The following is a 70383-nucleotide window of genomic DNA, read 5'->3' as shown; positions in this document are numbered from 1 at the left end:
TTCACCCTCATAGTGAAGAATTTTTTCCTAATATCTAATCTAAATTTATGCACATGTCTTTTTATTTATTTACATTTCAGCACCAGTTGTGTAGATCATATCTTGATTTCTATACTATGGACATCTTAAATTTGATGAGGTAGATCCAACCTATTAATGTTTCCGTAAAAAAAGAAATATACAAAAGTTTTATTCCCTAATAAATGACCATGTTAGGGCCACAGCTCTTCATAACACACGATGCTCACCTCTCTAAAATCACCTGCACCTCTGATCTCCCAGTACTCACAGTCTACATAGGAGGAGCTGATCGGGTTTAATAGGTGTGTCATTTGGTCAGAGTACAGATCCTTGCTCTGCTGTCAGTTACCCTGAACTTAACCACTTTGCTAAGCAATCAAAATAGTGTCTTTCATGGTTAATGAAATAAGGTTTACACAAAACCAAATAATGCACCTGTTGTGCCTAGACTGATCTGCAAAATGTAAGGCTGCAGAAAAGAAAAAGTGTATTGGTTTAGATGAAAGCTCTGTATCATCACGGTTTTTTCTCCTCAGAAAGGCCACCTGGCACAGATACAGTGTTTTGCCTCTTCCAGTGAACTGCCTATTAACATTTGACTATAAGGTTTATGTGCAATCTTTTAAAAAGTGTTAAATAGTGTGACTCTCAAAAGTCTAGTTTAGTAACATTTCTAACATTTACTCTGGCATTCTTTATGAGATACAGAGAAGATATAACAGACGGTGGCTTATCTGAATAGTTCTAAGTTACCTGGAATTCCAGTTTAACGCATCAGAATTCAGGACCTTGGAATTCACCCTGGCTTGCAGTTTCACTACCTTCTCATGTTCCTTCAGGCATAGATAATAATAAGAAATACCACAAATTTAGTGTATTGCTTAGAGAAAGCCATTATCAAATTTATTATTGCAATAAACCTGCAGGCTATTATGTTTTTCACAGCTGGACTAATGAGGCAGGAGAAAAGGCCTAGGGGAAGCTTCCTTTACCTGTTTGTTATTTACACAGTAGTCCAAGAATACATTGTGGAAATACTGTCCTATGGACTCTAAGTCTTTCGTATTGAAAGGAGTGTTTTGTCTGCAGCCTGAAGCATCAGTCTCCTGTAAGTTAGGGATTTACAGGCCAAAACATTAATTTGAAAGAACACAAACATTATTTAAGACAGGCTCTAACAAGAGAAAAACTATTAAATATACTAATTCTGACACTGACTTCCTGCACAAGAGTAATTTTGTGTTAATTTGTTATAGAAGTTAGACTAGAGGGATTTAATTTACTGGTTTAAAGTTTAGTTTAGTACCTGAAGGTTTAATTTTATATCCAGTGTATCAATGTCTTTGTGAGTGGAAGTCTGCACAAGAAATCAGAGCCATTTGTAGAAAAACATACAGCAAACTTGGCAATTTTTGCTGTCAAAAGGACATCTGGGATCTATTTTGAACCAAACTTCATTCTTGAAAGTGGTTGTATGCCAGAAAAGAAAAAAATGAAAGAAATAAGGAATTTGATAAATAATTTTTTTGCAGAGGACATGGGGAGAAATATGCTGAAACTGTCTTGAAGAAAAGTCTTTTACTCTGAAGATATTACCAGAAAGGAAAAAATACATTAAGTGAAAACCTGCACAATACTGAAGAACAAAACAACTCACTCTGAAAAGTAATTTAACTTAAAAAAAGCAGTCGGAAAGGCTTGGGTACAGTGCAAAGATGTAAACAAACCAAAACAATAAGGGTCATAGAAACAACAAACTAACAAAGATATAGTGAAAAGGAGAATAGGGTATTCTAAAGGGAAAGAAAATGAGATTACTTTTTGGCCATGCTTTGATTATACAAGATGGAAGGGAAACATTTCTTCATGATAGATCTCTATTTGAAGTACAGCTCCTGGCCTGTTAAAATGCAGTGGTGATTTCCCACAATCAAACCATGTGGATTCAACATAGGTACCGCTTTCAAGACAAAATTGTCTGCAGGAGTTGAGCTTTGCTTGAGTCACCAGTAATGAAATCCATAAAGCCCTTTGTTATCCAGGAATTCTTAGTTTCTCCTGGATGCACCCTCAGTATCAGTATTGCAGTCTTCTGCTCAGTGCCCTTGCCACTTTTGGAGAGGGGTAGTGGTGGTGATAGTTAAATCATACACTGTGTTTCACAGTGAATGGCATAAGATGTGAATCTTGCAGAATTTAGACACCACTGGGCCTTAAGAGATGGACACTGGGTACTCCTGCAGGTTGTTGTAGGTGTAAGGATAGTAGTGGGCAATGTAGCAGGTGCCTTGGTCAGGGAACTGGAAGATCCAAGTCAGTGAGAAATAATGATGTCTGTCTTGCCCCATGCTATTTTTGTAATACTTGATTTATTTCCAGTCCTTTACCAGCCATTTCTTATGCTGTTCCTTAGTGCTGGGTTTTGAGTACAACAGTGGCCACAAGCCATGTTTGTACAGGCTGTTTACTTGCTAAAGTTGTCAGTAGTGAAGCACTAAGGCATCCCTGCCTGTGTATTGCTTGCTTGGAAGCAGTACACTGTGTGTGCTTTGTGTGGAGGTTGGTGAGGGGTCAGCCAGCACTCAAATACAGAATTAGTAGGCAAAGAGCAGACAAACAGTGTGATGCTGATTAGCACTGTAGCATGGGGTACTGTCAAATAATGTGCAAGGCCATGAAAAAGCACCCTGCAGTGAATCAGGTGCAAATCTGGTTCACAGTGTTATAAATCAAAGTCTAAGCAGCTGCCGGGAAAAGGTGCCTAATGTCACCAAGCATGTCAGTAATGCAACTGGAATCTTGATTAGAACTCTTAGCAATAACTAGAGCATCTTAAGACATTCTCCACACTATAAAAGGAGGTGCTTAGGAAATGTGTTGAGTTTGTGTGTTAGATTATCACCTAGAGAACACATTCAGTGCCAAGCCAGCACTCATGTCCTACTGCAGCTAGATGCTTGCTGTCCCAGGAATTGCTTGTAACTGCCTGCATGCCATTCCTCAGGAGCAGCAGGGCCAACTGGCCACACTTAAAGGCAGCAGATTTCTTCTTGGTTGGCAAGTTTCATTAATGAAGGCTGAGAATCACGATACCACAACACCCACTTTGCTGGAGAGCTGTACAGGCTGAAATAAGAATCACTTCCAGTTGCCTGTGCGTGAGGTTCAAGTCAGTAATAAAAAACATGGAAAGTTGCATTTTTGAAGAAGAGCAACTAAAAGACTCTAAGAGAAAGCCCTGCCCTTGTTTATAAAAAGACAGGGAGCTGAGATTCCTAGTGTTCCTCCACATCTTACCCCTTGCAGTAAATTAGCACATCCAGTTGCAAAGGACACCTCTGTTCCTTCCTACACAGCAGTTTACCATTTCTGGCCACCAAGCATAGCAACCTACTCGTGACAGGTAATATACCCATACTACAGAAGTAGCTGATTTCTAAATGAACTCATGTCAAAGAGTACCAGTGCCTTTCTGTGTATTACAAGCCTTTACTAACTGTATTAGCCTCAAGAAAGGCACTAAATCCCTTTCAGTTTTCTGCTTCTGTGGCCACAGCTAGTTCTCCTAGGATTACAAAACTATTATAATTCTTTCTTATCCATGTAAAAGTATCCCAGGACCAAAATCAACAACTGCCACATGTTCCAAGTTCATCCAAGGCAACTGGATGAGTTTAGCAAACACAGAAAAGAATAAATATTCAAAACTCATAGTCAATCAGTGACAATGGAATAAGGCAACTAACTTCCTTTAATTCTGTCCAATGAATCCTTGCCAGGATGAGAAGCCTGTATTCAAGAACTGATCCAATCTGACCAGGTTTTGTTTATACATTTTGGCAAAAACAAAATATCCTTCCAGCACAGACTTGAGTGTTGATGTTGTTACACAGTTCTCATCTTTTTCACTTTCTCTTTTGGCTTTTATCTTTCTTTGCCCATATTTTCTCAACAAATTAATTTTAAGCTGGTTCATATTGTTTTTCACTGAGAACAATGGCTTGAGCTGAGCTGGACTTCTGAGGTAAGTAACAGAACAAGGAGAATTTAAAGAAGTTGAGGCAGATGTGTAACTATGTGACTAGTTTCCTCCCCCATCTATGGGAAAATAATTTATTCCCAAGTGCTTTAAAATTACAAGGAATATCACATTGCTTCATCAGGCTTTGAATTATATTTGTAAGTGCTTCATCTACCAACATCTGACAGCAAGATTTCTTATTTATCTAGGAGAAGATGTCCCCATCTTCTCCTAGATAAATCACTTCTAGATGACAACTCCTTTGTCAGGAGTTTGCTATGGCAGCATTGTGTCCAAACCTGTTGTAGTGTACGATGATTCAGGTGTACTGAGTATCCGCTCTGAATAAGGGCATAGATGTCTCAGTCCCACCTCTATGCATTTCCTATTTTTAAATTATTTCTGAATTGCCATTTGTTGTATATATAAAGCACACAAACTGCCTTAGTCTCCACTATCTCAATATAGGCTTGCTCTAGGACATCTGTACAGACTGCATAAAATCTATTATTAGCTGACATTTGTATTTAACCCTATAGCCCTGAAATGTAGTATTGACATTGCTAATAACCAGACATGAGATTTGTGCTGAATCTGTAAGACCTCAAGACTAAAGTCTGAACTTCATCTGTCCACAGCTTTGTTTCACTTAATTTAACTGTAACAGCAATTCTTTAATTGACATATATGGGTAATTTATTTTATTTAGTTTGCCTTTGTGTGGTACAAACATAGGCTTATACAGACAGCAGTAACAAGGAGTTCTGTGTAGAAATGCAGGCCTACAGCTGGACAAACCATATTTTAGGGGTAACAAAGAGACATCTGAAGTCAATGGGGGGTTACTTGCTTGACAGCAAGGAATTCTTCAAAGCTGGGAAAAACCACTCAAATGAAAACATGATAGGCAGAGAAAAGACTTTGAAAAAATCTCTTAATTGGATGATCAGGACTTCTGGTACTGTGCACTGACTGCAACACTGCTCAGAGTTAAAAACTTGTCATAGGATCATAGATATGAAAGGATCCCCTTTCAAAGCATTCCCTATCCTTCCTATTACCTCCTTATATCAGGCCAAAAGATAGAAATTTGTTTTCATGTGACTTTGTATTTGCTTTGGGTGTGAATCAGATACCAGTACCACTATTATTTCTTTCTAGAAAAAACATTTCTCATTGCTTTAGGCCTGGTTTCTAGATTTAATTCTCTTCACAAGAGACAAAACCCCATAATAAACAAAAGATTTTCATCTGAAGGATATGGTTTCAAGTGTAGATGACACCATATATGAGAAGTAAAGGAATTAAACACAGAACTGATGAACCCATTTTTAAATGCAGTGGATACCTAACTCTAAGGGATGCCTGGCTCAGTAAATGGTGGTTAAGGGTGAGCTGCAAGGTGAGACCGAGATAAATACTCACCTAGGCCAAGGACTGTTAAGTATGAGTAGAACGGTTTCCAATTTTGTTTAGAGCTTCACAATAATATGATCACTAATGTATTTTCCCTTGCCTAATCTTTCACCCTGAGGTTTTACAGGGAAAATGTAGGGGAATAATTTAAAGGGTCTTAGTATGTAAGAACAGTGCTGACTCTCTTCAGTCACAGATTAGCTGGGGTGGAGGGGTGTCAGGTCTTCATCCTAAACCAATTAAATTAAAATACTTAAATAGAATTGCAAGTCCATAGCAGGACAGTTTGGTTTTGTTTATTTTCAAAGAATAGCTGCCTCTTTTGTTTTACAGCCTGCAGAAGAATTAGACCTAGTGTCTGTAAACTGTGTACTCCACCATTATCCCATGCCTGGACTATACTCCTGCCCCCGTATAACTGAGACAGGCTGCTTTTCAGCTGTTTGAGGAGGCAGGAACGTCTGGTGGGTTATGTGGTGAAGGCCCAACAGAAAGGTCAATTTGCACAGGCATTCAGGAATAACTGCAGTGTTGGAGGTCACAGCCACCTAAGCAAACTGGCTGGACTCTTCCAGCTTCCTCTGTTGTCAATGAAGGTATGTACTCATGAGGAACAATTCAGAGCACACAGTTTTGGATCTGCTTGGGTTTGCTCTCTGGAAGACCTGTTTTTCCTGGAAGACTGGTTATAGAGGCACCAGTGATGAGTTCCTTGGCTAACACAGTTACCAAGGATGGTTATGTAGGAATACACATCCCCAGGATTTCTCTGAATTGCAGGTAGGCATGACTGTCAAGCCCCTGGACCTTGCCCAAAGCAAGTCACAAAGGGGGTACGTGGCCACAGAAGGGGCTGTGGGTGGTGTGTTCTTTACTGAGCAGAAGAGGGAGAATTCAAACCTTCTTCTTAGAGTGCTCAGCATGATAATGTGTGCTCTTGATCATGGATGTAACAGAAAACCTATGAGCTCCACAAAGAGTCTCCAGGGCTGAACAGTCATGGGAATTCTGCTGTTTGCTGCCACAAGATGAACACCTTGACCTCTGTATCAGCAATATTTGTTGTGGTTGTATCAGTTTGTACATGACACGAGGGACTGACCACTGGTTCCTCATACACATCAAAAAGTTTCTTCCTCCCTGTGGTCATAACCACACTCCAGGTATGGTTATACAACCCCCTCTAGAGTCTGACTCTGCACCTTCAGCTCTGGAAAGCAATGGATGTGTTTCTCTCTCTAGAGAAGGTGCTCCTGAGAGGCAAGCAGGTGTGGGACATCTGGGCCATGCTACTATTTGAAATAAATTATATCTCTGAGAAAAGAAATTTGAACCATAAGATTTCCCTACTTATAGTGAGATAAAATTGTGTGTTTAATATAACTGTATGTACAGTACTAGTGTATGCTGGAAGAAAATCCTTATAATATGAGCAAATAGTGGGAAAAAATCACGATACTGACCTTAAAATTATTCTATTTTACAGGATGAAAAATAATATTAAATGATAAATATCCTGTGATTTTCAGAATTACTTTTTTTCTTTTCCCAAAATGCCAGTTGAATGATCAGATTTACTTCCCTTGTATAAAAAGTAATTTCTGTAACCTAATCAAAAAACAAATAAACCCAGTCATATGGTCTTATTTCAATTATCCTGTTTTGTTTCTATCATCATCATACTAAAAAAAGTCATCATGTCAATCGGAATTGTGTGTGAGCAGTGTTTTGGTAAGAGTCCACCCTTCATTTAGAGAGGTGACCAGGAGGGGCAGAGAGGGCAGGGATAGGAGGCAGGAGCGACTGCCCAGAGTTTGGAGTGGAAGAACAACTGATGAAAACGATGCCATAAATCTGTTTTGTCCACTGGGCAGCATTATCCCTTACATGAGCTCTAAAGTTTGCTGCTGACAGGGGCAACTTCACAGCCTAAACTTTAGTCTGTGATCCCCAGGAAGTTTGGGTACCTCTGGTGACAGTATTTGTGTTATTTCTTGGGAAAAAATTGTTATGTTGGTAGCAGCTTGATTTAAAATGTTTTCTTTAAGCTTTATATTGTTAACTGTTTTTCTCTCTGAGTCTTAATTTATTTTTAAGTGAATCAAGGATGACAGGAATTCAGGACGAATACACTAAAGCTTTGTTTGATATTGAAGAAATTGTCCTTCAAAAATTATTTATTTGTTTTGCATTATATTTCCTTAAAGAAGTTTTATTTACTCTTGCAAAATGAAGAGATAGGTGCTATTTTCAGATCCTTGTGTAAACTTTGTGAAAAATGTTTTTGACATGTTTTTCTTTAATATTATTCCTTTTACAGTATCACAATGCACTAAAGCCCTTTGGGTTTGCTACTTCTTTCCCAAGGAATCCTTTATTTCTAGTGGAACAGCTAAGAGGGCAGGGGAAAACAGAACTGGCTTTTAAAGAGGTCAGGTTCTGTTGCCAACAGAGAGAACAAGAACGGCCACGAGATGGTAGCAGTCTGTCAGAGAAGGCCAGGAGATGGACCTGAGCTTCTCTTCTTGATCCAGAGAGGCAAATGTGCCCTGTGTGCCTTGTACCTTACAGTGGAACATTTGCAGTGTGCAAGCAGAGCTATTTTAGAACTATTTTTTGGAATTATTTCACTTTGAGGTAAAGCAATTAAGAGTAGCACCATAGGCTGGTGCGCCGTGACTCAAGCAAGGATGCCAAGTGCAAATCCATTTACAAATTGCCAGCATAAACTGACATCTGGGATTGTGTCCTGCTGTGAGGCCTTGGCTGGCTCGTTCAGTCCTCCTTTTTGGGCTGTCGTGGCATCCAGGATGGCACAGCCCCAGGCTGCAGAGTGTTGACCTGCAATAAACCCCTTCTGCCCTCTTGGATCCACTCAGAGTAATACAAGGGGTTAATTTCTTACTGCTTGGCCTTGTGAGACATCAGGTGTCATCTGCTCTCCCCTGGCTGACATAACTTCATGTTAACAGAAAGAGACAGTGAAAACTCCATCATGTGCCCTGTCTGGTTTGACAGAAATGCAGTCATATGACCACATGTGATCAATATTAAACTCGTGCTGCAGAGTGATCTGGCAATGTGCAAACCCCTATTAATGTACCCAAACACACAGTTTTGGGGGGAAAAAAATAGATTTTACTTCTGCTGCTTCTGCTGAAAGATAAAAGAAAAAGGGGAGCTTCTAACAGACTGCTGGGGCAGAGAACTGCAGGGATAATTTTGGTCTGGATTGCAATTACCAGAAAAGATACAGGAGATTGTTCTGTAAATTACTGTGAATTCTGGCAGCGTTTCATCCTTTTTTGATGCATGGAATTTATGGGAAGCTGTGTGAAGGCTGGCAACACTTATCTATCTTGTATCTATTCTACATCATGCTTGAGTGAGGTTATTGTGTGGCAGCAGGACTTAATATAAAGGCAACATTCAATTTACAACATTACAAAGTTAATTTAACTCTGTAGGGAGGATGAACCCTGCTCTTCTTGTTGCACTTCTGTGTACAAATGCTGCTTGTGCTGCAAACAGCAGCAGTTTCATTTAGGCACAGTGCTCAGATGTGAATACTCAAACACCTTCCAGCATATGCAGTTTAAATATTTCAGAGCCAGCAAAACGGTATGAGTATTTGTATGGAACCAAATGTCATGATCATTTGCTTACTGAGAGCCATAACCAACAGTCTGAACAGCCTTTTCCTCAGTGCTAATGATTTAAATACCCGTTCATTACTCAGTAAGACTCTGTCCCTGGAGGCAAAGGAGGAGTCTAAATGTCACTTTATGTCACAAAAATGAAGACTTGGTTTGTACGAGGTGCCTTTTGCCCAGTGCAAACATGCACACATGCTTTAGATTTCTCTTGGTTTCTATAGGACTATTCTTAGCAGCACAGTGAAACGTGCTTATGTTAAACATGCTACAGAGAAGGTTCAAAATAAATCGTGTCTGGAACTGACCTGATTCTCTTCTTTGCTCTTTTCCTTTGGCTATAATATAGCTCAAAAGGGGATAAAATGCTGCACTGAAAGTAACAGTTTAGCTCTGATGCAACTGTTGACACATTTTCCTATTTCTGACTTAATTTCCATGTTTTCCTTTGCTTGCACAATTCTCAAAGGTGCATCCCCCATTTTACAGAAAGCAAACTGTTTAAGAATATACATATATTCCAGATACTTATAGCTAAATAAAAATAATATACTCTCTGGATACTTATACAACTGGGTCACTTAGCGGATTTGGTAAATCTCTATGAATTTTTACAGGTATTTGAGAAGCTCCAAGTCAAGCAAGCTCCTTTAAATTCAGTTATTTCTGCTTTGTTCTTTTCTGTTTTTTGCAGACATTTTATTCTCTCAAGCCATCTCACAGTGTCATATCCCTAGCAGCCAATACTGATTCTTGTGTCCATGCTTAGGTTTTTTGGTTTTGTTTTTGGTTTTTTTTCATGTTCCAACTTTAATAAGACTCCTGGGCTTTCTTTGAAGATTTCATTTGCAGCGGCAAAGAAACCCTTGTGTATTACAAGTCTTCCTGTGGATTAAAAATGTTTTAAAAGGCTTTATTTTAAAGACTGAACATAAGAGTTCTTAAAGATACGTGGAGCTGGGTACTTGACACACACCTGAACTCAAACCTGGTACACAGAAAAAGTAAAAAATGTATAAAATATTTTTTTGCTTTCTTTAACAAGTTGCTTTGAGCTCGTTGTAATGTTTAAATTCCTTCCTGTGTTCACTGAGATATAATGGAGGTCTGTAAATATGTTTCTTTCCTATTTTCCTCCAAATGTTCTGGTTCTTGTATATACACAGAAGTTTATTCATGTACTTGGGGAATAATTCTAATACTTTTCTTTGTCACTTCAATCTGTTTTAAAGTCTTGGCTGAAGTTCTTGCGGCATGTTGAAACAACCTGAGATCACCTAAAAGGAAATCTGAAATGTCATGCTACAAACCTGGCCTTGCAATGTCAGAAAGTTTGCATGCAACAATGTGTGCCTTTTTCTGAGGCAACGCTGTTTGAACACAAATGCTTGCCCAAATCATGTTACTGTATTCCAGCACAATCCCTTGAGAGAAATGGGCAATGCTGAGAAACTTTTGGAAATGGTTGGGGAAAAACAGAGTCACAGAAAATGGATGGTGACCACACATGGGTCTTACTCCTCCTGCACATGATCTCGAGAGATGGGCAGTGTCTTTTTGTTTATATGGTTGTGCAGTGCTTAGCACAGCAAAGCTTTGAACCCTGCTAAAAGTTTTTGGATGTTATGGGAATGCTAGTAAATATTGTGCTATTTAACCAATGGTTATTGTAATGCTTTCAGAATTTGTTTTGTTCCCACAGGTTTTATTTTTATCCACATTCCTCAGCTATGTGTTGGTATGACTGTCACTGTCATTGTTTTGCCAGGATTGGTCCTCACTACATTCTAGTCTACTTTATTTTTGGATTCTGAGTATGGCACTGACCTCTAACCAAATGCAAACGTCCCTGTCTGAGCTAGGCACCTTAGCATCTTTCCCTTGTCTGTGAAGAGTTAATCAGGGTAGCTGAGACTAGAGCACAGCTCATCTCATGCTGAACAGATGCCTGTGTTTGGTTAGATGAATACATCCTTCAGCTCCAGCGGTTTTATTGACCAGATCCCCCTTGGCAGTCCTGCTATAGATACCTATAGCCAGGAGAGATGAAACCCATCCTTGGGGACAGGTACCATGCTGCCTGTGTAACTAAGCATAGGAAGATGATGTGTGGAGTGTTCTTAACACAATCCCCATCAGAGGGCTGGGGGCTGCAGGGGCTGTCCCCCTGCCCAGCAAAGGGGCTCCTCTCGATTTTTTCTCTTGTGAATCCATGTCCACAGAGCTGGCCACATGTAAGGCAAAACATGTGCTCCAGATGACAATTTATCTCCCTTTTCCCCCTCTGCCACCTCTTCTCCCCCTGCCCTGTCCTCCCTTTGGCTAATCCCTGCTGCTGTTCCCAGTGCTATCCTTCTGCCAATAGCCATCTGGGTGGTTAGGGGCTGGTGGAAGACACTGGTAGCAGGACTGATGAATTTCAGTGTTGGTACAAAGTCTGAGTTTGTGACTTGCAGTTAAGATTGCTTCTGATTTATTACTCAGCCATCCAGGATGAGTGATCCACATGGATGCCCTGGGATAACCAGGCTGTGAAAGGTCTTGTCTCTTAGCTAGACTTATGTAAGATACAGTGCAGCCAGAAGTCTTTTTTAGCTCAGAGATTATACCCCAAAATTGTAGAATGCAGGCAGATTGTGAGCAGCAATATGACACCAGCGCTGGGAGGAATAGTGACCAGCTTTCCAGAATGGCACAGAAATGAGAGGGAAGTGAGAAGAACTGATGAGGAAGATGCTTTGGGCATGAAAAATTTTGTTTTACAAAAGAGAAGGTAAGCAGACAGCATATGCCTACTGATGGCAAGCTCTGATCCTACAGCACTGCATCAATAAGCAGGAACATTTAGAGATAAGCTATCCTAATTGTGTAGCCAGTTAAACATCATGAACTTGGATTAACATTTCCACAGCACAAGAGATGGAAAAATATTTTGTTATTTTCTCATTTACTTCTTTCTGGAATCATGTTGTCTAGAGGTAATGTGGTCTGTGTAAAATACTCCACGTGCCTTCAGTGATTTCATGGGTGTCCTGTCTGTATTTCACAGCTCAGAAACACTGAGATAGCTCCAGTTAGAGCTGCAATACCTGAGCACTGCTGTGCTGAGATAGCAGTCTGAATGTAGAGAACAGCACAGCAGTTTCACTGGTGACTCCTTTTCCCTGCAGGAAAATTAGCTGACCAGGCTGCTGTGCTGAGGTGTTCCCAAAGGCAGAACTATTTTGCTGGGCATTAACTCTGCAACCTTTGCACCAGGCTCTGTAGCCTGATTCTGCACCAAGCAGAGCTGTGATATAACAGACAACATGACAAATACTAACACAGCTGAGGTTATTTTAGTCTCTCTGTTGCAAGCTAGCTGTACCCAGATTAGGACAACATGGAGTAGATCTGGTGATGCTTAATAAGTCAAGAAGATCTGGGACTGGCTGTGTAAATTGGCATAGCAGATCTATAAGGCAAAAAACAAAAAATTCAATGATGTTCTTACTTTTAAGATAAAAGCAAAGCCTCTTGGCTCACTGAAATGACAACAGCTCAAATAGAGTAGCACTGAAAAAGTAGTGAAACCAGTGCACTAGCTTTAAGCTATCTGCCATGGATGCTGCTGAGAAAATTGGTGCAGCAGCAAGAATTCTGCATGGACTGCAAAATGCTGCTGAGAAGCTATATAAAATCACCATAGGTTCACATTTCAGACAGTTGAAACACTTATAGTCAAGAAACTAGTATGTATGAAACAAGTTCCTGCTCTTCAGGTGGCTTCATGGACTTTTCTAGACTGCATCCAACCTTGGATGATTTCTTCTATCTTTTCCCTAAAGATTTAAATTTTTTTCCTAATGGACTGACCAGGAAATCAAAGAATAGTGACAAGCATCTTGCTTGCCTTGGTTGTTTTTCCTGAAGTCTTTAGAAATAGTTCATGACGTCCCTGCAGACTGTAGACCACGGACTGAAAATCATTTAATAATTCTCTTTGCATGTGCCTTGCAGGTTCCTGGGACACAGCATTCCCTTCAGCAGAAAAATCAGGGTGATGCCTCACAAATGCTTTAATAGGTTATTTGAGAGAGAAGGTGTGTTTTTTAGGTCACAGAGGAGTACGTATGGCAAAAAAAACCTGATAGACAACAAAAGGGCTAAGTGACATTTAGAGTATGATAATGAATTACGTTATTATTTCCCTTTTATATTCAAAAATTTTCTTTATGAGGTGAGAGGTAAATGAGTTTTTATGAGTGGAAAACACTGGTTAGAGTTCTTCTGCTGTGGCTAGGTTGGGGCTTTTTAATGTTAAATTTGGGTTAGGAACAGTCTGTGGCTGTTACTTTATTCTTCAGTTATATTTTTAACTTTTGGCAAAGTCTCATAGTCTTGAAGATGTTTATTTTTATAGATTTCAGAAAACAAAATAAATAAAAACAAGCTATTTGTATCTCTGTATAATTCAATGTCATGACTATGACTTTCTCTGGTCAAAACCAGGACCCAGCAGCTGTTTTCTTCTGCAGTTGTGGAGAACTCGGATAATACTTGACAGTGTTAAAGGTACAAAGTATTTTCAAAAAACCCCATTGTCTTTGCTTCCAGTAAGAGAAAGTTCTTATTTATGCAACAGCCAAAAGTTGAAACTCTTAACACTGTGTTTTTCCAAGCAAGCCCGTCCCAGCAGCTGGGGAGGGGCTTAGTACCCATGTAGGGAGAATTTATCCTGAGATACAAAGACATCATTGCAGATGAGCTTCCTGGACCCCTCTGTGCTGCTCCTGGCCCCAGGCCCTATGGTACTGCTCCTCTCCTGCATGACAGGGTGGGCTGGGGAGGCAGCTGGACTTCCTTATGCTCTGCATTCAGATGTCAAGTACTACTGATCCTAAGATTCCTCTTCCATCAGCTTTGGAAAAGCTCCTAAATGTTTTTATGGATGGAGAACTTCCATGTGTTTCATAGTCAGAAATGGGAAGCTCAGAAGGGTCGTCACTTGGCACTGCCTCACTCAGAATGATTTTGCCTCATGGCCAGAGAAGCATGAGCTAGTAGGGCAGAGGTTTCAGGGCTCAGTTTTTGCAGCGACTCTTAAAGAATGCCATTGTCATTAAAGGAGCTTTCTGATATTTCTGGCTCTAAAAAGTCCAATAAAAAATTAAGTGGGAAAACATACCAAAGCCACCCTTTTTTTTTTGTATTTATAGCTCCAGTTCTCACAATACACCACAGACATTATTGTCTAACCATACAAGGCTGCATCCTCAATAAGGACATCTGTGCTGAGATCTCCTGGAGTCTGGCATGGCCAGGAGCTGAGTGGCCAGCACTGTGCGCAGAGGGGAAGCCAGGCACAGTAACCCTTGGAGGAGCAGCAGGCAGAACCAGTACAAGCACATCAGCAGGCCCAGGAGAGCAGGACATGTTTGGCAGCCACTGTCACCATCCTCCAAAGGGAGCTTAAGGGAGGCAGCTGGGAACAGGGTCTGGGGAAGGAGCAGCACCTGCAGCCTCTAGCACTGGAACAAGAGCTCCTGTCACAGTCTGTGCATGCTACTACTGACTGCAAATCCAAGACATGGCCTTGCTTCTGCAGCTGGACTTTGCTCTGAGGGAATAGGGGTGTCCTGGGTACCCTCTTGTTAATGAAACCTTGTTTGCTATGAATAAATTAGTAGTGCATCTCTGCTTTGAATCCCTTGGGAATCTGCAGTTCTCCCTCTGCTATATCCAGTGTGGACCCTACCTGCTGGGCACAGCACCTGCTGGGTTTATCACCCAGTTTCTGTCCTAGGTGTGTCCTGCCAGCTTTTCTGAGGCAATAATTCCCCACCTTAACTTTGCTTTGAGTAACCCATAAAATGTAATATGCTCAGTTAAGATATTAATGAGCTTGAGGCAGTCTCCTCTGGTTTGCTACAGATGGCTAAAGTATTAAACCAACAGCTACCTCTTCTTTAAAGTGTTCTTTCTTGCTAATTATTTAATGAAAGCTAAGGATTTTACATCTCTTTCCACAGTAAAATGTGGAAAGAGGCTACTTGCTGGAAGAAACCACAGTTCCTTGAAACAGCACACACAAGACCACCAGAGCATCTCACAAGGACCCAGAAATCTGGTCTTGCGACAAGCTGCAGTAAATGTATGGTGACTTATGGGAACAAGGTCAATTTTCAGCAGTTGTGGTTCTGATCCTGTGTGCAGAGAATGGCTGCAAAGTGTATTTTTTTTAATCTTGAAACTGCTGCTAGGACGCAGTAATTGTAAAGATTATTTTATCTGCCCATAGGAAATTTACTTTACCAACTTCCAGTAACTTCTACTTTATATTCACCATGTCCTATCTGAATTCTTTAAATGCTGCTCGTAAGTAACACTGACTTAAAAGAAAAACCACCCTCCTCCTGCATTTTGTAATTGTATTTAAATACAGAAGGTGTCCCAACCTCTCTAGGTAAGAAATAATATGGCGTTTTAATAGTTTTCAAGTAACAATATTCTAAATTGGAACCCAGCATTTGCAGCTGATTACCACTGGCCATAAAATGAATGACCACGACATCTTCTTCCTGGGAGCACCAAAAGTGAAAGGAATATGTTACTTTTCTACAGTAAAAGTGGGGAAGCACTGAGGAAACTTGAAGGTAGCATCAAGTAAAATGAGGTGTGGGGGTTTTTATGCATTCTGAGAGAGAAAGGCCACAGATCTATTTCTTTTTTTTTTAGGTATGAGGATTTATTGTGTGAACTCCTTAAACAGGGGTACCATAGATAGTAAAGGTCTCTATAAGTTCAGAAAGTGTCTCTGCTGCATCATGAAGGAAAAATTTACCAAGTGCTATTGTACACAAAGCCATCATCTCTGGCTCAGGATGTCCTTGAGTGCAAATCACTGGAAGCTACTAGATATGTTAGTGACATGCTGTTATATATGTAATTACTGGCTACAGCTGGAGACAAAGTACTGGGTCTGAGGGACTTTTTTCAGATTTGGTAGAGACTTTTAACTCTTGTGCTTTTCTGCACATTTCTCATTTAAGTTAGACACACTGCAGGCAGCAATGAAGACATATTTTGCCTGTTCTATAGCAATAGGCTAGAAATTTTGCAGTGCCTGTGTCAGGCTCAGTGGCATTAGCTTAACATACATACTAATCTCCATGCTTCCAAATGCTTTTGGATGAGTATACAGGTTATTGCATTCAAATACAGTTCTTGCTCACAGAATCCCACCTGTGCACCAGTGAGTAAGCATGGGTATTAGACTGTCAAACACAGCTGGTATCATCCTAATGACATCCTGTACAGTTCTGACTTGAAAGCTTCTCCAGTGGTCCTGCACAAGAGCTCTGAAATAAATGCTTGAGCCACAGATGTTACCCTCAGCATATCTATCTGCCTTCCTGTCACATACTCTTGGAGGGCACAGATCATGTGGAAAGTTGTTTCTGAGTTTCATTATTGCCTCTGTGAGAAATTAGAAATGTGGCTCTTATCTGAAATCGACAAACCAGCCACCAGATATGATTTCACTTTCCTGCTACATATAAGAAAGACTCATCTCCTATCAGAAATACCCTCCCTCGAAGACATTTCTGGGTCTGATCAAATGGCTTTTTGGCCATCTCTTTAGCAAACTAAACAGGGGTTAAGGACCTCTGATGAAAAATAACAAAGCTGTTTTGGGTTACTGAGTACTGTTCAGCAGCTGAGCTGCAGCAATGAGTTACCCTTGTGCTCTGAGCTTGCTGCAAGCAAGAGACGGTATGTGCAAGCCTCAGTCACCGTGAAGTGCATTTTATTTGACAATTGGAGCAGCCAAAGAGGTCACCTTCTCTAACCCAGTCAGTGAGCAGCAGCCCCCTTGACTTGGATTTGTGTCCGAGCTTTGGACTGATTTGTCCTCTCTGTGTACATTCAGTGCCTTGTCACAAAGCTCAAGGGACTGAAGGGGCTATGATACAGATTTCTCATTTTTAAGTAAAGTCAAAGTGAAGACATGGGAAGGGCAGAGAATGGATTTTGCACTGTTGTGTAGCTCCCAGCCACAATTACAGTTTGAAAACAAGCCAGAGGATTTGTACTGTTGGGAATACTTGGGACATTTATTTGAGGTTCAGAGAGAAATTCCAGGTGGTTCCCACACTATGACTTTTCTCAGACCTTTGAAAGAGGTGATTTAAAATTTCCTCTGTAACTAAATAATTATAAATAGCAACAACTTCCTCCTGTTTGCAATTTAGTTCATATTAAATTTGTTTCTATCATTTTTGTCTGAAGGAACTTGTGAGTCCAGTTAATAACTGGCTCATGTGGAGAGAACAAGAAATAATATTTTTCTGAGAGTAGGCACCCAAAGGCTTCAAGCTTCTCGTGCTCAATCACAGTATCAGCTCTGGGCTGGGGTAAGGAAATATTTCTTCCTGAAGAGTTTATCAACAGCATCTTGGCATTAGGGTAGCTAATTATTCTGGTTAAATGCTGCTTGAAGTTCTGGAATTCTTATGAGTGCAGGTTTTATATACATAGAAAAGCTATTGTAAGAGAAAATAAAATAATAAAGCCTTTTCAATCAGGTAGTTCAATGGTTTGCAGCAGGTTGGGTTGGATGTTGACCTGATCCAAGGCTTATGGAAGTTAGAGCAAAAACTCCAAACAGAATCCTGGCTTTAATTCAAGGAATTAAGTACTATGCCTTAATTCCATAGGATATTATTGCACTAAAGAGCTTATTAAGATTAAAATGGGATTAGGGATTGCTATGAATGAATGCAGAAAGTTTACATGGCAGGGATAAAGCTTCAAAGCTTTATTCCACATTTCAGAGAAAAGGTTCAGAACTGAAGCAAATTAAAAAAAAAAGAAAATTACATATGATAGCATTACACACAATGAGGAGCACATTGTGCCTTCCAAAGTGAGAACTCTGGCACTAATGGTAGGATGTAGAACAAAAATCTTACTGTATTTTCCAAAGAAGCAGTTCTCACTGAAGAGTGCAATGAAGATGTCTCATGTGCCTCCATGCTCCTTGTTTTGAGCTTGAGATTTTTGCTGTTTTTTTCATATTTATTTTTCAGCAGCGGAGAACCTGGCATCTTACTTTGTGTCTCGTTATCAGAAGCTTACAGATGGCTGCTAAACAGAGCTTCCTATGTATTTAGCTTTGATATTGTAATGGCCAAGCATGAATTTCATATGAGAAGCAAACTTACTTTCTGTGCATAACTAGTGTATAACTTGAGAGACTGCAGCAATGGAGATGGCCCAGCATGACTGCCCTGACTCCTGCAGGAACTACACCTGCTCTGTTCCAGATGTTTTCTGCAGGGGATTCTTGGATGCTTTCTACAACACAGTCACAAATGTACTGAGTATCAGAGCCTTCCCAGTCCCCATGGGGCCCATGTTTTCCCAAGGTATTTGTCAGGACTTCTTGATAACAGCTACTTAATATTTTGATGTTACTTTCAGATAGTTTTTCCTTGTTTCATCCTCCCTAATATTTGTCCTCCTTTGTTATCTATACCCTACAGCTACCTCCAGATGGGAACCATAACTCCACTTGACTGTTTCAGGTGCATTGTAGAACAACTTCCCTGATGCCTGTGGACTCCTTATTCCTCCTGTCCTCATTTTTGTTTACTCTTCATCCCCCTTCTACATGAGCTCAAAATATGCAACAGTTTCTGTCCTCAAAACTCCTAGGACTGAATGCAGTCTTGTGGATGGGGATGCAATGGTGTCAAGATCCTCTCAGATTTATCACAATATATAGCTCCTTGTGGTACTCTTTCAATACAGGCAGCTTTAGTTCAAAATTGCCTCCTTTGCTGACCGTATTTCATTCCAACATAATTGTTGTCTTGCTTTCCCTTTGCTCTTGTCTGAGGCTGGTGCTTACCAGCTTATCTAGCTTAAGGTTTGTGTTTGAAAGGACTTTCCCCAATGCCTCCACCTGCATGTTCCTCATACCAGCTGTCTAAAGGTGACCTGGCCATGTACTGACATTTTCAAGACTGACTGTGCTGCATCTCTGCAGTGGCCCCTTTTTGGTGAAGTTCAGTATCCATAGGCTGGAGTAATACACTTGCTTGGAGACCAGGGTGATAACTAATTCATTAGTTCACAGTGATTTACTTAGAAAGTGCCTAGCATGGAAAGGACCTTGATCCCAGAGAATGTTTCTGGTAAAACTGCAGTTGCTAAAGCCAGATCTAATACAACTTGTTTTCTACGTGATTGACCTTCTGTTATTTTTCTTCCCTTACTTTCAGACCTGCAGCCAGTTCCCTGGTACAGACAGATGCAAGATTGCTATGCCCATGCCAGCAGCTGTCTGGATAATACAGATTTGAGCTGGCTTAAATCCAGATATCTCTTGTGAGATGGGCAAATGAGTTTGCCTTCTCCTTGAGCCTAGAGAAACCAATGTGGTGTTTTGATCAAGCAATGAGAGTTGTACCTCAGGTCACTGGTGGGGCAGAAACCTGTGTATGGCTGAGGAACTGGCCTTGCTTTCCATCTGCTTGTTTCCACCTCTACAGCCCCTGTAAACCTGCCTAGGCCATACTTTCAAGAGATGTGTTCCAGCAGCCCTCAGTGGTGGGGGTTTTAATGATCCTGAGATTTCTATCTGTTGCTCCTTTTGGTGCCCTGTCCAGGGGTGAGGGGAAGTAAAACATGGGTTTATTGAGTTCTCCTAATAGCACAAGACATAGATTCTCCCACTGATGTTATTCCTGCTTACCTACTCTGTCACCCATGATTACAAGGTCAGTGGGGTGGTAGTCTGGAGCTCCCACACTTTGATGTGTTTTTCTCCAAGCTCTCTTCCTTCCTTGATGCTTGTTCAGCCACTGCCTCCCAGAGAGAGCAAGGTCTCTTGTAAGGGACCAAGTTCAGCTTGCTCAGTGCTTTATAAATTGTTTGTGCCTTGTGAGGATGCTCTTCTTCAGTATCATAACAGGCTGAGAATTCCTGCAAGTGCTCCTTGGCCAGCTGCTATACCCTCCCTGTCTGGCACAGACCACAGGGCAAAGCCCAGTGTTACAGCTTTGGCAAGCAGCTTTCTGGCTATTCACTGCATTCCTTTTCTGTGTTCTGCCTGTTTTTGAAGGCATCTTTCTTCCTGTGGACATTTCCTGTGCTGACCACCATCCTGACCAAGGTCTCAGGGTACCAAAAGCTTTCTTCATGTCCGGTGCCTCCCTGTCTAAAGTCCTGCTCTTCACAGGGCAGTGTAGTTCATTTATTTCTGTCATATGCCCTGTCTGCTCTGACATCTGGACAGTCTGTTGTATGTTGAGTATGTGCTGGTGATTGCTATGCTCAGCCACTTCATTTACAGCCTAAGGAATGTGAGAGGCCTCAGAAAAATGCGAGGCAAGAAAGTGTTTGAAAATTCCTGAAGGCCTTGATGGAGAAGGTATTATTTTTCACCCAGCAGGAGCAGCAACAACCAAAATTCTCACCATAGTTGTGCTAAACTTCAAGAAGAGGAGCAACATAAAATGTGAGAGCACATGTTAAAGGTAAATTGGAAGTTGCAGCTGGCAGAATTCAATTGTTATGCACCCCCAGCACAGAGGCTTCAGCCATCCCATTCCCTCCAGACAGATCACAGTTGGTGTGGAAAAAACTCAAAGCCATAAATGCTCCTTGCCTTGGGCTGTCAGGGCAAACCTCAGAGGTGCAGGTGCCTAACATTAGGGTACTAAGCTGATCACAGCTCCAACAGCCCTGACAGCACTAGGAATAAAGTTTCAATGTTAAGCAGTCTGGTATGAGGAAATTCCAGAGTTGAGCACATTTATAAGCATGTGATACTATCTCTTATTTTAACTGCATAATCTTATGTTCTTTTTTTATTTTTTAATTTTTTTTTCAAATCTGTCTAGATTTGCATCACATGGTGTGGGGATGCTGAAACAGACTGTTGGCTGGAATAACCTGCCTACCCTATGGAGCATTAAATAAATTCTCTCAAAAATACAGACTTCTTGTTCCTCAGATCTCCAAGCTGAGGCCCTGGATCTTACTGTCTGAGTGAGATTTGACTCAGAGAAAATGAGATTCTCTAATGAGTACTTACAGCTGCAACCACAGATAATGACAGCTGCATTTTAAACTTCAAGAGAAAATGTTAAGTACTCTGAAAAATCAAGTATTGAAGACCTAAAGGTGGTGGGTACTCTTAATGCACCTAACTCTCAAAATCCCATTTATAAAATAGAAAAGTTCCCCACAAAACACAGAGTGATATTGTCGGGGTACATTTTTCAGCCTACACCTTACTGATCAATGCCATAGGAAAATGTGACAGTGGCTTGATACTGAGTGAGGTGCTGATTTGAAAACTGTTGGAGGATGGTAATTTTACACTGGTGCTCTTCAGGTCTCCTGAAGAATCCAACTTACACTGAGAGTTTGGGGGTTCATTTTTTATTTTATTATTGTTATTTTATTATTATTTATTTTTAACAGAGATTCCTGAGGTGATTTAGATATTGAGGGGGTGGGTGGAGAGGGGAAGCAAGATGAGTGCTTCTCACTTTTCCCAAGGTTTGTTCTTCTTTTCTTGAAGAGATTTGGATTTAATTAATTTTCTCATTAGAGTCAGAAACTGGGGTCAGTGAAGATGGGACTCAAAAGTTGGTTACAGCTTTAAGCAGACATAACTATGTGAGAAGATGTTTTCCTGGCCTTCAAAATGTGGTTGTGAACGGGTTTATAAAAAGCCCTCACAAAGGGAGTCCTGGACAACTCATACTCTGTATCTCACAAGATAGAGAACATTCAAAGACAAAAGACTTTTAATTGGCCACTCAGTGATGAGTTGCCAGAAAAAAACTTTGAAGATGGCATGAAGGAAAACACTTCTAAGGCTGAGATTTGACAGCATAACACAAGAAGACAATTGCACCTGACCATCTTGAAACCCCTATGAACACCTAGAAAGTTCAGCAACAGAAAGAAGCAAGAGGAGATGAGTGTTTGCAGCTCTGTCCTGCAGTCATGGCAGTGAGAAGCATCTAAGTGGCATTCACATCTCAGCATTTTTTTATTTTTTTTTTGCTATGGGGTAGAAAACACACTGCCATTCATTTTCACAGAGTCACAGAAAATGTAACTGGCCAAAAGATTTCAGCCTGAAGGAAACCATGTGCAACACTTTTGGGAGAATATGCCAGTCATCACTCAGGAAAAAACTGCTTCTCAGATGATATTACAGTCAGTCTTTATTGCCTATTGTTTGTTGCATAGCTGTTTTTCTCTAACGAGAAGTGATAAGTGACTTTCAGGGCTTTCCCCAGGAAAGGAAAGGATTTCAGAAGGAAAAGTTAAGTCTTTCCCTGGCTATATTTTGTAAGCAAGTCAGACTACATTCTTAAGATTTTTGAAACAATTTTTATTATTTTTTATTCCTTTTGACATGTTTTTATAGTAAAATAACAGAGAATAACATATTACAATGCATATAGACTGAAGCCCTTCAACAAGCTACTTTAACACATTTGCTTTCTTGCACCATGGCCATCTCTCACTGAAAAATGGAAGTTTCAGGAATTATGGCTCATTAGAAAAAACTTAGAACCTCTGACAAAGCAACCGTGAGTGTGTTTTAAGACTCTTCTTCTAAGCCTCAAAATTCCTTACAAGGAATGAATGTAATCCCTATTAATGAATAGAAATTATTTTTAAAATAACTAACAAACTGTGTTGGCTCAAAACATCCATCTTCTGATACAGCTCATCAGCTGGGCATGAGAGCTGGGTTATGTGTGCATTCCTGGACTCCTCTAGGAAGGAGAATGGAGTAGCTCTCTGATGGGAACTGGGGTTATGGCAATCGGATGTGGAACTACATCAGGACCTTCTGATTTGCTAAAACTTCAGTTCCTGGACTAAGGAGAATTTTGCTTTTACCACAGTATTTTCTGGCAAAGTATCTCACTGTTTGTGGACTGTTTTCCCAAGGTCTGGGATGAAGAGGGAGCAAAAGAACTAATTAAAATTTCCTTCTCTTGTTTTTGTCCTGCTTAAAAAAGCTTAGAAAAAGGGAAAACTCAATTATAATAGAGGCAGCCAGCTTGAAGGATTCAAAACTGGATCTAATGGGTCTTTTCCCAGAGAGAAGAGGACAGACTGAGAAGGTGGAATAAGGATCATATGTAACAGGATGGCATAATGGGAGGGAGAATATGAGAGTATTGCCATAGGAACATTCACATTTAACTGCAGGAGAGGGCTAGTACATGAGCTTGAAAGAAAATCAAATCAGTTCTCTATAGTAAAAGCTAAATAAAACATCATTTACATAAAGAACACTTAGGGAAAGAAGAAAAGCATTAAAAGGTGAGAAAGGCAGGAGAAATTGGAAGTAAGTGGAAAGGACAGACTGCCTCTGCCCAAGGAAATAGCTGTGGGCTGCAATTAGCTAAATGGTACAGGACTTCTGTGCTGCGATAGCACTGCGGTTCTGAACCACTCCGTGGTTTACTGCTGCGTCTAATGGCAGCAGTGCTGAATAATAAAAGCTGTACTCTGGACTGCCAACAGGAATTAATTTCCTTTAGCTTTTGGTGCTCAAGCTATATTTTAACTGCAAACTGCTAGCTTTTATTTCTGGAATAACAGTAGCAGATAACTATGGCACCGCCATGGATTTATAGCAAAGCTTTATGCGTGGGGGTCGATCGTTTAGACAGGATTTGCTCTCCTCTCCACAATCCTTGCTCCCATGAACATGTTCAGCATAGGAAAGATAAGATAGGGGGAGGCAGTTCTTATGTGATGAAGCTTCTTAAGCTGCAGGCAATGATTAAAAATTCCACCTCCTCTTATGAATATTATGTAGCTACAATAAAACTTGCTCCTTGCCTGCAAACAAGCCAAAAGCCCTTCCTTAGTGCTGGGGCCATAGGGAATGTCAGTGCCTTCCCAGGACGTTTAAGTGGTTAGGGGTGCCTCACTGCTCTGCAGCACTCAGGCTGCCAGAGACCAGCAGACACAGGTCGATGGGGTTAAGTGGATTCGCTCTTTGCTTGCCTGCATGGACACATCTTACCCTTCCCCTGCCTGCCCGCCTGCTCTGCTGTTACTTCTCTCTGGGGACACCATTTGCCTGCTTGTCCAAACAAGCTCCAGAGCTTGAAATTGCCAGGGAGTGAAGAGAGAAAAGCCTTCCTGCTTATGAGGGGCAGGGTGAGGGGAGACTCACCCTATGCCAAACACAGAGAGGAGGGAGCAATTACTGCAGGATCATTTTCTGCTGGATGTGGCAGGACCGCTGGCACAGGCTGGTGATAGATCATAAGGATTCTCTGTCTTAATAAGCAGCAAGCGTGTCCTGGGGAGCAAATGTCTCATGTAAATATGTATGGGCGTGGGGACAAGTGTCACACAGGGCCTCCCATCAAAGGAGAGGAAACGCAGCGTCATTTGGAGTGCTGCTTCTTTGGAACTGCAACCACAAAGGAATGAATAATAGGATTAATTCACTTAGCTATTGATCTCAGACGCACACATTTTCATTTAACATTATGAGAACAGCCAGACTCTCATGGTTCATAGCCTCTGGGCAGTACAGCACAGACAGCATTTGCAAGCCCTTTTCCCCATTTGCTGATGAGGTAAATCTTAGCAGCACGTTCCTTATGGTGAGCCACTGGGGAAGGATCTCCTATGGAAAACAGCCTAATGTCTGGACTGGTGACTCTAATGCTGTTCTCTACAGATGTACTTGGAGCAAATAATTGGTGGCCCAAAAAACAAAGGGACCTACCCATGGAAATTCTATACAGAAAGCTGAGGAAAGGGAGGGAAGGAAGAAAATAGAATAGGCTGATTTAATTAGGTCTGGATGTACATGCACACAATATCTCAGCTAATCAGGGAAAAAGTTCAAATGCAGCCTCCCCGTATCACCATAAACATTGAAGATCTATGACAGTGAGATAAGAAAGAATATGGTGCAGGGAGACATTAAGACATTTTTCAGTAGTTTCATCACATGGAACATGAGGTCTGCTCAGGGTCCCAAATAACTTCTTTGCCAAATTAATCTGCAAAGTTAAGTTTCTCATAACTAGCTCTTACAAAACCACCCTGCCCATAAGCAAGTGGATGCAAGGGCCAAAAGTAAGTGTCAAAGGTGGTAAAGACCATGTTGGAATCTGTGGAGTCACCAGGTGACACTAGTAGAGATGCTGACACCTTAGATGATCCCAAACTGGGCCAGCTCGTGCAGTTCCAGATGGCTGAAAGCTTCCCATGGGCAAATCACGGTAATATCTGCAAAAGAGAGAAAATGACAAATGTGTTCTTGTCAATGCACTCCTCGGATTTATCTTTTATTAATGGAAAGGCTGATTTACTCAGGAAGCATTAACAAGAATGGGATTCCGTTTGAAGGTTAAATGGGTAGGCGAGCATTTAAAATCTGGTACTACCTGTCAGACCAAACCAGATCAGTGTACTTTCTCTCTGTGAGCAAAAGCAAGCCAGCAGTTACAAGTCTCTTTAGTGGCTGTGTAAACTGATGTAAAAATTCATTCCAGTTATGTGGTTTCTCCTGTTCTTATAAATTAACCGTAGCCAAACTGTGATCTCCTCAAAGACATGTGCAGTTTTAGATCAGTTGCTGAATAATTTGGCCTACAGTATTCAGGATCTGTAACTCTATCAGCTTTATCAGTATTTATAATACTTCAAAGTTCTGACTGGCTACAGCTCATCCAATGCAAGTTTCTCAATCCCAGATGGGTACATAAAATTCTTAAAATTAGGATTCTGATGACAACACAAATACTTAACCATCTGGGATTTAATTTCTGTGATTTTTTGGTATTAATAGCTTAGCATTTAGCATTTCTTTGAGAATCTCATGCTGCTGAAATTCTTAGCCAGAGTATTAGCAGAAAACAAACAAGCACTTCTGCAGCCCAATGTAAATAGTCTGAAGCTGAAGCATACATAAATGGCCTTTCCTTCACATAGTGTATGTAAGAATAAGCATGAATGTGGCAGCTTGGGGAGGCAGAACAAGTCTTTTCTGGTGACCCTGAGAGCTGCAGACAGGCCAGGAAAACAGAGGCCACCCCTTTCCTATGACCAAGTTTGTCTGTTCTAGTGCTAAAGCAGAGCATGACAAGAACATCTTGCAGAGCTTACCTGTGCCTAGCCCCTCCATGCCTGGGATGTCATCTCCAAACCTAGGAGAGAAAAGAGAAGGTGAGGAGTGAGTTTGGGGCAGCAGCAAGGAAAGGGGAGATGTCCTAAACCACCAGCCAAGGAAGAGGAATTGTGAGTAGGGAGCAGAAGAGAAGCAGCTCCAGGTTGGAGAGCTGATGGCACCTGGGGGCTCCTTGCCCAAGGGAAGATGCACAGAAGCACAATGCAGCAGTGGGAACTTACCCAACTAGCACAGTTTCTTTTCTTTCCAAAATTCCCTTACCCTCTTACTCCTTTTTTTGGGGGCTTGCTCTTGAACTGCCTTGTCTGTCTCTGCTTGAACTTGGGAGGCCCCTTGCGTGGTGTGGTGGGACCAGTTGGAGCATCTCCAGTGTTGAGGTTGGCAGCTGGGGTCTCACTCATCTCTGGGCTGTGTTTGGCAGGCACGTGCCTCTCTCAGATCCCTCTGTCTGCAAGATAACAGCAAGGACTGACACAACACTCTGCTTGTCTTTTCTAGGTACCAGTAGTCAGATGACAGAATTATGGAAAATAAAATTGTGGCAGGATTAAAGATAATGGTATTAAAGATAAAGAAAGATTGTAATGTGTACAAATTAAGCAGGGTAGTGCTGCCTTTCACCTGGCATGCTAGAATTAAGATCCCAAACAAAGGACACCTGAGCTAAGGCCAAAAAGACATTTACCCCATGATGCAATGTCTTGCAGAGTCATGGAGACTAACATCTTCTTTTGTCTCAAACACAGTCACACTCTTGGAGACAGGTTGCTGCAGAAGCTTGCCCAACAATTTAGGTAAAATAGGAAGTTAAATGGCAATGCTGGGGTTTTTTTTCTAGCTAGCCTTGGAATAGTATTGCTGAGGTTTTTGTTTACTGGTTCAGGACCTGATTACTACAGGAGCCATGAAGACACATGTATGGCTTTGAGAAATATCCTCTCTTTGGGAATCACCATGATATACTTACTCCACCTGTTCTCATACTCATGCCTAAGCATTACCTTTAGAACACTGATGGACATGGGATGCTGGGCTGGATGGGTCCTTTGTCTGGGTGGAGCTGCAATTAGGGCCCAACATTTGTCAATACCAGACTTACAGCAAATAGCACAAGATTGTTCCAAGATTATCCAGAAGGCTGAGGCAACGCACTGGAGACTATCTTTTAGGCAGAAGTTAATTTTGCAAATTGCTCAGGATTTAGAGGAGTAAAGCCTGTAACTTTCCCCAGGATGTGCCCATTTTGGTATTTTTGAGCATTATATTACATGTGCTGACCCCTCTTCATCACACTGTTCATGAGCCAAACTCCACAGGGGATAAAGAGTTATCTGGGAGCAATTTCTGTTCAGGAGACATGTCTCCTGTTTTAGATGAAAGAACTGCCGCACTCTGAGCCTTTTGCTTCCTTCCCAGAGAGGACAGCAATAACTCTCACCAGTGCCCAAATGGAAGCTCCCAGCCCTTCATCAAATTTTGTGCTAGTTTGTATGCCAGAATGGTCTGAACAAGTGCATTTATGGATAAAAATAAATGCAGTTTTTTCCTTTCTTCCTTGAAGTCACGTTCTTCCCCATGACTGTTATATATCTCTTATCTCCAGGTGTTTGTCCCCGTGCATCCAGGCTGATGTAATCGCTGATGGAATTAACTTCAGGATTTGGTTCTAAAGACTAATCTCATTAGGTCACCATAGTACTCTGGCTTAATCCCCAACATCACCTGCCATGACACTCTGGACTTCTAATCTCAGAACTATAAATGTCATCAAAGATTTTTTCCTTAGTCTAAAGAAAGTTCATTCCTTTTTTCCTGAAATAGCCAGTGTTGGAAAGCAAATCCTTATATACAAGGAGAAAGATAATCTGAGCAATCCTCCTGTGTCACTTCCACATCTATGCAAGGTGAAGAGCCATATTTCTGTATCTGTGGCAGTCTGGAAATACTTCACCCAGGACATCTTTCCATCTGTGGTGGCAGTAGGATGGTTCCAAATGATAGCACCTAGAGGCAGGCTTGTTCTTCTGTCGTTTGTGGTCAGGCTTCTGTCTCAGCTGTAATATCCCAAGCAGGAGACTGGACAGGTTCCAGCAGCCCCAAATGGAGCAGCAGATGGTTGTGTCTGAAGCTGAAGCATGCACAGATGCTATTCCCCCGCGTGTAACACAACGCTTCCTAAGCACACACTGTGCCCACAAACACAGAGATCAGCTCAAACTGTGGAAGTTACTTATTTGGCTGCCATCTCTGCAGCGCCTGAACAGTTGCCCAGTATTTACAGCTTTTTCTTTTTCCTCACAGAATGGTGGCAGGACAGGCAAACACTGTCACCTTCTTCTTTTACAGAATGAGAATGAAAGTGCGGTGATAGGTATGACCTGGACTGCACTGCTAGGAGGAGAGATGAAATCTTTTGACTCACAGATTTTTAGGGCCAGACTGAGAGATCAAGGCATTTTGCCTCCAAAACAAGGACAGAATTTGGTCCCTCTCTGTTATTCAGGATGGGAGGAATTCAGATGATACTGCCCTACAACAAAATGCTTTGCATCAGAGAGCTGCTCCATAGCATGTCTGCTAATGCACCAAAGTCTATTATTATGTCTCTGTCTCAGGTGCAATTCTCATCACATGTTGTCTGTCCCAGTGCTAGACCCCACTCTTGAACTAAAAGGAACACATCCACTTTTAAGCACCATGTTAATCTGACATCCAAGTTACTTGGTGCCCTTCTCAAAGGCTACTCCCAAAAGTACAACAGAAAAAGCAAACCAGCTAACAGATTTCCATCCCTTAGGACTGACATCCAAAACTTGGAAGATGCATTTGAGTTCTATCTCCAATTCCTACCCTGCTTCAATAACCTCTGTTGTGCACTGGCATGTTACCTTAACCACAAATATGTCTTTGAGGGTCAACTTCTGAAATCTTTTAGTCCACAGTTTGTCCCTGATGTCACTCAATAGAGGAATAGCTGATGAAAAGACTCAGCCCTTGAAATTTATTTTTGCCCCCATCTGAAGTAGTTGTATCCATCTACCAGATATTCAATAACCCAGGATTTGGTAGGAAAAAGGATCTGCCCAAATCACACTTCATCCTCTCTCATCTGCATGAATTCAATAAAGAACACTCAATGAAACTTTTCATTAGTGACATTTCTAACGTTAGGGACAATTCTAACTTCTTCCATACTAATCTCCCTCTACTTCTATTCTCTCCGTACATCACTAAAAAAATGACAGAGGATGGAAAGCAACTTTAATGCCACATAGCAGCTTTCCTCTTGCCGCTGAAATCAAGCTGCCTTCCCCCCATGGAACTGGTGGGACTTGCCTGCCATCATTAGAATCAAAGAATTCTCCGTTCATGTTGGAGTGGGCCCTGCCCCACAGCATGGAACCTGCCTCAGTTCCCACACCTTGGGAACAAACTGCCCCTACACACAGCCCGACAAGCACCCCAGGATCACAGATATGAGAGAAATGCCAACAGCAGCTTCTTCCCTTGGGAATTTCACAGCCTTTTGTCTTACTGTACCTGGTTACTTGGATAGTCCTTGATACCAGATCAATCAGGTGGCTTGACAAACGTTTTGAGTCTCCTCTAGATCTCTGCAAGTGCTGTGCTGCCTTCTCCCGGTGTTTCCTGGTCTGCCAGAGCTGTTTTGCTTCTGCCAGCACCAGCACACAGCTCCTGGGCAAGAGCTGATGGCTGTGGGTGCAAAGACTGTTGAGGTATAAGATCCTCTGCCATGCACTTCCTCTGCTCCCTCTTTCTGATGAGGTGTTACCTAATTGCCCCTGACAGCATTTCTGCTCAGTCAAGGGCTTAATCCTCTAGGTAAGAGCTTTGCTTGTATCTGAGTGCTAATTATACCTAATACGCATTAATGGGCTTATCTCAGTTGCGTCAGAAATCCCACCTCGGGGTTGTTGGCCAGGTTAAGCATCCTTCTTTTAGTTTCATTTAAATTTAAAGGGGCTTGAATATTACTGACAAATTCTGACTCTTTAATCTGCTCCATCCTTAATCTCTGACTCCCTGTGGAAAATGTCCCTGGAAGATAATGTAGATGCCTCACTTGATCTTCTTCAGACCATTTTGGTGTAGGAACTCATCTTCCCCTGTCCAAAGCCTTCAAAAATACAGATTCCTTCGTGTGCACTTGTCTTACGCTGCCTCAGGGTGTCAGACTCAGAACCTCCATAAGCCATGGCCCTCCATGCAGATACTCTTCCGTGAGTAGAGAGAAACCAGAGGAGACACCCTTGTGCTCGTGTTCTTTTTACGGGTTTCTTGCATGCTCAGATCGTGGTCTCGGGAGAGCCACCAGCATCATCCTTTCAGGTTTTTGTCACAGCATATTGAATCCAGTGCCTTTGAGGAGTCTCACAGCTCCAGTCTCAATTGCTTGAGTTGGCTAATCATAGTGATGGGACAAAGTCCCTGCAGGTTCAGCCCTTTCTGCTCCTGTGTCTTACACAGGATTTCAAACCCTTCATTCTAGCAGCAGTTTTAAGACCAAGAACAGGTAAAAGAGGATGCACTCTAAGAGACAGAAACTCATTTTCAGTAGAACTGTATTCCCAAATGGGGATCACTGGAAAGACTATCCCAGTTGAAAAAGGGATTCACTAACAGCAGAGGTACAGCATCATGTTATAAACTCCTCATTGATGTGCCCTGCCTGTGTGGCTGGATGCTGGGGCAGGAAACAGCAGCTGCCTGTCCCAGCTGCTCCTCAGCAGCCCCCCAGTGCTGCTCACATGCAGGCTCAGCCAGCTGAGGACACAAGCCAAGGGGGTTCCAGGAAGCCCCAACCCAGCACGAGGAACTGAGCAGCCCCTGCTCTCACAGCCAGGGAGCTTTGAGACAAACCACCGCAGCAGCACCTGCCCTAGTGACAGAGGAAACAGAAAACAGCCACGCAAGAATCACAGCTTCTCCTAGCTACTGGATCTGTTCACGCTCCCCAAGCACAAACATCCAAATTTTTCCCTTATGGAGATTTATCTGGACTTTTCTCTCCCCTGGGTTTTGCAGCCAGTTCCTTTTTCATCCCCCTGCCCCCCTTGCTATTGCTTTGAGCCCCTAGGGAACACTTACAGTGCCAAGGGCTCCTCTTGCAAATCATTCAACTCCTCCAGCCTGCGTAGAAAGAGTCTCGAGGTGTCCTTTGTCCTCCAGATATACCCTGCCACCAGGTGACATCAGGGCATCAGTCGTGGGCGGGCACCTACACAGCAGGGGTGAAATGGGGGGAGCACTGTGAGACCAGAGATGTGCAGGCACAGCTCCAGCAAGGTCTGGAGGAGCAGCAGAGCCTCAGCACACTCCTGAGGGGTGATGTGCCCCTCTCTGCAAGAAGGTTGTGGCTTCTCTGGAGCTTCTGGGGGGACATCTCTGGAGAAGCGAAGAGAAATAAAGAAATAACCTGTCCTTTGAGTGGTGCTGCTTCTTGGGAACACACGTGTCTGCACATGTCAGGGAAGGGAGGATTCCCTATCCCTCTCCTGGGCTGGTGAATGCCTGGAGGGGTTTCCAGTAAACTTAGAGATGCTGGAGGGGTGAAGACACACCTTACAGAGGGATGCATGCAGCTAGCCCAGTGTCAAAAGGGCTGAGCCCACTCGGGGGAGTCACAGGGAATGCTGCTGAGATACTGCCAGGGCTCAGGTGAAGCAGATGGGAAGGCAGGGGGAGAATGGGGAACCTTTGTGTTGCAGCCAGTCACTCCTGGGACCCAAGGTGTTGGGCTGAGGTAACAGCAAGGTCACAGCTGGGTACCAGTACCATTGTTACTGTGAGGGGCCCTCAGAGGTAGAGCTCAGCCCGTGCTCCATTCCAACAAAATCTCATGCATGGTAATGCACACTAATTTATACCGAGTCCCTGGTATCTCCCATGTGTTTTAATAGCCTGCTGTAACTGCCTGGAAGATCAGTGTCAGAGATGTGGAAGAAGTTGGTGGAGTCTCAGGATGAAAAGAGAAGGTCCAGAGTCCTGCAAAAAGGTGCTGGAAGATCATCCTCATCCTCAGCTGCAGCAGTGCCTCAGTCATGGCCTGTAACAGTCTGGCTGGAGCTATAACCACAAGGTTAACAAGCCTCAGGGGCTCTTGGCCCTGATGAAGCACCTTGCACTTACCCACTTCCCCTTGCTGAGTATCCACCTCACTACACAAGGTCAGGGCTGGCAGGACTGAATATAATCCCAGTGAATGGAGTGGCTACCACCAGGAGCATCAGAGCAACACAAGGGCAGAAGGAAACCAAAGTGTGGGGTTGTTTATGATGGATGGGATTTGTCTTTGGGTGAGGTTGCAGGAGGGGATTTTGGAGCAGCCATGCCAGCCAGGGGTGTGACTGCATGTGACCAAGAAGGGACAGTCTCTCACTGATGGGACAGACCCTGGCAGTGAACACCTGGCCAGCACTGTGCTGGTGCTGAGCAAGAGTCCCATAGCTGACGCCTCTGAACTTTCAGATTGCTGAAGTTAGACAAGAAAAATCCTTCAATCCTTAGCTTACATCAAAAAAACCCCCAAACAATAAGGTCCTAGCCCTTGAGTGGGCACTGAGAAGCTGGGAAGTAAATCCTAGATGTAGATGAGAGGCTTTCAATCTAGCAGAGGAGCAAACACACCTACATCCCCACACATTTAAGACAATCACACAGCTTTCAGAGGCTTGTGCAGTAATTTCTGGGCACAGGGAAGAGAACGGGGGCAGCATCATGTTGGCATCCTCTCTTCCCTGTGATGACTAGAGCTTGTATACAAATGTGTGGAGATTGATTGCACTCATCCTCTTCTGACAGCAGAAGTGATTACTGTGGGCAGGGACCTGCTTGTGTGGATATAAAGAGGTGCAGCCTGCTGGCAGCAGACTCGCTCCCATCCCCGCTGCTCATTCCCATGCCTCCATCTGCTGCAGACAGGTTTCCAGGGGCTCCCCCTCCCCTTCTGCCTTTTTCTATGTAGGTAAAGTTGCTGGAGAAATCAGCTGTACAGCCCTCTACTCCTCTTTCCTGAAGCTTAAAAATTTACATATGTTCAGGCTGTTTGTTTTCAAAATGCTCCCTTTGTTTTCCTGTTTTCCCAATGAAATCTCTCGTTTCCCTTTAACAAAAGTGGACTGTGGGAAAAAAATTTCCATGGTGTCACATGAAGATATTTTTTTTCCACTGAAAAAACATGACAGAAACTCCCCAAAGGGCCCCACTTCTCATGTTCTTTCTTATCTCCCAGGATTATCAGTTCTCTCTCTCTCCATCCATCCTCTCTCTCTTCCCCTCACAAAGTGGGTGGTGTTTACTTTGCAGAGTTGTGGGTGCACAGATTCTTCTCAGAGCAAGAGGCACCTGTTCCATGTTCGTGCCTGGCTGCCCCACCACATGGATGACAAGTCCTGCCCAGGGAATGAGTACCCAATCCCTGTCCCTCCCTGCCCAGGCTTTTCTTCCCCAGGAAAGCCAGTGCCAACTTTTTTGGCCACAACAGTAGCCTTTTGATCCAGACCAGAGCTGACCAGAAACCATGGTGTCCAGGTGGTAGCAGGAGTGCAGTCCTCATGGCCTCAAAGAAAAGCTAAGGAGCTTCATCACCTCTGGCCAGATTACATTCTGTTCCAAGGAATCACTTAAAAAACATCTCCAAGGTTTCTGACCTTATTTATGAGCTGGTGTAGCCATGGAAACAGTAGTTATGCCAGAAATAGCAGCTCACTTGAATGACAAAGAAAACACAAGTTTACAAGACAGTGATTTTTCCAGAGGCTGACTGAGCTCATGGGACTGTGGGAGGAAATCCCAGCTGAGGCACAGACTCAGGGATGCAGCTGATAAGAGCTGTGGTTGGTGTGGGCCACAACAACTGTTGAAATGTGTCTCTGCAAGCTTGTGCCACAAGCTTGAGAGACTTTGTGTCTTATTGATAGAGATTTGTCACTTGCCACAAAGATACACCTACCTGGAAGTGAGCAGAGAATTGACCAGGCAGTAAAATGTTGGTTTCCCTCCTGAAGGCAGGCAGCCTACCAAGTGCCTCTGGATCCCTGGTGAGGGAACCATGGAAGGATCTGGGTTTAGAATGGGATTGTCTATTGGTCTTGCAGAAGATCAGTGAGGTTGTCATGTCAACAGCGTTTTGGTGAGAAACTCAGTGTAGTAAGGTGCCTGCAAATGAGGACACACATGCTATAATCCTCCTCCTGAAAGGCTGACCATGTTCCTAAGCCTCACATCGTTTGTGCTAGTGTAGGAAAGAGAAACAGATACACGGGATTGAGCTTTCCCTGGCACAGATATTTGGTTGTTTGAATACATGCAAATCAGTCCATCAAAAATGCAGAGAAGAAGGCATGCTCGTGGAGAGTTTTATCATTTTTCCTTCAGGAAATCTTGCACAGTTATTTTGGTGTCAGGATTGTCATCTGTAACAGCCTGCAATAAACGGGGTGTGCTGAGTTTGGGAATCTGTGCCTGCTGCTGGAAACAAAAGTTATGTTCAGTGTCACTGAGCTCAGCTTGCAGAAGAGCCTGATCTTGATACTCATTTCCACTCATACCCTGGAGGCTTCTCTGGCAATAGGGCAGAAATGAAAGAGGCTGAAGTCTGTTTTTCCACACCCAGGGCTCGAGAGGAACATTTCCATGACCAACCTGGAGAGAAGGGTCCTTTGAGGAAATATAAATCAAGTGATAAGCTTTTGCTGAGCTATCAGCAATGGGCCTGTCAGTGCTACAAACTAGGTGTTGGGGACATAACTAAGTCCTCCAGCCAAATGGTCATTGCCAAGCCTTCCTCAGGAAAAATGAAGTCCCTGCTTTTCTTATTCAGTCAAGGGCGCTCTACTTGTGCATGTCAGAACATCATTACAGGCTCCAGGCTTCCAGGCACAAATGCTTTAGGACATTCTGGGGCTTTTTATAGCAGATGATATAAAACCATGTAGTCTGTCCTACACTTCATTAGTCACCAGAGTTATATTTTCTTCTCAGCAGTGAGTCCGGCCTTTCTTGGAATAGATAACCATGTCTTAGCATCTCACGTTCACGAGACTGTTATGTTAGCCTAAACCTTACAGAAGCCTTTCCCTGATCATGGGCATAAATAAAAGGAAAACCAAAAGAATCCTCTCCTCTCCCTTTTTTTTGGTTTTTTTTTTTTTTTATGATAGCTCTTTTCACCATCAGGTTTCAAGAGAAAGAACCACATCTTTATCGTTCATATTGGTAAATATAGAGGAGATGGTGGAGATAAAACTCACAGACCTGCAGATGAGACTCAGCCATGCAGGCATCTTCTGAGGAGACTGATGTTCTTGGCCATGCAGCACAAAAAGCTCAGTTGTTCCTAACTGCTTTGTGATTCATTGTTTCAGAGTATCCCCATGCTCATTGCAAAGTTGTCCCAAGGGAAAGCAATATCATTAGCGAGCATCCTCTCTGTGCACTAACTTTGTTTAATGTCTGCATCCAGGCTGTTGGTAATGACACAATAGCACTGACTTCGAGAGATCATTTTAAAAGGCATCCTTTCTTTCTTCTTTTCACTCTGCCCACAGTTAAGATATCTGCTTTTACATTTACAAGATTATTTTTCTCCTGGATAAGATTTGCAGAACAGGCTCAACATTTATATAGTGAACCAAGACTTAGCGTTTTTCCCTTTTTTATCAAACCCAGGTAGGTAATCTGGTTATCTATGTGACTGCTTTAAATCAGAGCTTGTGGTTGCCCTTAAAAATGTACCTGAATCACAGAGTTTCCACAGTATCATCTCAAGGATCTTATTCAGATTTTTCTTTTCTCATAATTGATTCCTTCTGTATGAATTGCATGCCATGTACCTGTGAACGGAGATTAAACGGTACACTAGCACTCTCTAAAATGATCATGCATTGAACTAAACAGAGAAGTAATACTGCCTTTAAAATAAAAAAATGTGTTTTTATTTAAATAGAAATCAGATATTTCCAGAGCTTTATTCAATTTTAAACAGTGAAGCAAATGATTCAGTGTCACTGGGCTAAAAAGAAACTACACACAAGTCAGCTCCAGATGTCTTCTTTCCTGAAAGCTCCTTTTCTCATCTTCTTTCTTTTTTTTTCTTTTTGAATGATTGATTCTTTCTCCTTGGAAACCAGCAACCCAATAAAGGAAGGCTTTCCTAAACATTTTGGTAAAATGTTTCTTTCTTCTTCTTCTTAAGGGGGCACATATCTTCCCATGGCTTTCACACCATGCAACAGGCATTCTTCTTTCCTCCTCCTACCACATAAAAGCACTGCTGAGCAATCTCATTCACTTCAGCCCTTTACCACCATTATTATGATTTTTTTTCATGTAACAGTTGAGGCTTTTAGAAAGAAATGATTGCTTCTGGGGAGCATCTCGCACTCTCCTTGGGAACATTTGACTAATGGGCAGAGGAGGCAGCTCTTCCTGCTCCATTATCATGTCTCTTGGGTTGCTGCTCACCTCCCAGATACATGGATGCTAAATGCTCTAGCTGCCATGTGATAGCATATCCCTGGTGGAAATAACTGTGGAAAGGGATGAAAGCCAGGGGATGAAAATCTGAATCAATTAAAAAAAAAAAAAAATCTTCTCCTTTTGTTGCTTAGGTGTACTGCTAGTACTAAGCCTTCTGTTTTTCCCTCAGGATCTTACACAAGTGTACAGCTTAACGCTGTAATGTTTGTTTGTTTGTTTTTTATTTTTAATGACCTTTCCTTGTAAGACTCCAACAATTTTTTATTCAAATTTAGATCCTCTACACTCTTGTTTCCCACTGGAAGTACACACCTCTACAAAGTGTATCGAAGCTTCTTACTGGGAGGCTGCTAAAGATATTTCTGTGCCAAGGACCTGGAATTGCAGCTTGCTTTCTAGTCTGGTCAAACATCATAAACACACCGTAGGAAAAGTGAATTGTTTAGGAGTCATCAGTGCATGTGGAGAATGCACATATTGCACAAAGGATGTTCTGACAGTTTTGTGTACACTAAGATTTATTTGTGGAACACTGACAGCTGATGGTGTACTTCGACTGTAATGCTGGAAGTTATTTCTAGAAAGAAAAAGAAAATAAAGGCAAAGAAGAGAAAGAAAAAGGGGAATTTTGCCCCATTGTGAAGGGCAGTGATGGGGTCCCATAGGAACATCCTCCTCTAGGACTCTCCAATGCTGCAGGTGATGGCAGCGAAAATGACCAATATGATGATTTCTTGCCGTGCTTCCCGTTAGCATGATACACTTTTCATCAAGACCCACTTAAACTCCTGTGGGTTATTTATGGGTGTGTTTCTATTAGATCTGGGAGGAGACTGCTCGTCATGTGCAAGTGTTGCACATCCATTGCTTGTTAATGTTCTGTGAATATATAAAACTGGATAATATTTACCGAGAATCTAAATAGCCATTGGCTCTTTTGTTGAACACCACGTTTGTTTTTCTCCTTTATACACTGAAATCTGCAATACAAGAGAAAAAGAAGGAGTGGGAGGAACAGCAATTCTCACACCAGTTCTTCCACAAGAATCCACCATAATAACACTGTGGGGGTTTACGGAGGCAGGGCTGCGAGAGCAATAATATGTGAACAGCACAAGTGCAATAAAAGAAAAACATTGCCACAGAGAGGCTGGTAATTATTGTCTCATGGCTTCCAGAGATGTTATATAGCTGCAAGCAGCATGTCCTGAGCTAGGCAAAGCACAAAGGTACATGAGAGTTAGCCAGAGGCTGGACACAACCTGACTAGAAGCCATAAATTCCAATATGAAATCAAGTTCCTTGTTGAGAGTAGTGTTTAGCACAGGAATGTCAGGGTGCAGCTGGCAAGGGAGATTTCCCAAGGTCAGCAGAGGAGGAGAGGATGCCACAGCTCTCCTAATTTAGTCTCAGCTTCAGCTCTGGCTGTTTCAGAGGAAAGTCACAACATAGGGAGGAATGCTTGAATAAATACTTCCTAACACCCTGCTTGGTGATCAGCTTAGAACTGAGATTTGATTACACTTGCTGAGATTTGACCTTACATAACCACCTGTTTTCTGAGAGGTCCTAAAATAATCCAGTCTCCTTTTAAATCCAGCTCTGGTGGGTGACTTCTTTAGGACACCTTCACCTGCAGAGCACTGACTTCTGCCACAGTACCTCGTGAGGGATGGAGAGCAAAAGCTGATCTCCTGCATGCTAGGCTCTGGAGTGCAGGGGATGCAAAGAAGACACCCCTGCTCCCCGATGACAGGGATTGTCTTCCTTTCATGGGCCCTGTCCTCTCACTCACCCCCTCCCACCAACTGAGCTCTCTCTCTCCTTCACTGAGCTGCTCTGTCCATCCTCAGCCTTTCTCAGGCTAGCCTCTGGAGGAAACTGGCTCTGTTTTGCCCCTACCCTCTCATCCCCAACAAAATCCTTTTCCTTCCTCTATCTTCTTGTTTCCCTTGCTCTCTCAGGGGATTGCGAAGCGACATGTGAAGTCTTTGCACACCTTCAGGCTTGTGACAGGGGTTATGGGATTAGCACTTTAACAAGCCTGAAAGCTTCTTAGACAAGCATTAAATCTCCAATCTCTCCATCTTTCAAAGAAATCACTTCTGGAGGAGCTGGAGAGATGGAGCACACAGTCATGTTTTCAGGGGTCAGCTCTTCACCCAGCTGAGAGCCCCCAAGCCCAGTGGCTAGGTGGTTTGAAGGGATTCCCATGGGATTTGGGAAACCCAGTTAAACCTTTACCAGGTGCTTTGCTTTGGCACCTCAAAGCGCCTTCTCTCTCCTTGCTCTCCATGCTAAATACTGGCTCCCTTGCCTGGCATTTTATCTAGCCTCCATGCCTTTCTTCCCTTCCCACCCCAAGGCCTGCACACCCCTTTGCAGCACTTTAAAAGGGGTGAGTAGCACCAAGTAAGAAGAAAAGAGGCACCACCCCTCCTAGGCACAACAGGCTCAAACTTGTTGACTTTTAAAGCCAATCCTGGGGCAATTTGTGCCTGTATTTTATTCAGAGGGGATGAATTCATGTTTCATTGGCCATATCACACTGTTTATCCCACTTAACTGAGAGTCAGAGAAGGCAGTGCTGGGATTACCAGAGCTGGGTGGCACCTCGTGGTGCAGTGAATTCTCCCCCAGATGGCAGGGAAAGGTCTCATGTCTGAGCTCCCTGACCTGTCACCTTGCCCATTCCCATCCCCTCGTGACTGCCTCAGGAGCAGATTACCTCCTCCCATCTCTGCAGGGAAGAGGATCTCTGCATGTAGTGAGGGACAGCACCTGGGGACACCATCCAGGGGACACCCATGGCCAAAACTGACACTTATCTTGCAGCACCTGCTGACATGAATTTGCTGAACCTTGAGGTTGTCTTCCCAGCGTGTCACCTGTAGCTTTCCTGGTGACTGTAAAAAGCTTGAGGAGGAGGCAAAACTCATGACAGTGACAAGATTCAGCAACATTATTCATTAGAGAGAAATCAAAGTTAGTAACACTATGTACCGAGTTCAGTGAAAATACAAATTAGTAGTTCCACAACAAATCACTTTACAAGAGCAGCATTAAAAAGTAATACTCTGTTGAGCCTCCTAAAATTACAAAACTGGATTCCTACCTGGACTGAAATCCCTTTTTATTTTTCCCCTCAGAGCTTCCAGCCTGGAAAATTTCAGCTGCAAATTAGACAGTTTTGGAGATTACAAGTAGGTGAAAATAAGAAATTCTAACAGGTGAAATTTTTCTGGATTAGTCACTTCTAAAGGTCATAATATAGTTCAGTTCCTCAAACACAGCGACCTGTTCCACAGAAGATGGAGATGATATTTAGCAGCACAAAGCTGCAATGTACCACCACTGCAAAAAAATTCAAATCCAGAAGTACTGGACTGGCAGCAATCCAAATTCAAATAGGAAAAAATGCCTAATTTTTTTAATCTTACAGTTTTAAAAAAAGTCAAGGTTTGTTATTTCCAATAGGGTGCTACAGACATATATGACTGTTGGGAGTATAGGCTCTGTAGTTGAAGGATAAGCATTTATAATTTTGCATAAACTTTTTGAAATAAACTTAGACACTAGCAGTTGATCACAGCTATTAATGTGGTCTACTAATTGTACAATCAACTGTTATCAGTGGGGTAAAATTAAATAAGACTTAATCATAGTATTTTAAGTAAAAAATATTATTTTCCGACTAAGAACATATTTGAAATTTTACTGTATGTTTTGCAGTAAAGCAGGCACACTTTAGCTGCTGTCCCTGCCTCCTTCTGTCACAGACAAAAGAGCTGGCTGGGGTTGGACAACGCCTGCCAAGAGATGATCTTCATGGCATGGCATCAGTTTGTCAAAGATGAAATACTCGGTGGTAGAGATTTGCTTTCAGCGATGTTCTGCTCCATTGTGGTTCAAACCTTTCCTTTCTTCCAGCAGAGCAGTGACGTGGTTCCCCAGCAGGATGCTGGATATTCTGACCCAAAGGATCATGCCTGGCTTCTGAGTTCCCATCTGCTTGGCACAGTGCGATTCCAACGTCTGCAGCTCCTTCTCACACTGCTTACCAATAGGAAGAAGAGGCACAGAGCAGTTACATGATGTCCCCACAATCACGTACTGACTAACTTCTAATTTAGGAGTAAAATCTGTTTCCCCTGCATGCTAGGCAGATGAACCCATACATATGGGTACATCATATGTATATGGTGTACATACATATGGTGGCACACAATTACACATCCTTATACCTTTATGCATATTTGTGGATAAATTGATCTTAATTAATGCTCACATGCATTTAGAAATAGTGTGTAAATAGCTACACAAAGGAACATGCAGTCTGGTGTTTCACTAAAAAGAAACCCACAAAAGAGAACAAGCTAATCTCGACTATGCCTCAGCAAGAATGATTGCAATAACACTATTTTAAATTGCACTGTACACAGTCACTAAGGCCAAGGAAATTTCAAACCAAGCCATGAGTGAACAGTAACCTCAGCCCACACCTCCTTCCAGCTAAACTGTGTTCAGTTTCTAAGCTGAAATCAGAGAATTAGTCCAGACAGCAAAGAAACCAAGACAAGAAGCTGATGTACAAGACACAGAGGCTTCCTCAAAGATTTCCATATTTAACATATCCAGCTCTTCACAGTTTTCCCAGGCCAAGACTGCTTATATGAATAATATGAGCTGCCATAATGTGGCACTGTAGTTGAAAGAATTTGTTCTGTCCTTTCCTCATCCCCATCTCACTCAGCCACTGGTGCTGGCATAAAGGTTTAGCCACATTTGTCTGTTATGAACAAGTATGGGTTTTGTCCATTATGAACAACTATCTGGGTTGAAAACTCACCAATATATACTTACACATTTGCTTACATGTTTTTTTTCCCCCTGGTACCATTTGAATTCATCTCAGTACTGTATTCAAGTCAGGTTCCTTGTGCTGGCTCAAGGGAAGGGTTAGTGTAGCAATGAAAAAGAGTGGCAGAGAATAAAATAATTTTTCTTGATGTGAAAATAATTAATGGAAGCTTGAAATGTTTCTCAGGCTTTAGCCCCTGATAAATGGGAATCCATTGTCAGACAGACATATGCTCTGTTTTTCCCTTGAAATTTATGAGGTAAGAGTCGTTGTGCCACCCATAACCTAAATGAATGCAGTATCTGGCTGGAAAAATCAGTCTCCGTCTTCTGAGATCTGTTCGTCCCTGAAGAAGAGCCCCTTTCCTCAGTTGTTTACAGCCTTTACAAATTTGTGTCCAATAAACACTTTTAATGGATATGTGATCCTGGGCAGTGAATGTAAGCCCATTGGCAATAGATATGCTTTGCTTATTTTGCTGCTGCAAATGCATTAAGAGCAGTCTATCAGTCATTGCAGGCCCAGATTTGTTGTTTGCAAACCGATGATCTAATTTGTTGTGCACTGAGGACTATGTACACGAAGGATGTATGTGACTGATGAACTAAGTGGGCACTCCATGAGGGGCAAAGAAAGAGGAAATCTGCTGATCTTTCAGAAAGTAAGCGGTGTAAAATCTTCTCGATCATTTAAGCAACCCTGGGAAACGAGAGCTTTTTCTTCCTGAGGTAGCTGATCTTGGAACCTGCTCGTATGACAACGGCTGGGAGTTGGGAACAATAAGCTGATTAAGTGCAGCAGGTAGCAGGAAAAATGAGGTTCGTAACAACCTCCATTTGCAATATTCCTTATCTTCCCACGTACGCGCCAATACACAACCCGATTCTCCGCATATTTTAATCGGTATAAATCAGCGCCAGTTTTTGAAACCGACCTTAATTACACCAGGAAAATAAACAAAATAAAAGCCCTGGGAGAAAAAACAAAGCTATCACCCCCTCGCTGCCAGGCACAGCAGCCCTCACCGAGAGCCCGCAGCCCGGCGAGCACTCCGTGGCCGGGCTGGGCTCGGTAAGACAAAGCCCCGTGCACCTCTGCGCAGCAGGAGCGCGGCAGACAAAGCGGGGCAGGCGGCGGAGCGCCGCAGCATGCGGGGCCGCGCAGGGCTTCCTCTGCCGGTGGGCTGCTGCTGCCGCCGCGCTTCGCTCTCTTTTCCTTTTTTTTTTTTTTTTTTTTTTTTCGCTGCGTGTGAGTGTTATTTTTTTTTTTTTTTTTCCTCTCCTCACCAACTTCCTTCCTGCTCCAACTGCCAGAGCCCGAGGCTGAGCGCTGACAGCAGAGGAGGACCCCGGCCGCAGGCGCCGCTCCGCCGGTGAGTGCGAGGGGCGGGCGGGGGGCGCCGCGCAGGGACAGCGGAGAGGCGGAGAGGGAGCAGCCCCGGCTCCATCCCCGCCGGCGCCGCGCAACTTTGCGCCTTTGCCCGTGCCCGCTCTTGCCCGGGGAGACGGGCAGAGCCCTGCCTGCACCCGAGGGGGAAGTCAGGCTCGGCGCTGCGGTGGGGCGGAGGGGCAGGGGAAGAAGGGAAGAGGCCCCCGCGGTCCCGGGCTGGAGGCGGCTGTATCCCTGCCGAGTGGTACCCGGCGCTCCCCGGGCGATGGGCTGTCCCCGCACCCCGGGGCTTGGGGTGGGGAGGCCGGGGCTGGGGGCGCTGCTGAGTCCGGTGTGTTTCTCCCCCATCGCGGAAAATTACTTCCTCCCTGCTAAGCCCTCTTCCTGGAGATAAGCCCTTGGCCAGGGGTTGGTTTGGAGAAGTGATGAGCAGATGGAGGGCAAGTAAAGTGCTGTCCCTCTGACACCCATTTCTGTGCCCCGTGGAGGCATGGGGGCCCTGCCCTCCACCTTGTCACTGCCCTCTCCTGCTGCAGGTGCGAGGGCAGCTGTCCACCCACGGCACAGGCAGAGCCCAGCTGCGAGGTGCTCGCTCCTCTCGCCAAGGCGTGATTCCTTCCTTGCCCCCTGTAGCCATCCCTCTCTAACAGGGATCCCTAACCCTGCCCTTGCCCTCTCCCTCTGTTTCACGCGTGCTGCCAGGCCTCAGGGGTGCAGGTGACTCAGGAGTGTGGGCTAGGGCTGCAGAAATGCAAGAAAAATGTGGCAGGGCAAGACGCCAGCCACACAGATTTCTCCTTGCATATAACAATGGTATCATGAGTTAATTTTCTCATTTTAGTGAGGCTCTTGGTCTGGATGGGGGCGGGGTCCATAATAGCCCTTGGCCTGGCCAGTGGCACAGAAACTCAGGAAACCTGACAGCAGCATGGTGTCTCTGGAGAGGCAGCGGTGCCTGAGCTCAGGAATGTGTCTCAGCTTGCAGAGGGGACCAGCTCTGGAGCTGGAGCAAGTAGGGGCAGGAGCTGCTGAGATAGGAGCTTTCCTCTCGGTCACCGCCTGCCTTGGAGTTTGGCAGGAAGGCAGCATCAAGTCCACGGCTTGGGGAAAAATGCCAGAACTTGGTCTGATCGGTGCCATCCTGAGATGCCTGTGAGTCAGAGGTTGCTCATCTCAGACAGCCTGGCTGGTTCTGTTCCCTGCAGGATCTTGCTGTTGGCATGGCAGGTTGTCTGTCCACCTTTCTGGGAGGCTTTCAGAATCTTGAAGCGTTCCCCTTCAAGCGAGCCACCCCCGCGGGCTGGCAGGGACGGTCTCTGCAGCATGTGTGATGCAAAAGGAAGGTCTGAGGGATTCTGAGGGATGAGGAGCAAGCAGCTAGTCCAGTCCTGACTCTGCCTTTTCTCTGTGTGTGGACAGAGATGCCTCTTTCCATCTCCTGTGTCTGACCCTCTCCTGTGATAAACGACAAGAGGTGGACATGGGAGGGTGGGGGTGGGCAGGCACCTCTGGTCTGTGCTTGTATTGGTGGCAGATGCAGCCTGGTATTGTGAGAGAGCTCAGGTCAGTGCTCAGACCTGCAGCTGGAGCAAGTGGAAGGCAAGACTCGGCAATGGCTGTCATGGCTAATCACAGCCTCCTCCTGTGCTGAATGTGGAATGGCACTGAGGGGATTGTGAGGCTTTCTAAGGTGACTGTGCTGGGGCCACAGAGTGGTGGAGCATGTGTAATTGCTGCTTTCAGGAGGGAGCTTTTGGTTTCCTTTCTCCTGAGGACAAGCTCAAGGGATTTTCCTATGGGCCTTTCCTATGGTACTTGGGTACTTCACACTCCTAGATCTGGGCATGAACTGAGCCAGGGTTATTCAGCTGCTGGGACCTGGTTTTTTCCTATTTGTTTGGGCTGAGATTCCCTTTGATTTTCCATCTGCCCATTCTGCACTAGCTCCTCACTCACCACAAAATTGCAAAGTTGTCTTGCAAAGACCATTTCCAATTAGAATACCTGACTGAATCTTCTTGTTTGTCTGCTGCTCAGTCCTTCTCTGCCCCATTGCAACGTGCCAATCTACCACTCCTTGATTATTTTTCTTCCCTGCACTGGAATTGCTCTGAGAGGTCTGCATACTGCTCAGAGTTGCCTGCCACCACTTGCTGATTCACCTTGAACAGTTTTTTTGTGTTTTTTTTAATTTTTATTCTTTGTTTGGTTTTTTTTGGTGTTTCTTTTCTGTTTTAAAGAATGAAAAAACTATCCCATTAGCTTCCAGTTTAACTTTTGGGAGTAGGGGCAAATGTTAAGGCCACAGCTGCAGAGAAGGACAAATGACTTGTTTGGAAAATTGCAAATAAGCAAGCAAAAGGGGACGTTTTAGTAGGGACAGTCTCAAAGAAGGATAAATGGAAGTGAACTGAATGATCTGAGTAGCCTGACCGAATCCTCTTGCTGCCAAAGAACAAGGAATGGCTTGGCCATTTGTGACAACTGCCACTGTACCAGGGCACTGCTCTGGTTTTCAGCCTTTCTCTGAAGAGTGAGAAGGTGGCTAGGACCATGTGGCTGGCTCCTCGAGGCAGGCAGCTGACTAAGGGGCACCTGGCACAGCATTGCTTACCTCTCCTGCCTGTCTCTTGTTCCCCCATCCCATGCTCTGGCTGCCCATTGGTTGCTGTTTCCCTGCCCTGGCTCCCATTTGGGATGGCACCCAAGCAGTTTGGCTGCCCTTGTGCCATTCCACGATGTGTGACCCAGCCCTGCTGCCCTGCCTCTCCCCTCCGAGAGGCACCGCTGGAGCGGCTCGGTTATGCGTGGTTGTTCTGGGGTCACCATCACTCTTCCTTCCTCGCTGGGAAGCAGTCCTGATCGCTGCCTGAAGGGAGCTGATGGTGGGAGCACAGGGAATGCCAGCCGATAGACCACCCTGCCCGCTTCCTTGGGAGCTTCAGCTGACTTGCTGATCTAAGGAAGTGGCTGACAGGTATTCGATCTTTCTGTGAAATGTGGCTTTTAACCCATTACGAGAGGGTGAACGAAACATCTGTCCTTGGTTTTATTCGTGTTTCTCTGTGCTCCAGCGTGTGGCGGTGGCTCTTTGTGCGAGATAGCCGGAGAGCACCGAAGCCTCATAGGATGGCTTGTAATTGCAGGGCTGCCGGCCACAACTGTGCTGCAGAGTGGCTGTAAATCACTCTGGTTTCAGCCTCTGCTCCTGCACCTCCTCCCTGGGAGGGAAGAATGGTGTAGGTCTGCGTGTGCGCGTGGTGCCTGCAGGGAGAGAGAAGCGGGGGTAGAGGGGGATTGTGTTTGAGCCAGAATATCAGCACAGCAGTGTCTGGATTGCAGCCGGTCACCGTCGCCATTTGCCCGTAGGAATCCCGCTGCCTTCGGCACTGGGTGGGTGCCTGCCTGTCAGGGGGACTGAGGCACGCTGTGCCCAGAGTGAGTGCCCCCAGGGACACTACTCCCACCCACAGCAATCTCATTGACTGCCCCCTCCTCTGTCACCCAGACCGAGTGACCATGACTGAGAAGACACAAGAACCTCATGTAGAGGATGATGATGATGAGCTGGATGGGAAACTCAACTACAAACCTCCTCCCCAGAAAACACTGCAGGAGCTGCAAGAGTTGGACAAGGATGATGAAAGCCTCGCTAAGTACAAGAAGTCCCTGCTGGGAGATGGACCTGTGGTAGTAGGTAGGCTGAGGGATGCTGATAGGGAGGGGATGGGGAGATGTGCTGCAACAGTGTGCTGTGGGGATGAGGCAAGGTTGCTTCAAAGATGAGGGGTCTTGTTTGGCCAGCGACATGCGCTGCTTGTGCAGGACTGGGGATGGACAGATGGAAAAGTGCATGTAAAAGGAACACAGAAGATGCTATGGGTGTCAGGAGTTAGGAAGATTACTGGGGAGTGCTGGCATTGGAAAAGGATTTGTGGTGGGAGATGTATGGGTCTCAGAGGACTTTTGAGGGGTTAGGAACATGAAAGGGTCAGTCTATGATGTAAGGTGGTCTTGTTGCTCAGAATGATCTTAAGGAGGTTTTCTGTGGCAGAAAGAGCACCTCTAGGTATTGTGATGGAGGCCAGAGGGATCCATGTGGAATGACTGGGTAGACATGGGATCCTATTGTACTAAGGAAGTCTGGCATTACTGGGTGTTTCATGAAATGCAGTTTCTGCCTGGCAAGGCATTCGTTTCTTCAATGTAATTCCCCTTTGATTGCATTTAATTTTGCAAGCTGACAGCTTCTCCCTGACTTTTCCTACTTGCAGACCCAACAGCTCCCAATGTGGTGGTCACCCGACTCACTCTGGTATGTGACTCTGCTCCAGGACCAATCACTATGGACCTTACAGGTAGGCACAGGCTCTGTCCTTGGTCACAAAGGGGAACAAACCAAGGCCCTGGCATGCTCCAAGTTAAAAGAGAGTTTGTCCATGGGATGCTACAGTGGGTTTTAGAGGAATTCTGAAGTCATCTTAGCTTTGTTTCTTATTTTAATATACACATATGAATAAAAAAGAAGGAGATGTAATAGAGGAAAATATCAAGGGTCTTTTTCTTCATCTAGACTGCTCTGGGAGCTCCTGGGTTTCTCTTGCCATCTCTGCTTGTTTTCTTTCAATGAGACTTCATGAGCACAAGGGATGTGCGTACATTTGGGTAACAGGCTGTACTGAAACTTCAGAACCGAGCAATACTGCAGTTCCGGCTCCTGGGGACGTGGGGAGAAAACCTTATATGGGCTTTTCTGCAGAGAGAGGAAGCTGGGTCTGGAGGGGCAGAGAGGCTTCCTGTTTGCCCAAAACCACACAGCTTTCCAAGCTGGGCAGGAACTGTGAAACACACTCCTCTCACCCAAGCCAGGGCTGGGCGTGGATGGAGCGTACACACACTCCTGCATACGCTCAGCAACCAGTCTGTGCATAAACACCTTTATGTATATGTGCTCATACCTGTGTTTGTTTAGGCATTGTCTGCTGTGGGCACAGACACATACGAACACCCAGGAATTTCTGTGTATTCAGTCTCACGACACAATCCTGCACAGATGTCTGCATAGTCATTTTACAGGTGTCATCCTTTGAAGGGATGCTCACCTCTGACAGCAACCCCACCCCCATCTTCCCCCCTGTGCCTGGTCTCTCCTCGCTGTGACACCTCTAGCTGACAGCTTGATCCTCTCCTTGCAGGTGACCTCGAAGCGCTCAAGAAAGAGACCTTCGTATTAAAGGAAGGGGTGGAATACAGAGTTAAGATCCACTTCAGAGTGAGTTGTTTTCCTGCCAATTGCTTCTTATCAGTGGCTGAGGCCAGTCAGTGGCAGTCTATCAGATAACTAGAGCCAGACAGCACGCGTGCCCAAAAGCTGAACGCTTGCAAAGCTCCCCTAGCTTCAGGTGTTGTTTTACCCAAGGGATGAGGTATTTCCAGGAAATCACTTCTGCTGGCTCACCCCTTGGAGGAAGCTGGTTTCTGTTTGCTCACACTGATAAACATCAAGTGGTTTAAAAGCCAGATGGGTAGTTTTGGCTGAGTTTGGTTTTGCTTTTCAGCCACTGGAAAATCTTTACTTCACACTAAGTGCAAATGAACAGGGAGGAGAAGAGAAGCAAGAATGGCTATTCATGAAATACTGATTCAGTCAGTATTACTGGGCTTCATGTACACATTACATTAAAAAGATGTAGTATTGTAGCATTTGGCTGAAGATACCTGAATTCTTCAGGTCATGATATACCGAAATGGGCTCACTTCTCCCTCACTCCCATTAATCAGTGTGTCAGCCATTTCTTCTGTTTACAGCTGAAAATGAAACTTGGCCACTCTGCAATGTGGCATCCAGCACTGAACTGGTCATCTCTGCCAGTGCTTGCTTCACAGCTAGGCTTGGAAGAGAAGCCAAAAAGGGAAGAAAGATAATTCTCCTGAGACAGACGAGGGAAAGTGTTAATATTGTGGGTTCTGTAGGGCAGATTTCCCTTTTTCTTTGAGGCTTGCTGTGTCAGAGATGAATGTCCCCCAATGCTCTCCCCCAAGACACCTCCAGCTCTCTTGTGCTCTGAAATATTTCCATCTGTATGTGTGCCTTGTTGACCAGAGATACCTGAAGCCAGACAGGTTATTCAAACTCCCTCAGTTCTATTGCTGGTAAGGGCTCATACTGTGTGAATTCTACCCTGGGATGTAAAAGGATCTGTCCATCCTGTTTTCAGATTGAGTAGTGTCCACTGTGGGAGGGCGGTGTGTGCTGGAGGGGAGCAGCAGTGGATACATCCAAGCTATCCATGGGAGATTTGATAAAATATTATGAAAACTGTCTCTCTGTCTTTTGAGAAGAAACTTGCCAGCTCCCCATGGAGCTTAGAGGGCACCTAAAGCTGCCCACCCATGGGGGCTAAAGGGATGACTAGTTACCCATGTATGGTTTCCAATATTAAAATTATTAAATGGGAACTTCCTGCTTCACTTTTCATTGTCCTCATCAGCATGTCTTGAGAACCTTAGTGATGTGCTCCAGTCAGCTTCAAAGTTGGGCACGGGATGGGGAAGTGCAGGAGATGCACAGAAGATGCTAAAGGTCTCCAGGTACTTTTGGAGAAGTGTTAGGGACCTGTACAATGTGCCCTGTGCTGAGGCTCCCTTCTGTAGGGAGCTAAGATGGGTATGTCCCTGAGGAGGGGGAAAATCATCATGTACAGAACCAAAACTCCTCTCTTGACACTTCTGGTTACTTCCTGCAGGTAAACAGGGACATTGTGTCGGGACTGAAATATGTGCAGCACACCTACCGGACAGGGGTGAAGGGTGAGTAAGAGCCCTGCATGCCCTGCACAGCACTGCTCCTACTGTGTGTTCCATCTTCTCTAAGTGTTCCTGCAGCTCTGGATGGGACAGAGGCTCCCTTGGTCCCGCGTCCCACCCTATGCTAACACTCAGGAGGTGACTTCTCAGCAGACTGCTTCACCCAGGACAGCGGTTTCATGTTTTGTGCCAACTCAATATGAGCCAGCTCTGGTACCTGTATGCTACACCTCTGTCTGCAGCAGCCAGGTCTGCAGAGACTCCACTTAGTGCTTGCCACAGACTGCCTCTCCATATAGAGCACTTCTCCTCTCCACCCCCTGTGCAGTGGCTCAGCCTGTGTGGAGCTTCCCACCCTCTGAAAGTTCCTCAGAAGCACTTGGTAAAATTCAGACCTGCTCTATGAAACTCCCCATTGTGTGCAGGGCCCTGTATTTACCCAAGGGTTCTCCTCAGTTCTGCTCTGCTTGGACAAGGCAGAGGAAAGCCCCATTTTGCAAACACGCACACCCCGCGTGCATTTTCATGCAACCATCTCTAAGGCTTCAGCATCCTGTTCAGCACACATAACTGGTGTCTTCTCACCAGTAAAGAGAAGTAGTGGGAAATCAAAGTAGCTCTTGAGCCATACGCTGGTGTACTCACAGCCTTTTAGCAGCCAGAATGTTCAGGTTCCTCCCAAATTTGTCTCAAACTGGGACAATCGTATACATGTGAGGGTATACAAACTGAGTTGCCTGTTCACCTGCCCATCCATCCATGTTATCCTTCCAGCTGTCCTTATGCTTCACTAACCCCTCTTTTCACACTGATTTCTGCTCTCCTTTGCTGACGTGGACTGCTCTTTTCTCCCCCATCTCCTTTCTGCTCTTTTCCTCATTGCTTCCTCTCTCCTTTATCATTCCCATCTGAGAGGCTTATTCCCTGTGGATTGTTTTCTCCTAGTGGACAAAGCCACGTTCATGGTTGGCAGCTATGGGCCACGGCCAGAGGAGTACGAGTTCCTGACACCTATTGAAGAGGCTCCTAAGGGTATGCTGGCTCGAGGCACCTATCACAACAAATCCTTCTTCACGGATGACGACAAGCACGACCATCTCACCTGGGAGTGGAACCTGTCCATCAAGAAGGAATGGACAGAATGAGTTCACCCAGTTTGCCTTCCCCCTTCCCATCCCCTTGCCTCCTGCACCAGTCTCCAGGTGGGCCATGCCCACCACTGCTCCTGCCTGCCAGCATGGCTGGCCACAGCCCCGGCAACCCTTCCCTGGCTGCTGGGGCTCTGTGCCAGCCTCGGTCGATGCACAGCCCTGCAGGTGGCCTTTGCTGCTTCTTCTGATACACTGAAAACAGCCCAGTCGTTCTCACCGCCACCCCATCATGACACCACTTTGGGTTAAATTGGGAAGCATCTCCCTCCCTCTCCCCCAGTACTTCCTCCTGTTGTCCCCATCTGTCCCGTACCAACTCCAGTCCTGGAAGTGCCTTTTCGAGGAAACACGATCACCTGGCAGGGGCTGACTGGTCCCTGGAAAATCCCTATCTTGAGTTACACTTGCCATGTGCTCTGACTCATTGTAAAGGGTTACTTACCTCCCACAATGGTCTCCTGGTCTGTATCTGGTGCCCTACCCTGTTAAAATCCATCCTTGTGCAGGCAAAGCCAGTCAGGGGGAATGCAGCTAGATGCCGTAACAAGACTTCAGTGTCTGAGAATAAAACCAGTTTCTTTCTTCTTTTCTGCATGAGTGTCACATTCTTTTCTAGAGCATGTTTCTCAGTGATGTGTATGTGAAGAATGCATTATAGGAAAAGGCTAAAGAGCATGTTTCAGCAGGGAAATAACCCTCCTCCTTCAAAACATCAGCCTTATTCTATAAGCAAATTACTTCAGAACTATTTCCTTCAGGGATTTCATTAATCCTTTGAAACCTAAGGCCTGGGCTTGTGATGGGGGTAGACTCCAGGGGTAGACAACCCCCACCTCTCATTCCAGATGGCAACTGAAGGAGCCAGGGAGCTATAACATACCCTTCTCATGTTTAACACTTACTGTAGCAGCTGTTCCCCAGAGCTAATGCAAGAGTTGCATGTCCCCGTGGCTAGCCTGCTGGCCAAGCACAAGGGAACATCAGCCTCTGGGATCCAGCAGCTGGAGATGGATGTTCTTAACCTGTCTGGGGTGTCTGGTCACAAGGGTGCAGGGCAGCTGCGATGTCAAGTGCTGGGGGTGAGGGCACACCACTGGCAGTGTTGCTGCAGCTCTCCAAGGCTCATTCCTGCACAGCAGGGAGGGGCTTTCTCCAGCCAGGCAGTTATCTCAGGAGCTGAAGGCTTTGACCTGGGCCAGCTGCTCCCTTCCCACCGCCCCAGGAGAGGTTGCGGGTCCCCACAGCAGCTGACGTGTCTCTTGCTGAGGGGAGGACTGGAGCAGGGTGGCATGGCGAGGAGAAGGCAAGCTGGTACCATGGGCACATCCATCTTCCCGTGCCTCTTTGCTATCCTGCTTACCAGATGCTCCCCAGCAGGGTGTGCTGGAGGGAGTGACTTGGCATCCCACAGTAAGTGAGCTTTCTTCCTGCCTTGGGGAAAGTCTGGGTCTGCTGCAGGGAGTTCTCCTTATCCAAGGTATGCTGCACAAACATTGCATTGAACTCGCAGGAGAGGTGTGTGGGTGAGCTTGTAAGGTTGGGATGCTTGTGTGTGTGTTGGGGGGCTCCTCTTTGAGCTGCTCCTTGGGTACACTGCCCAACCCTGACCTTTGCTCTGCAGGCACAGCCAGCACCACAGAGAAACCTGTCCTGTTAAACAACGTCGCAGATGCTGAAGCCTTCATCAGCGGTGCAGAAGTAGCAGTCATTGGGCTCTTCCAGGTGTGTTCACAGCACATCCCCTCTGCCAGCTGTGAGCTCTGTCATCCCACCCTGATGAGAACATGAGGCTGGACGTGGTGTAAACACCTGCCAAAGGCAGCTCTTGTCCCAAAAAGGTGCTGGGCCTGTGACAGGAATGTGGAGGGATTCGGTGATGGGTCACAGAGAGAACACAGGGAATTTGGTCTGTGCATGGAAAAGGAGATGAAGCAAGGAAGGAAGATGAAGGAGGTTGTAGAAGCCCTGGAGCAGGAGAGAAGGAAATGCTGCAGGGGAAGTAACAAAGAAATGTGCATGGTAGAGGAACAATGTTGGTGAGGGGTGAGTAGGAACATCAGTTATTTGCTGTAGTCAGCAAAGACAGAGTAAGACACTGCCTATGTGGTAGGGGTGAGGAAGCCAAGTCTCAGGGAGAAGTGATAGTGCAGGTCCGCTGAAGTCCAACAGGGTTTGGGCTCAGGCTGCAGCCTCTTCGTAGGGAGAATGTAGGCATGGTCTCTGTCTCACTTCTTTGTTCCCCAGAGCAGACATCCTCGGGATCTGTCTCTTTTTACTAAATTCCACTGTATTCAAAGGTGAGTGACAGATCTGAGTCCTTTGCCTCCCCAAATAGCAGGAGTATTTTTCCTTAGAAAATAGAAGGAAAATATTTATTGAGCTACAGCACTGTAAAATGGAGGCTTCTTTAACAGGATCCTTATTACTTTTAAGGTCCCCAAATTGCACCTTTTCCCATGTTTTCTTTGAGCTCTGTTCTGCTCTCCTGCTGCCCACGCACTGCCTCATGTCAGAGAAGGCTTCAGAGCTTTCAAAAACAGGTCCTTCTGCAAGCACTTTCCTCCTTCTGCCCTGTGCCTGGGGCTGGAGGGCAGCCTAGGGAGGGCATCATGCTCTTGGTATAGAGAGGCACCCCACAGCCCACCAGAGTGAGGAGCGATGGTGCTGCCTGTGCAGTGCGGGCAGCAACAAGTCTGTGAGCGCAGGAGGCTTATGCCCCAGGGACCTTGTAAGCACTGATCACAGAGCACCAGCCGCCTCCGGCTCGGCGCCTGCAGGCAGCTGGAGCTCCTCGGGGCTTGCTCTTGCAGCGCTGAAGCTGTGCAAAGCAGCCAGGCAATCTGCACAGGCAGAATGGAAGTGCCGAGACGCCTCCTTCCCCGAGGGGAGCTGGCTGGGCTTGAGGCAGAGCTGTACCCGGAGCCTCCTCCTGAGCTGCGGCAGGGACACGGCTCCTTTTGTCTTGTGCCACGGTCACCTCCCTCCGCAGGATCGCATTCTTCAGAGCCAGACAGGACTCTGAAATCACAGCTGCCGGCAGCACGAGGCAGCAGCCAGCGACATCTCGGGCATTCAGTGCCTGAGGCACGACAGGGCTGCATTTGAACGGTAGATAAAGACGTATATGTGCCATGAAGGCTTGGCTCTCGGCCTGAAAGTATATTCATCCAAATAAAGTCCACGTTCTCTGCTCGCCATCAATTATTTCTCTGCCGCAGCCTTTCAGTTCAGTGCAGTACGTGGCTCGGCAAACCTCCCGTGTAACGAGCACGGCCTCCCTGACCGGGAGCAGCACGCCGTGATGGAAACCTCGCACTGCTCCACAAACCCCGCGTGTCGCTGGGAAAGGGCTCGGCCTGATTAAACCCCAGGTTTCCCAGGAATGCTCCAAAACTCAGCGAGATTATTCCCACCCTAGGCTTTAGAGTTCTCAACAGAACAATGTTGATGCATTGGCATTTCCAAAACAGGTCATGAGAGACGTTTTTCTTTGGAAGGAACAAAGAATTTTGTTTTCCATTCTCTCTGGGCTCACAAACAGCTGAGCTGACAGTTCAAACTAAAAAGAAAACAAACCGATTTCCAAACAGAGACCATGTCTTGAGAATTTATATCCAATAAATAGAAGCATCAAAAATACATCACTGAAAAGTTGGGAATGGGAGTAGCAAGGAAGGCTTTAATACAGGCAAAGGCTAGTAGTAGTTAATACTCTGCAGGAAAGAGAATGGGCCTCAAAATATTGAGAAATTGCGCATTTTTATCCTTTAATACACCTAAATGAGCTCCTTTTTTACAGGACGTACATGTCCTTTTAAAAGGAGCCACGGTACTGATAATGCAAGGTGTTCAAAACTGTAACCCCCTGACTCTAGAATCAAGGTGGGCTTAAAAATTGTGACGTTTATATATAGATTTTAAAAACACACTTATACATACACGCACATATATATATATTTATAAACATATTTATAAATATAAATATACACACACATATATATACATACATACATATACATATATACATATACATACACACACACACAAATATATATATATATATATATATGTATAAACGTGCTACACCAGTGTTCTGGGTTTGTTCCCTCCATTTTGAGTGCCCAGGGGCTCAGCACCATCCTGGCGGGTTCCTGGATCCCGGAGCATCCCGCCCGCCCAGGGGGTGCCGCGGGGACCGAGCAGCCGGCAGGTGGCGCGCTCGCACCGGCCGGTGCCGGTGCCGGTGCCGGTGCCGGTGCCGATGCGGCCCCAGGGGCCCCGTTCTGTCTCAACCCCTCATCCGCTCGGCCCCTGACCCTCCCTCCTGTGCCTCCGCAGGACCCGCGGAGCCCCGAAGCGGACGTGTTTCGCCGGGCGGCCGGAGAGATGCCGGAGGTGTCCTTCGGGCTCAGCAGCAGCGCCGCCGTCCTGTCGCACTACGGCGCCTCGGAGAACACCGTGGCGCTGTTCCGCAGGGTACGTGGGCCCGCGGCTCCCTCCCGGGAACGCTGCCGGGCAAAAACCCGCGTGTCCCGCATAAGGGTCTGGTTCCGGCTCCCCCAGCGCGCTGGTCTGGATGGGACACACCGGGAGGAGTGAGTACAGCGGTAAAAAGCATAAAAGTTATCTCTCCTTAGGGCAAGCCAAAAAATAGGGTTGTCATTGGCAGTCAGGCTGCTTGCCCACCTCAAAGTACGTCGCTCTTCCCGCCCCAAAGAGGGGTTTTGCTTTTCAATTGCAGAGTGCCTGTCGCTGAGACAAGGAGCATTAATTATATCTGGTAAGATTCTCCTATTTAGGTGTTTGTCCTACGGATCTGGTTCAGCATTTTGCTCTGCAAAGAGCAGTACCTGTGTTTCTACATGACCTTCCCGGAGCTTGGCATGAACTTGGATGGGGTTTCTGTGGTTTTGGAAAGGGTCCTGAGACACATGAAAAGCGTCTAGAGCCCACGTTACAATGGATCAACACAGCAGGCTTGATATCAAAACTTGGCAAGTGTCACTTCAGGCAGGCAAAGCTGTCTCCTAGGGTACAAAACTTTTCCATCATGACAGGAAACAGATCCAGACTAGGTCTCTGCAGTTAAGAGATGCTGTGCCACCCTACACTGTGGTTTGAAGACTCATTTCCTAAATATACTTTAGGCATTAGAAATCTTGCTTTGGAGCTTCTTAGGGATGGATGCTGTGCTAGGTTAGATCTCTGTTGACTCTAAGTGCAGGCAGCTCAATGTAGCCTCAGTGTAGCTATATCTGCTGAAATTTAGGGAGATGATACTGGGGAGAGCCATGTACTTGTTGCAAAAGTACCAAGAAAAGCTCAGAGCAAGTATTCTACTAGTTACATCAATTTTCCCATGTTGCCCCTCCTCACACAAGTATGGCAGCTGAAAACTGCAGAGGTAGGTGTGTCTGAAGAGGATCAGGGCCCCAGGCAGCACAAGATGTCCTAAAAGCCAGTGAAGTGTTGTGACACCAGACGTCTAAGTGCTTGAGGTGGGGAGAAATGGATATCATGGTCTAGGGAAACTAAATATGGCAGCTTGGCCAAGTTCTAGATCCTGCTTGTACAAAGATTGGACAGTTTGTTCTCTTTTTTCCCCTCATCATTTCCTGCACCATGTTTACCACTGATATTATCCAAATAATTAAAAAAGAATGATCTAAGAGTGAGCAATAGGTAGGCAGGTCCTTTTATTTAACCTTTTATTTGCTAGATGTTGCAATTTTAAGCAACACCCATTTCAATTTTTGTTCTTAGTCACTGTGGTTTTCTTCCAAAAATATTGAAAAGTTCCTTTGTTTTTGCACTGTGGCAGATAGTGAGGATGACTGCAGTGGGAGACAGTTTGATAAAAGAAAGTGTTTGGATTGTTGGAATTTGTATTATATTGAATATTCTTTGTTCAGAGCCAAGTTTTTGCAACTGAACTCTTGTTTAATATGGGGAAAAAAACAGCCAGGAAAATAATACACTAGTCAGGTTCAAATATGGTTGACAATTCCCTCGTCTGATTGTCAGTTTTTCTTAAATTATCAGACACATTATTTTTCCTTTTATCCAGTGCTGAATAATATGTAGGAGTAAGAGGTCAGAGATAAAAAGGAATTTTAAAAGAACGGATACAGGAACTTGGAATCAAATACTCATTTGAAGGATACAAAGATGTGTCACCAGGATAGAAGTGAATCAGAGGCATAAATTAATTTTCTCTTTGCCTTTGCAGTGTATGAAACACAATGCTTAGAAGTTTAAGCCATAATTACAGTAGTAGGAGGGACTGTGTCAACTGGTGAGACTTCTTTGTATATATGGGAAAGAAGCTGATTTTTTTCTAGTAACAAATCCTGATAGACCTAAAAACAACATAATTAACAGATGCTAACAACCTAATTATATGGAGTGATAAAGACATTTTGACTAGAGCTTCAACTATTAAATGCAGACTATTTTTCAGCCTTATTTTCTTAAAAACATAAATGTTGAGTGCAGATTCAAGTTGTTATTATCCCCAAATGGAAATCAGATGCTTCCAGAAGCCCATGAAAGTCAAGAGAAGACTTTCTGTAGAGTCCAGGCTGCTTTAGATTGGTTCTCAAGGCCTGTCTGATCTCACCCACCCAGGTGTTGAACTGTCCTGATCTTATTTACTTGAGCAGAGCTGCCCTTTCATGTTATGCAGGAAGAAAACCTGTGAGAGGAATTGGGCCACACAGTCTGAAAATCACCAGCTTGTGTTGTCAGACAGGGCGGGTGACTGGTATCAAAGACCTTGCCAATGACCACAGAACAGCAAAAATGACTTTAGATGTCTGCACACCACTGGAAAAACTAACACAAGAACTTTCAGAGGTTGCCCAGCCGCAGAGAATAAAATCTGGGGTGTGCAGGTGGACTGCTCTTCAGCCCCAAGAACCTCATTCAACATGTATATCAATAGCTTTCAAATCCCAGACTTTGATTCTACTTCATGTCAGAGACCACTGTCCCCATGGTTTAACTCAGTCACATCCTGTGGTGGTACTGCACAGGAACTCTGCCCTTAAACTCTGTTGTACTGCTATCATTCAGTGGTTGCCTGCTTTTTTTCTGTTTATCAGGTCATGAAAATCTCAAAAAAATCGCATCATTTTGAGGGGATGAAGTGTGGGGAGATGTGTGGCAGGATGGATTTTCCTCTAAAGCTGAAATATGCTGGACTTAATTTTTTTTTCTTTTTTCTTTTTCTTTTTTTTTTTTTTTCCTTTCCTGCTGTACTGGAAGAAAAATCCTCTTTTTATTAGAGAGATTTCCTGCTTGCACAATGTTTCCAGGAATTCCATACTGGGTGATGCCAATGTTTATTACTCGTAGAAGAAACAGAATAAACAGATGAAGATTTTAAAAAGGGACGTAAAGCCAGTATTGATGTGAGGAGTTAGACTATTTAATGACTTCTCTCCACAATGCTTAGAACAGTTTGTCAGCTAATTCTCCCTGTCTCCAGTGCATTGAGAGCTGGTAGTGTGGGGATGTCTGGAGTCCTGAGAGATTTCTGCTATATCATGAGATTTTCTTGTCCTTGGGAGGCTGGAGAAGGATGGGAGATCCTTATCTCAAAGTGCAGGCTGGTCCCTGCAGGTTCTAGACCTCCAGAAGTGGTGATGGGAAGAGGTGGGGGTTGTGTAGTGCAGGACAGAGGATGGTGGTGTCCCAGGGGGTGGGTGTCTCTGTGAGTGAGTGCAATCAGCACCTCTGGAGGAGCTCCTGGAGAGGACAGCTGTGACTGTAGGTGTCCTTGCCTGTCTTCAGGTGGACAATGACCGGCGGGATCTGGACATGAACAACGGAGATGTTGATGCCAAGAAGCTGACTCGCTTCGTTCGGATGAACGAGCTCCGTCTGGTGACAGAGTACAACCCTGTGGTAATTACCAGCTCCCTGCAGTCCTCACCCTCGTGCTTGGCCTTCCTCTCATGGTATCCTCTGGCCCCAGTTTGCATGCCCAGATGTGTGTGAGGGTTGCAGCGACAGTGTAGATGGGGTTGAGGAAGCCACATAGCTCTTCACTGCTGCTCCACACAAGCAGATTTGCTGGGGCATGAGTGTGGTGGGAGACAAAGAAACTCATCATAGTTTGGTTTTCCAGTAAATTTGGGATGTTGAGGGGCAGAAAACTCCACTTCTTACTACTCTGCACGCAGTGCTGCTTCTTCCCATGGACATTGGCCGTACTGTGCCATGCCTGCAGAGCCAGCTCAGCCAGAATGCCCTCTCTTTGACAAGCCTTGAGAAACATGGAAGCTCAAATGACCTGCTCTCAGAAAGCAGGCTTTTCTGCATCACTCAGCACACAGGGCTCGATGTAAGCCCTGATATTGGAATGCATATTCAAGAGCAAGTTGGGAACTTCCCAAGCAAAATCTTTCCCATCCCTTCCATCCTTTCTCCAGAATTTGTCAGTTCAACGACAACCGCCACCACCAAAACAAACAAACAAACAAACAAACCACACACAAAATCAGGCTTAGAATGCTTCCATGTGGGCCATCTTCACTGGCTCACCCATCTAACTGGCAGGGTCCCAGTGCTCCTCCCTGCTATAGAGGTTGACCAAGGATTTAGGTTCCTCTGAAATCCCAGCACTTCCCTGGTCTCATTGCTATGGAGTCAGTAGGTCTTAGAAGACACAATTGCTGCATGGCTGAGACTTTATCATTGCTGATGGGGTATTTTGTGGCCTTCTGGACAGCTATAACAGTGCTGACCAGGCTCAGTTTATATCAAAGAATGGCCCAACCTGCAGAGCTATACCTTTTCAATATAAACTCAACGGTCACCTAAGAGAACAGATGCACTCAGTCAGTTCAGTCACAACCCACCAGTAGGAGAGTATTTTGTTTAGAAATTTAACATTTTTTCCCCCACAATGAAATATGGTAGGAGGTTGTTCTTTTTTCTGTAACCAAAAAAAGGAAAAAAAAAATTTTGTTTTTTCATCTTCAAAAGGGAAAAATACATTTTGAATTCACAAAATATTTCTGGAGATTGCTATATCCTGCCCCACTGGCCTAACAGCCCTTTAAGAACATCCAAGTCACATCAGCAGGGATGATGTTCTCATCTTTGTAATTTCCCAGACCTTCTGAAACCTTGGAGCCCCTATTAGATCCTTTTGCATTTCATGGGACAATATCTCTTTGTTTAGGCATTTCTGTTGATGCTTTGGGTTCTCACTGCATGGTGTCCTGTTTGGCACCCAGGCTGTGTCTCTCACTGAGAAATCCTCAGCTGTTCAGCTGGTCCCCTCCACCCTGACTGTCAGTACAGATGCTACAGTTTTTTTTCCCAGGCGCTCTGGAGCTCTATCAAGGTGCTGAAATTAACAGTGCCTCCTGCAGTCCCTGGCCCAAAACCCTCCCAGATTCCCTAAGGTAGCTTGGTTTTTCATAAATATTTATTCCCAGCGCATATGCTGTTTGCATCCAAAAATGCTGCAGGTCAGAAGATAATGGGATCACATGTCTCACACTAAGTGCTGCCAAGAGTTTCTCTCCCCATCCTGGGGCCCTTACCGTTTCTCCCACATACTTTAGGAATTTTTAGGCAATGTTTACCCTGTGGGCTTTTCAGGAGAGTCAGATGTGATCCAGCCCTGCTGATGCACTCTGCTGATTGCTCTTACACAAGGCTGTGTGGACAAGCACACCTTTGTGTGGAGTTGCTGGAGGCACTGCTGCTCCCGCTGTGTCCGCTCTCACCCCAGCCTTGTCAAGGGGCTCGGTACTGGCTGGCTTCACCCTCTCCTTCAGCCTCATTCTCTCCCATGAGATCCTCTAATGTTTTCCAGCTTAGCTTGCAACCCCTCTGCTGTCCCTTGCCTCAGCTGCACACTGTCAGAAAAGAGAAGAGATGCAAAATATCTGATAAACATGAAGCAAACAGTAGAGTCCTGTCTGCCAAGAGCTAGATGCTCTGTTATTCACAGCTCTTGCCAGCATGCACTCCCTGACCCCTTCCTTGTTACTGCTGGAGCATGTGGAAACTTTCTGCTCCCACTGGCGGGGAGTGGCACAGTGCGTGCCTCTGTGGTTTCGGTGGCACTAGGGAGGCAGCAGGTCTGGCCCCACTACTGTTTAATTTGAGGGAGAGGCTGCAGGCCTGCAGGAAGCAGGCGGAAGGAGCAGCGAGATGGCGAGTGAGCGAGTTCATGGAGATGGTGCCGTGGCTCCCTGGGCAGTGCCAGCCCTGGTTCCTCGCAGAGGGCCAGTGTGTAGTGCCCCCTTGGCCCTTGCCCATGGTCTTCTCTCACTGTGGGACAGCAGAACCAATTTTAACCCTCAGCACTCAGGAGTGTCCAGGCCATCAGGTTGCTGAAACTGTGGACTCATCCCCATCCTACATACAGTGTAACACTAAAGAAAGAAAATAAGGACAAGCACCAACCTTGACAGCACAAATCCTTTGCACTTTCATGCTCATATTTCAGACAGATGCTGGACCTCAGTGACTTAGGACACCCTTATATTCAGTGTTTGCTGGCCTTGCTCTTCACATCCTTGCTCTAGTCTTCATCTTCCTGTACTCTGCCCTAATCCTACTCCCCTTGCCTAGTCACTAACTATCTTAAGGCCATTGATGGACCTTTGTAGTCTTCAGACTCTTGTCTGGGGAATAAGAAAAGCCAGGAGGCTAAGAGTTTCTGCAAAGAACCCCGATTGGATCCCCCCTGCTTTAAAGAAATCTGTCTCGCTTGTGATGCTGATTTGCAAAGAAACCACAGCTGAGCCATGTGGATTTACATCCCTCTGACACTGCATCCAATGCCAATTGAGTGTTCTCAATCTCCTTTACCGTGTTTCTCTCTCTGTGCTGGGCAGACAGCAATAGGTGTGATGCAGAGTTCCTTCCAGTTTAACCTCCTCCTGATCACGGACAAGATGTCTCCAAAGCACCCTGAGCGAATGCGCAAGTTTCGGGCGGCGGCAGAGCTCTACAAGGGGAAGGTAAGTCCAGACAGAGAGAAAGAGGGGCTGTTAGGGAGGAAAAAACCCCAGTCATTTCTGCCGTGAATGGGGAGGGCATAATCTCCTCTGTGAATTATGAGATCAAAGGTCCAGTAGCAGGAAAAGAGGGCTTATCTGGATAATTAAATGAAAGGGTTGATTCTGTTCACCTTTTGCCAGTTTGCCACCTGACAGGAGAAATACCCTCTGAGTCCTGCCCGTCTGCTCTCTTGGTGAAACATGGTGTGCTTTGTTGCTTTTAGTCCAGTCTTGTTCCTTTGTACTGAGAGATGACACACAGCTGCTGCTCTTCAGTCTGGCAACAGCTGTGCTCCACTGATGTGAGAGGTGAATTTGTATCTACAGCCTGCAGGATGACAAGGAATCTTATATAAGTGACCAGACAGAAAATAATGTCAGTGCTTCTTAGCCCTTTGACTTCTGGAAATGGCTATTTTAAAGGAGCTGCAAATTTACTGCTTAGATTTCCCACATTAAGATGATGAGATAGATGAGGTGCTTCAGAGAAATTTTGCCTGAATCCCATCCCTCTGGGAACAGAGCTCCCCAAATAGTAAATCATGCTATGTCTGCTTCTCTGCCAGCAGCTGGATTACAGTGGAACTTTTGTCCGAGGAACAGAGGAATGAACTTGCAAGCAAAGGAGGATTGGGAGCAACAGGAAGGCATTTGTGGCAAGGAAGAGCAGCAAATGGGAGGGGGTAGAATATCACAGAAGTGGGAAGGATGAGCTGAGAGGCATAAGGAGGTCTTCCTCTGAGAAGCGTGGAGCTGGAAAGATTTGGGAACTGATAACTAAAATATCTATATGCATCTTTTGCATATTGAAGGTTTTGGTATTGAAGGAATAGATTAGAAATCAAGTATACCCTCACCTTCCAATTCAGGGACCACCTCAGAACCATGCAATCTCAAAAATCTTGAGACTTGCTTATGGCAGGACTACTTTGGAACCTTTACATCTTTCCTAACCAGTGGCAAGAGAATAGGCAGGAACTATGCATCAAAATCAAAAGGTCTCTTCAAAAATGTTTTCCTTTGATGAATATGTAGTTATAAAACAAGATGCATTTATCTGTAAAATTCCATTTGTCTGTTGTGAGATGTGTGTTAAAGTGACACCATTACCACTGTTCTCCATGAGAAGCCGAGTCTGATACAGGTCTCCACCTAGCAGCTATTTCTTCTAACACAATGCTGTTTGGCATCACTATCCTTTGCTGATGCAGCTGCATCCAGTTTTCATGTGACTTGCCTAGACCTGAGAAAATGGCTATAATTTTCCTAGAAATACATCACAAAACATTGGATAAAATGTTTTACTGAAGTTCAGACAATTTATGAATTCTCAGCAAGCCAAATCTAGTTGTTTTTTTTTTTTTATTTGTGCAGGCAAGTTTCCAACCGAATCAGTCTACAAGTTTGCCAGAGTAAAATATAAACATTAAAGATGTGGGAATTTGACTAATTATTTCCACTTTACTGCTGTGGTACTTGAGGACATAGAGATGAAGTGACTCAGAGTTGAACAAGTTGCTTTTCCCAAAGGAGTGGCACTCTGAGGAGTAAATTGTGTTTTGGACTGCCCTCCTAGAAAGCAGAGAGACAGTGCTAGGGTCCCTCTGTTTGAATTTTAGAAGTATCTGGATGGTAAGGAGTAAAGACAGTGATATGCCCACATAGGTTTATCTTCATTCCTGTGTCGTGTAGAAAGACCTGAATTAGTTTGGGTATCAGTAGCAGCCACTGCACAATACCATGAAAATCCTTACTGGCTAATATTCCTGTGTGAAGTTACGTGTTGTTGGAACTACCAAGTTAATTGAGGTTTGCTTCAAAATAAGTATAAATTAATTATTTTTTTTTTGTCTTTTAGTGGCTTGCAGATTGTCTGAGAATAAATGCAAGATTCTTGACTTGAATTTTGTTCAGGATTACCAGTGAATAATTCCTGTCCTGTGGGATAGTGGTGAAGGGCTTGTCTGTGCTAAAGGGGTTGGTGCTATCAGTGGTTTGAGCAAGGAAGAGTTGCTGTGCAGTGCAGAGATGTTCAGGCTCCCTGTGAGCATGTACCACTGCATCCAACACTGTTTCACAGTGACTGCAGAGCCCCAGAACAGAGTGGGGATACTTGGTGTGTGTTGCAGCATTTCTATAAGCCAGTGCAGAGCACAGACAGAGCCTCAAAGGGGGTCCCAAGCAGGAGAAGGGGTACCGATCCTGCCACACATCTCTGCTGCACGCTGATGGAAGAGTCGTCCTTGCCATTGTCATCACATTGTCCATCATGGGAGGGAAAAGAGAAACTTATTACCTGGATGGAGAGATGAAGAGGAACTGCAGCTGCTGCTGAGAGACTAACCCCAAAGAGTGAAGAAAAACCATAGAATTGTGAAATAACTTAGGTTGGAAAACACGCCTAAGATGATTGAATCTAACTGTTAATGGATCATGAGGAAGTGATTCACCTGCCAGTTTCTGGATTGTGGTCCTTTCACCTCTGGTTTATGATAATTTCACTTCTGCCTGAGGGGCAGCTGAGATTTTCAGCTGGAGGATCCATGAGGTAGGATGGTGATGATTTTTGTTTGAAAACAGTCTGAACTGCACGCAGAGCAATAGTGAGTGCCTGGAGGCATCTAGATTTTTCTAGATTTTATTGTGGAGCCTGAGTGCTATAAAATATTGGAGAGGAAAATGCAAATGGTAGATGATGCTAAGCCAGCAGAAGCTGACAACAATAAGAAGAAATATAGTCATTTTCTAGCACACTTTGAGAAACAATTGTGGGTGGATAACAGTGAAACAGGTTTAGAGCACTGCAGCTGCAAGAGTAAATCCACCCGCCTTCTTGGATCTTCAATCAAATATGTGCTTATTTGAGAAAGTACTGCCAAGAGTCCAGGCAAGGAAAGAAATGCACTGGAAAGGACATGTCAGGGTTTTCATTGCTGAGCCAAACTAGAATAGTCATACTCAGTTTTCTTTCCACAGTATCAGAATATAACATTATAATTACAGCTGGTGTAACTCATGGGTGTTTGCAGAAGTCTCAATAAGATGATGTTTGGAATAACAAAAGCAGATTTTGTTGCAGCTGACATAATTTGTTTCCAATGTCAAAGTGATTTGGGTAGGGATGCTTGTGAACTCCCTTTTTAGATGTAGGTCCATTTGGAAATGGATTCTGAGAAACTCCTGGTGTCCTTCAGGAGTTCTTCCATGGAAATGAAAAGATGATGCCCTTTCTCTTGCAGTCATTCCCACAATTTTTATTCTTCTTGTCAGATACTGATGGCTTCAGAACTAAAAGAGATGATATTTAGAGATGCCTCTTTTAGCCATAAACAAAGGAGCCTGTAAATATGGTATTTTTATGTCACTTAATAGATATCTGCAGTAAAGTTGTTTTTATAGCTGTCTTTTTTTTTTTTAATTTGTGACTGATGTTTTTGTTTTACTTTAATGTACTATGATGTAAGACATTACTCAAACATCAGAATCTGATCTTTTTGCTTATGCAAAACAGTGAACTGCAGCTCTCTGAAGTTCTAAGTCAAAACTGGATATAAGGCTTGACCATCCTTTCTGTTTTTCTTTGTCTGAAGAAAAACTAAGCAATGACAAATTGGTTTGTATCATTGCTATTTTAAATTAACTTTAATTTCTTGGGCAATAACATCATTCCATGTCTTAGTATCTACCAGGAACTCGATGTTCTAAAAGAACTGGGCTAGGAATCAGTTTGTCAAGACACCAAGACAGTACCAGTGTGCAAAATTTATGGAAGGTGGTTTATTGCAAGTGACAGTGCACAGGTAATATCACGTGTGAAGGGGACATTTTGTGTCAGGGGTTACTCATTCATGCAGGATTTCCTTCACTGCCTGAAGAAGCAGATCTCTGAACACAGGCTAGAAGATTGCTACAAAATGAAAAAAAAATCATGGAAATAATCTCAGAATTTAAAACACCCAACCAGCTGTTGTACAGGCTAGTATGAAACGGAAAGTGAACTTTCTGTTTGGGATGGAACTAACTCATCTCTAGTGGTGACATTAGAGCTGCCATTATAAGTGTGATTTGTTTTTGATGAACTGTAGCTTTGGTAGGTCATCTGAGTAAAGGTTTTATGCTCTTTTCAATGATGAAAGAGAAGGACAGGCATATGTTTCCTTCCCTTCTAAAATAGGTGGAATAAAATGCCTGTCACTGTTTATTGTAGAGGTTACATAGATGACTGGCTGAGACAAGGCTAGGATCTGGATGACAGAGGTTAGGCAATGTGAATCCTGCCTCACGGTCAATATAATTTTCCATGGTTACTGCATTCATCCTTTATGATTGGAGCTGACTGAGAATCTCAGTACAAAATAAATTCCTCATGAGAAAACACCAGTTCCATGAGATGGCATCTATCATGGAAACGTGCCAACTGAGAAACCGTCTTGGTTTTCAGTTGCTATGGAGATCAGCCTTCCAGTGCTTGTGGTCTCTGGGCCAACACATCCTACCTTCTTCCCCACAGGTGTGACCTTGAGACCACACAGGCCCTGGCAGGACTCCTGGAGCACAACCAGCATAGGGTGCATGGTGAGCCCTTCTTCTGAAGGAGGACCCATCCCATGTCACAGACCTCCCAGGAATGCATCATTCTCATTGGCATTAAGGTGTCTTCTTCTGAGCTATGGTGGCCAAATGCAATTGCTCTCTTTCCTGTATGTTTTGAACACAGGCAGAGAAGGAAACTTTACTGTACTTTGGCACACTGTAACTCTGTGAGCCAAATGGGAGTCATTAGAGAGATCCAAGTCAGTAACTCTGAACCATGATGATATCTCAGCCTTTCTAGCTGAGGGGCCAGTTTGTGTGTTTCTGTTTGCTCCTGTGAGGAAGAAGGCATTTGGTGTTCTAAACCTCAGCCTTTTTACTCTTTTATTCTTACTCTGTTCTTGGTATTTGTGGATAAAATATGTACAGCTTTTTAGTTCTGTGTGTTTTAGGAAAGTCTGGAAGCTTGATGAAGTGAAGAATATTGACTAACATTTATTCATTTTACTATTTTTAAATGCTTTTCATCTGTTCTAAAGGTGGTGGAGATTTTGTACAGGAAGTAATGAAACACTTTTTTAAAAAAATTTATTTTAATGACTTCTTCTTTAACATTTGCTTAAAAAAATATTTTTGTCTAGTCAATCTCTTATAGAGAAACCCAAAAGCTGTTGAACTCACTATGAAAATGCAGTACCATTTACTGTACTGACACGCTGAAAGTGTTTCCCTCCAACACCGGCCTCTGTTCCCAACTTTCTAGTTGAAAAGAGAGCCCTAAAACATTACATACTGCTGTTCCATCTGAAAGCCTCTTAGATCATGTCCCTAGACCTGTGAACCTTAAATATGTGTTTTCTAGCTTGGTGTTTTATCCTGCAAAAAGATGAATTAGACACTCTAGGAGAAGTACCCCACAACCTCTCTGCTCACTAGCTTTTTGCTCTTGGGGCACAGACTTTTGAAAGAAATATTACGACTGGTTAATGTCACATATGCAGTGAAAGTGCTGTTTCTGTTTCTGTATTTCACTATAAAACTGAAGTTAAACCTTACAGCTGCCTAACTATCCCTCCTTCCCATAGGCTGTTGCCTAGGAAAGTTTTCAGATATATTTGTTTTTTATAGAATGTAAATTTAATAAGTAAAGAATTTAGGATTTATGAAGTTTATTTTTAGAGAAGAAAACTATTTTGGAACTAACTGGAGTGTTCTTCATTGAAAAGAAAGCAAAACATGAATCACAGCCTGGGAACTGGGCACATAATCTTCATATTACATTTCTTCTTTTTTTTAAAAAACTCTTTTCTTGTTTAAGTGAAGCCATAGCCTTGTCCATAGGTACATTGGATATGCTAGGCCCAGCAGATTGCATAGGGTAAAAAGAATGTAAAATGACAAATGCTAGCTGGGTGTTTATTTCATTGACTTGGATCTCATCTGCTGAGGGATTCTATTTAATCAAGTCACTGATTAAATTGTTTAACTGCTATATATTTATTTTCTTTTATAAATTTTATAATAATGTCCGTAGGTCATTCTCATCCTGGGATATGCATGTGGAGCTTCTCTCCCCAGGCCTGAATGCTCCACTGAACTGGGCTATATGGACATGGGTGTCTTGCCAACAACTTCTGTTTCCCAAATCATTGCATCCTCATTTGTGCTCACTGCAGCTCACTTCTATACATCCTTTGGTTTTGGTACTCCCGTGTTCTTATCCCTGCAGGCTCCTGATGCCCTGTATTTCCTTCCCACATTCTTGAAATTGAATTTGATTCTTCCCACACCAAAACCCCTTTTTACCCTGGCTCTTGCATGGATGTGAGCATCTTATCCAAATAACATGCAAGTAAAAGATTCAGCTTCTTTGACATTTGCTGTTAAGACAAAAGACATGTTGTGTCCTAATCTATAAGGAGAATAGAAGTGGAGACTGCCTTCCTGTCATTCTGTAGGTATGTTTTTAAAAAAGGTGAGAGAAGACATTTTGTTTGGTAGTGTAAGTTTGGACTTGATAAAATACAGTCAAATGCACTGCATGGAGCTGCTAGATAGTGGCCAAGGAAAGTGTTGTCCTAACAGAGTATGGATGGTTTTCTCAAACTCTTTATAAAAATATCACTGTTAATCTTCAAATGACCACTGTTTGGGGATCTGTTCTCTGTCCCAGCTTCTGTTTTTCTCACGTTTTATTTCCTATTTCTATCACAGATTCTCTTTATCCTGTTAGACAGCAATTTGAAGAGCAATGAGCGAGTATTGTCACACTTCCAGCTGAAGAAGTCCCAGCTGCCAGCTCTGGCTATATTCCACATACCAGATGATGAGCACGATCTGTTGACTGTGGATGAAATCTCCATTGAGCGTGTACAGGACTTCTGTAATCGTTTCCAACAAAGAATACAAAAGGTAAAGGGGGTCCTGATGCAGTTGTTTACCAGGCTCTTGAAGATGACTTCAGTTCCTTGAACTCCTCCCCATCCCCATTACTTTCTCTTTCACGTACATTTCCACCTGAATAACAGAGAAGCGTTAGATTTAGGGCAGAGCAGAGATGGATGTCTTTGCAGCGCCTCTTTCTTCATTGACCTCTGCCTTCTAGTCTACAGCAAGAAGAATTCACTGATCTCTGCAGCTGTATGAAGGTCTCTGTGAAGTATCTATTTTTTGGGAATAGCATCTAGGGGGACAAAGTGAAAGGTGTTTTTGGATGCTGAGAAGGGATGTGGTGGATGGCAGCATATGAGAGCAGGTCAGAGAGACAGTGGCATGGATAGGAATTAAATCTATCAGGAAGACTACAGAATAGAGTGTACAGATAGGGTCTTAGGACTCTACCAGAGGTCTCTTCTGGGAAAGGCACAATTAAATCTCCATGTTCATTCAGTGTGAAAAGTTCTCTCTGTCAAAATTCATCCTCCTGTTGCACAGGGAGGCATTTATTTTGTTTTCTTTATCCCTATGCTGAGAAACCAAGTAATGTCAAAACTTATTTCATGCCTCTAATGTGTTTTAGAAAGAAGACAAATCCGAGGAGAAGCCCCTCAATGAAGAACTCTGATTCTCAGCCAAGAGGATGACTGTAGCCAGTTTCTGTTTCTGGTGTATGAAGAGTTCACTCTGCCCTGCAGCTCAGCACTTCCTGAGCCAAGTCAGTCATGGATTCCAATCATCATTCTATGTACATACATGCTGTCTATCCTCTCCAGGAATCTCTTATCTCTTCTCATTTGTTTGCTCCAGATCTCTTTTTTGCAGTACTGCAGGACCTCTGGTATTGCCTCTTCAATATGTCTTTCTGTGCCACTCTGTTGCAGCAAAGGGTGGCTTCAACACCTCTGATATTAGTGAAATGTCAATAGTGAAATGGCAACATCAGAGGCAGAGCTAGTAGTTCCCAGGGATCTGTTTCCTTCATTCTTTTGGGTCTTGGTGCCATGCTGAGATCCACTGTCAGCCCCTCCTGATACTACAAATAGATGTGTTGCTTGATATCACATGAAATTTTCCATTTATTTTACTAAATAAAGCAGTAAGTGAATGGCCTGAATTTTTATGCAAATGTTATTTTCCACTCCCCTTGTCTTTCACTTAAGGACAAAGTCTCTGTATTTATGAGTGAGTAAGCTCAAAAAACCTCCTTTCTCTGAGTTTAACCAATGCAGTGCCTAACCAGTCAGGTTGGTTGCTAGGAATCATTCCCTATGGAAATGACCCATTGTCAGTAGATATTTCCACCAGGATAGGAGATATCTGTGAAGCTTTGGGATCAGAACAGCGCTAGGTAATCAGGTCTGAGACGGTGCAGCAAAA

The 70383-nt window shown here is 44.2% G+C and overlaps 4 protein-coding genes across 5 annotated transcripts; 2 read left to right on the top strand and 2 right to left on the bottom strand.

The window, feature by feature from the left end:
* Nucleotides 1-1835: 1835 nt before the first annotated feature.
* Nucleotides 1836-3437, bottom strand: AGBL3 (AGBL carboxypeptidase 3). Its single transcript, XM_088055697.1, is given in 5 exon segments — nucleotides 1836-2002; nucleotides 2005-2149; nucleotides 2151-2488; nucleotides 2491-2568; nucleotides 3416-3437. Coding segments are annotated over 5 exon segments (750 nt in total).
* Nucleotides 3438-22515: 19078 nt separating this feature from the next.
* Nucleotides 22516-31535, bottom strand: PDE6H (phosphodiesterase 6H). 2 transcript variants are annotated; one of them, XM_005519471.2, is made up of 4 exons: nucleotides 31409-31535; nucleotides 26561-26747; nucleotides 26278-26318; nucleotides 22516-25398 (listed from the first exon to the last, which is right to left on the bottom strand). In XM_005519471.2, the coding sequence occupies exons 2-4, from the start codon at nucleotides 26698-26700 to the stop codon at nucleotides 25322-25324; spliced, it is 258 nt and encodes an 85-aa protein (XP_005519528.1). In that variant the 5' UTR covers nucleotides 26701-26747; nucleotides 31409-31535; the 3' UTR covers nucleotides 22516-25321. The 2 variants fall into 2 exon arrangements, with proteins under 2 accessions (XP_005519528.1, XP_005519527.1); XM_005519470.2 differs by lacking the exon at nucleotides 31409-31535 and adding an exon at nucleotides 29840-30073.
* Nucleotides 31536-42875: 11340 nt separating this feature from the next.
* On the top strand, nucleotides 42876-51592 carry ARHGDIB (Rho GDP dissociation inhibitor beta). The gene is made up of 6 exons (XM_005519474.3): nucleotides 42876-43032; nucleotides 46558-46746; nucleotides 47324-47407; nucleotides 48245-48321; nucleotides 49796-49859; nucleotides 50802-51592. The coding sequence occupies exons 2-6, from the start codon at nucleotides 46569-46571 to the stop codon at nucleotides 50999-51001; spliced, it is 603 nt and encodes a 200-aa protein (XP_005519531.1). The 5' UTR covers nucleotides 42876-43032; nucleotides 46558-46568; the 3' UTR covers nucleotides 51002-51592.
* Nucleotides 51593-52296: 704 nt separating this feature from the next.
* ERP27 (endoplasmic reticulum protein 27) lies at nucleotides 52297-70124 on the top strand. The gene is made up of 7 exons (XM_005519475.3): nucleotides 52297-52417; nucleotides 52629-52729; nucleotides 55346-55483; nucleotides 58802-58915; nucleotides 61870-61995; nucleotides 68782-68979; nucleotides 69587-70124. Exons 1-7 carry the CDS (start codon nucleotides 52297-52299, stop codon nucleotides 69629-69631), a joined length of 843 nt encoding a protein of 280 aa, XP_005519532.1. The 3' UTR covers nucleotides 69632-70124.
* The last annotated feature ends 259 nt before the right edge of the window (nucleotides 70125-70383 follow it).

Source organism: Pseudopodoces humilis, chromosome 5 (genome assembly GCF_049639895.1).
Source record: "Pseudopodoces humilis isolate 2021_Gansu_Grassland_sample_001 chromosome 5, ASM4963989v1, whole genome shotgun sequence".
NCBI classification, from domain to species: domain Eukaryota; kingdom Metazoa; phylum Chordata; class Aves; order Passeriformes; family Paridae; genus Pseudopodoces; species Pseudopodoces humilis.
Note: the sequence above shows the minus strand (reverse complement) of the source record. Positions and strands in the feature narration are given on the sequence as shown.

Bases quoted from the DNA above. Each gene is read 5' to 3' on its own strand.
- ERP27 (XM_005519475.3), top strand. From the start codon at position 52,297: ATGGCGAGGAGAAGGCAAGCTGGTACCATGGGCACATCCATCTTCCCG. The intron at 52,730-55,345 runs GTGTGTTCACAG...GTGCCTCCGCAG, and splicing joins CAGTCATTGGGCTCTTCCAG to GACCCGCGGAGCCCCGAAGC. The intron at 58,916-61,869 runs GTAATTACCAGC...TGTGCTGGGCAG, and splicing joins TGACAGAGTACAACCCTGTG to ACAGCAATAGGTGTGATGCA.
- PDE6H (XM_005519471.2), bottom strand. From the start codon at position 26,700: ATGAGTGAGACCCCAGCTGCCAACCTCAACACTGGAGATGCTCCAACT. The intron at 26,319-26,560 runs GTAAGGGAATTT...TTTCTCTCCTAG, and splicing joins CCAAAAAAAGGAGTAAGAGG to GTTTGGAGATGACATCCCAG. The intron at 25,399-26,277 runs GTAAGCTCTGCA...TCTCTTTTGCAG, and splicing joins CATGGAGGGGCTAGGCACAG to ATATTACCGTGATTTGCCCA.
- ARHGDIB (XM_005519474.3), top strand. From the start codon at position 46,569: ATGACTGAGAAGACACAAGAACCTCATGTAGAGGATGATGATGATGAG. The intron at 48,322-49,795 runs GTGAGTTGTTTT...TACTTCCTGCAG, and splicing joins GAGTTAAGATCCACTTCAGA to GTAAACAGGGACATTGTGTC. The intron at 49,860-50,801 runs GTGAGTAAGAGC...GTTTTCTCCTAG, and splicing joins CTACCGGACAGGGGTGAAGG to TGGACAAAGCCACGTTCATG.